At 36.1% G+C, this 69,811-nt stretch overlaps 11 protein-coding genes and 1 pseudogene across 12 annotated transcripts in view; 8 read left to right on the forward strand and 4 right to left on the reverse strand.

The window, feature by feature from the left end:
* The window catches only part of EPC1 (Nucleotide-diphospho-sugar transferases superfamily protein), a 3,429-nt gene extending 245 nt beyond the window's left edge, over positions 1-3,184 (reverse strand). The window contains exons 1-5 of the mRNA XM_086238624.1: positions 2,541-3,184; positions 1,672-2,068; positions 1,252-1,415; positions 1,068-1,138; positions 1-178 (exon numbers count right to left, since the gene is read on the reverse strand). The exon at positions 1-178 is cut by the window's left edge and continues 245 nt beyond it. Coding sequence (XP_086094750.1) covers positions 18-178; positions 1,068-1,138; positions 1,252-1,415; positions 1,672-2,068; positions 2,541-2,743 — 996 coding nt within the window. The 5' untranslated portion in view covers positions 2,744-3,184 and the 3' untranslated portion in view covers positions 1-17. The remainder of the gene's footprint in view (positions 179-1,067; positions 1,139-1,251; positions 1,416-1,671; positions 2,069-2,540) is intronic.
* Positions 3,185-7,849: 4,665 nt separating this feature from the next.
* On the forward strand, positions 7,850-9,459 carry LOC147289880 (putative aquaporin PIP1-4). Its single transcript, XM_086234840.1, has 4 exons — positions 7,850-8,264; positions 8,370-8,668; positions 8,771-8,911; positions 9,018-9,459. The coding sequence occupies exons 1-4, from the start codon at positions 7,928-7,930 to the stop codon at positions 9,108-9,110; spliced, it is 870 nt and encodes a 289-aa protein (XP_086090966.1). The 5' UTR covers positions 7,850-7,927; the 3' UTR covers positions 9,111-9,459.
* Positions 9,460-11,528: 2,069 nt separating this feature from the next.
* Positions 11,529-14,449, forward strand: EIF2 (eukaryotic translation initiation factor 2). The gene is made up of 6 exons (XM_086236874.1): positions 11,529-11,830; positions 11,999-12,078; positions 12,384-12,613; positions 13,528-13,649; positions 13,728-13,841; positions 14,113-14,449. The coding sequence occupies exons 1-6, from the start codon at positions 11,615-11,617 to the stop codon at positions 14,200-14,202; spliced, it is 852 nt and encodes a 283-aa protein (XP_086093000.1). The 5' UTR covers positions 11,529-11,614; the 3' UTR covers positions 14,203-14,449.
* Positions 14,450-18,539: 4,090 nt separating this feature from the next.
* Positions 18,540-19,195, forward strand: LOC147289882 (WUSCHEL-related homeobox 7-like). Of its 2 annotated transcripts, none has more exons than XM_086238279.1 (2): positions 18,540-18,882; positions 18,996-19,195. In XM_086238279.1, the coding sequence occupies exons 1-2, from the start codon at positions 18,540-18,542 to the stop codon at positions 19,193-19,195; spliced, it is 543 nt and encodes a 180-aa protein (XP_086094405.1). The 2 variants fall into 2 exon arrangements, with proteins under 2 accessions (XP_086094405.1, XP_086094406.1); XM_086238280.1 differs by having other exon boundaries at positions 18,540-18,876; positions 18,993-19,195.
* Positions 19,196-20,844: 1,649 nt separating this feature from the next.
* Positions 20,845-24,138, forward strand: RPN8A (RP non-ATPase subunit 8A). The gene is made up of 10 exons (XM_086235516.1): positions 20,845-21,169; positions 21,818-21,910; positions 21,993-22,074; positions 22,483-22,579; positions 22,739-22,814; positions 22,915-22,973; positions 23,160-23,282; positions 23,428-23,485; positions 23,612-23,697; positions 23,789-24,138. The coding sequence occupies exons 1-10, from the start codon at positions 20,983-20,985 to the stop codon at positions 23,858-23,860; spliced, it is 933 nt and encodes a 310-aa protein (XP_086091642.1). The 5' UTR covers positions 20,845-20,982; the 3' UTR covers positions 23,861-24,138.
* Positions 24,139-24,373: 235 nt separating this feature from the next.
* On the reverse strand, positions 24,374-25,276 carry LOC147289884 (Fasciclin-like arabinogalactan family protein). Its single transcript, XM_086238481.1, has one exon. It carries the CDS (start codon positions 25,086-25,088, stop codon positions 24,501-24,503), a length of 588 nt encoding a protein of 195 aa, XP_086094607.1. The 5' UTR covers positions 25,089-25,276; the 3' UTR covers positions 24,374-24,500.
* A 1,503-nt stretch (positions 25,277-26,779) lies between these two features.
* On the reverse strand, positions 26,780-28,507 carry LOC147289885 (HXXXD-type acyl-transferase family protein). The gene has a single exon (XM_086237728.1). The coding sequence runs from the start codon at positions 28,424-28,426 to the stop codon at positions 26,927-26,929; it is 1,500 nt and encodes a 499-aa protein (XP_086093854.1). The 5' UTR covers positions 28,427-28,507; the 3' UTR covers positions 26,780-26,926.
* Positions 28,508-44,463: 15,956 nt separating this feature from the next.
* LOC147289886 (Calcium-dependent lipid-binding (CaLB domain) family protein) lies at positions 44,464-45,682 on the reverse strand. The gene has a single exon (XM_086237729.1). It carries the CDS (start codon positions 45,587-45,589, stop codon positions 44,654-44,656), a length of 936 nt encoding a protein of 311 aa, XP_086093855.1. The 5' UTR covers positions 45,590-45,682; the 3' UTR covers positions 44,464-44,653.
* Positions 45,683-50,097: 4,415 nt separating this feature from the next.
* On the forward strand, positions 50,098-54,796 carry PXN (Mitochondrial substrate carrier family protein). The gene is made up of 11 exons (XM_086236323.1): positions 50,098-50,336; positions 50,439-50,516; positions 50,667-50,741; positions 52,375-52,505; positions 52,741-52,795; positions 53,160-53,261; positions 53,369-53,437; positions 53,505-53,612; positions 53,767-53,835; positions 54,094-54,148; positions 54,460-54,796. Exons 1-11 carry the CDS (start codon positions 50,256-50,258, stop codon positions 54,639-54,641), a joined length of 1,005 nt encoding a protein of 334 aa, XP_086092449.1. The 5' UTR covers positions 50,098-50,255; the 3' UTR covers positions 54,642-54,796.
* Positions 54,797-55,566: 770 nt separating this feature from the next.
* Positions 55,567-57,948, forward strand: LOC147289888 (Microsomal signal peptidase 25 kDa subunit (SPC25)). Its single transcript, XM_086236798.1, has 5 exons — positions 55,567-55,773; positions 55,855-56,006; positions 56,145-56,226; positions 57,200-57,342; positions 57,499-57,948. Exons 1-5 carry the CDS (start codon positions 55,672-55,674, stop codon positions 57,593-57,595), a joined length of 576 nt encoding a protein of 191 aa, XP_086092924.1. The 5' UTR covers positions 55,567-55,671; the 3' UTR covers positions 57,596-57,948.
* Positions 57,949-61,331: 3,383 nt separating this feature from the next.
* On the forward strand, positions 61,332-62,617 carry LOC147289889 (F-box/kelch-repeat protein At3g06240-like; annotated as a pseudogene).
* A 3,634-nt stretch (positions 62,618-66,251) lies between these two features.
* Positions 66,252-67,484, forward strand: LOC147289890 (F-box/kelch-repeat protein At3g06240-like). Its single transcript, XM_086234922.1, has one exon. It carries the CDS (start codon positions 66,252-66,254, stop codon positions 67,482-67,484), a length of 1,233 nt encoding a protein of 410 aa, XP_086091048.1.
* The last annotated feature ends 2,327 nt before the right edge of the window (positions 67,485-69,811 follow it).

A 69,811-nucleotide genomic window follows, 5' to 3' on the forward strand; every position in this document is an offset into this window, starting at 1 on the left:
AAATGTAAGCTCTGGAATCACCAAAACCAGATGTTGCGACTGTCAACAGCCTTCACAGACGTAGGTACCAATGGCATTCGTCCAAACTCGGCAACAAATCTATCAACGCAGTGGGTTCTTCTTTCACTGTGACCTCCCATGCTACTGATTCCAGTTGAACCAATCTCGAATATTTTACCTGAATGAAAGTACCAGTAGCATATAGTGAGTTATTATTAATTAAACAAAGAAATAATGAGTGCTAATGTAAGAGTGTATTGTCAAAGCAAAGTGACGATTAGAATAACAGAAACATGCAGTCTTAAGTTTTCAAAATCTAATAACACACATTTTCCTTGGTTTCCCACTTCCACTTCAGACTAACGAACACAATTTCATTGCTGGTGCCTGTCAGACACAATTTCTTGGTTTACAATATCTATAAAAGCAATAGTCCTTTTTTTCTCCCTTTCCCTCCTTTTAAACACTGGTAATGTGGTGGGAACAAGTGGGGTAGACCTCTCCCCAAAATCACAAAACAAATTAATATTCCTCCAAAATGTTATTTAACCAGCTATACCATCACAAGCAGAGGACAAGTCCCCCTCAACTGCCAAAATTCTAGCCTCAACCTAAATATATAATTTTGAAAAGAATATAAAAGTATTAGACAATGATTATTTCATCATATGAAATGAAGGTACATGGTTGCACCAAGTTGGAGGACAGTTGGTTCAAGTAAAACAAGCTATGGATAAAGAGTGTGAAAACTGTGGATCAAGCTGATGAGTAAAGACACACAAACAAATGAGGGAACTATCAACATGAACCCTCATAGAGCTAGATACAAGTATTATATGTGGTTTTTGACTTCTACTGCCTGTCCTTTATTCAACAAAGTTTATGACATTCACCAAAAGAAAATAAATAATATTATCTCATTTCAATTGTATTCAGATTATAATAACCAGTAAATAACCAAAATAATCATTCATTGGATGGCATTAGAAAACTACTCTATGTCGAACAAGGAGATGCAAGGAAGAAAACTTAAAAACAATTATAATTTGCATAGAATATATGATTACCTTTCACCCATATAGGGGGAGCACCAGTCACATTTGCTACGAGAAAAGACATGGCAATGTCTTCACAGTTCCTGGTGAAATCCAGTCCAACATTCAGTGGAAATTGCACACACAGCTCAAAAGCCTCAAATGATGTATGTTTAGAAAAAGATAAGCAACAAATGCTCAAAGCAAAATTGAAAACCTGTTCTTGGTTATATATTCTTTGATCGATACTGGCATTTCATTTGTGAACAGACTTAGGTACTTTTTGTGGAAGAAGGCAGCCTTAGACAGCACCATACTGTATGTACCCGTCCACCAAACCGACCACCATCCACCATATACATAGTGATTCTTATCACCTTTCTGCACACAGAGCATATGGTGGTTAGATAGTTGTTCGAGTGTTCCATAAAGAGTTTTCAACATTATGAATAAGAATTGCGATTCTTCAGTAAATGCTAATGGTCTTGATGTAAAGGTTGTCTAGCCTAAAAAGTAGAAAACAATATATAGTTCAAGTTTAAATGGATCTATAACAAGTTGATACTCACAAAATTAAAAAGAATATTCAGACCAAGAATTGCAGCAAGAGGAGACACTATATCAGATTGAGACATACCATTTGATCAAGCCAGTGCATACGGGGCACAAATCCAACCATTGTATCCGACGCACTTTGCCAAACATCAAAAGCAAATTCCACTGAAGAGCAGGGAAATATGACATCATCATCGATTGAAAAAATGGCGTCTGTTTTCAAATCCTTAATTTCTTTGAACCGGTTGTTCAAACTGTCTTCCTTATTGATGTCAAATTTCAATTCAACTTGTCGCCCATCTCTAGTGTTCAATTGTACAATGTGGTATAGAAATTTTCTCAGGGAATCAGATGGAGGACTTGGCTCACTCCACACAATATGTATCGAATCAAGCCGAGCACATCTAGAATAGTGTGAAATAGACTGCTTCAAAAGATCATATCTCTTCCATGTGTTCATTACAATAGAATACCCTTTCCTGCGTACAAATTACAAAAAAGAAAAATAGAAAGAGCCAAGTAAGCGTCAATTCCATTGAAATATGTGTAATAAAATAGCACGATTATTTTCTAAATATATTCATCCCAACTTTTCCCAATCAATTATCTAATATGGAAATTATTGTCAACACTCCAAAATAAGATTCCCCAATTTATTTACCTCAATTTGACCATACAACGACTCATTTTCAATTCTTTTGGGATTTTGAAAATATCTGATTCAAAGCAACAAAATAGAAACTTTCTTTAAAATGGCTTTTCCAGAAAGCAAAAGTCGCAAAGAGGGAGTTTTGCTCACTAAACATCAGATATAAACGCCGAATTTACTTGCCAAAAATAGAATGATTCACAGTGATTTGCAAGTTTGAATGGTTGGCTTAAGTCTGATAATTAATTTCTAATTAGCTACTAATGCGGGGGGCTATCAAAAGTTAAACAACTGTAACGAACCGTGAATCAGAGAACCGTTCCAGAGAAGCAGTGTGACTGGTCCATCCCATGAAGTCCGAAGCTCGACTAGCGAGCGCGAAGAGGGTGAGGCCGATGCAGCAGCAAAGCAGAAGCTTGATCTTCACCGATCCAACGGTCGAGATCATCGCCTGCCGGAACCTCTGAACCGGTCGACGGTTAAACACGCTCCCTCTCGTCACCATCACCGCGTGGCGGCTTGCCGGGGAACTCGCTCGTTCGCGCGCCAAGCCGAGCTAGTAGCTAAGCCGATTTGGCCGAGTTGGAAGAATCGCTTCGAGGACGAGTTCGGAACTCAGTCGTCGCAGTTCCAGAACTTTGCCACTAGCTAATATCTTTGTCTCCGGTCCTGTCGTCGCCAGTAGAGTAATAAGAGAGTATAACGGTGTGACGCGACCATACGACGATGAGTGATGGACGGCTGCGATGAGATTAGAGATGGTGATGGGGAGCTGATGTCGTCGATCACACCGTCCACGCTCGAAGGGACGTCCGCACTGACGTTTTGGTCTATCAGATCGGGATGGGACTGAGGCCTGAAGGGGATAAGGCTACTCCAGCGTGTAGGGATGGGGATTGTTTAGAGTGCAGGTAGGGGACGCAAAGATTGGTGCTAATTAAGGCGTACGACAACTAAGAGCTTTGCGTTTTGATTACAAATGATATTTGTTGTCGACGAAGTTATTGATATGTGTCCTTACTCCTTATCCATAAGAAGGAATTTACAGGGAAATACAAATATACAATTTACAAGAGTAGTAAATAAAAAGGAAAAAAAATAGAGCCCACCATGTTTGAATGGCTTGTGGTCGACAAAGCTGTCTGTCAGTCATTTTCCAATGCTCTGACGACGTCTTTTGTCCTCCGTCTAGGAGTACAACTCTATTGGGTTTGTTGGATAATGGATATGGTTAACCAAATACCTATTTGGTCCTGAATTTTAGAACAACTTATAATTAATAGTAATTTTGGTAAAAGTGTTTCTGTTTATAAGTATATATAAATTTTTATAAAAATTTTAAATATTTTATGCAAAAATATTTGAAAGTACTTTTTAAGAAAATATATGTTAGATATTTCTCAAAAAATTACTTACAAGCATTTTTATAACTTAAAAATATTTTTATTTATTTATATCAAATGCAACAAAAAATAATTTTACTAATCTAAAAGTACTCTTGTAAATTTTAAAAACACCCCAAACGAGCCCTAATTACTGCATGATATTTTTTGCTTTGGCTTGAAAAGTCAATATCTCTACATTCGTCTAATGTTGAAATAATCAAATACACTTGAAACTAGAACAAAATCCGAAATCCAGGTGCTAAATTTTTAGTGATTGAGCACCGCGAATGTCAGAGAATGATGATGTATGTCGTGGATTCCAATATCACAACAAATGTCATTTATACACTGTTTTCTGATTGTGATGGAATGAATTCCTTATGTTTGATGTGAATTGTGAGGTCCGTCTTCAAGTAATAAAGAAAGAAATGAACTCGGCGTGACTAGACTAGTTGTTGAGCGAATGCTAGAACATGCATGAACAGTTGATGAAATTAACTATAAAGAGAGTAGCTTATAGCTTTACATTAACTCTCTCTGGTTTTTGTGTATTTTTGCTTGCTTATCAATTTATCATTCATCATTCTTAAATTCATAATGAAACTTGATTACGTGGACCCAACAACAATCCGTGACTGGATGGATATTAATAATTAGGCCAATGAAAAACTAAAATTATGGTCGAGAGTCCAATAGAGATTAATTGGGTCTGTCAGAAGTTGGTCCAAACATTTAGTTGGGCCTCCCTAGGGTCAGAGCATCAGAATTCAGAAGTCCACAACAAATAAGTCATGAGATAATTCACAAAGCAACAAAATAAAGTGATTAATTAAGTAAGTAGCTAATAAATATGGTCAAACATTCCGTCCCTTTGTCAGGCAGGCTTGAGGGAGTCACATCATAATAGATAGCTAAGGCCAGTGGCCACAGTAGTAGCACTACTCAATTCATATAATTCATTTTAAAACATGAACCATGCGCATCAAAACAAGAATGATGAGCTTGGGCGGTGAAAGTCGGTTCTACTTTATTTGCAATTTGCATTATTGCTTCTGGATATCCTTTTTTTACTTTTATGAATTGGTGAAGAATTCATTATAACCTTTTTTGTTTCTTTTCTTCGGAGACAAAAATAACCCAAGTGCATGCACATCAAATACAAGTCCAATACAGAGTTACATACATCGCCAAGTACAAAGTAACAAGTGAACAAAACACAAAATGATACAAAGAAAAACTGCGCGCACATACTGTTAATTTATCATCCTACCACTTATAAGTTCTAAAAGCCAATTAACATGTTCAGTTGGTTTGCTCATCTATGCTTATTTAATATGTGTCTCTAGAGTTCTATATGTGGTTATTTGTAGGGGGAGGGAGACTTGAAGTGAAATATAGGGAAAAAGAATTATGTACGAGTATTATTGCTTCAATTTTGCATTTTATTTGGTCATGTAAAGTGGTTTACGACCGGTAATATTAAATGATTTTGTTGTCTTTGGTTAAATGATCTACGATGAAGTTTGATTTAAAAGTTAAATTAGGGATATGGTGAGTGAAAATATAAAAGATTGTCATTTGAAATAGAAAGCAGAGAATTAAGTGATATTAGAATTTTGGGAAGATAAGTATTTAAAGAAATAAAGAGGAGATTGAAATGCGAAAGAAAAATAGGACGAACTAGAATCATAAAGGGAATAGAGATTAAAGAGAAGAACCGAAAGAGAAGACAATCAACTTAGAGAGTGAGGCAAAACTCCATCGAAAGAGGGCATATTTCAAGAAACCTATCACTCTCTTATGCGAGATGAATCTTTAAAATTTGAGGTTTAATTTATCTTAGTTATATTACTTGGGTTTAAATTTAAGAGCATGCTTTGATCATAATGTCTGCCACAAAGGGATTCACTAATCTGTTGCTTGCAACCCGAGTTTTCATAATTCGATAATAATTGTTCATGAGTTATCATAAAGCTCCTTGTTATTCTTTTCCTTCTTGGGTCACATAGTAAAAGTGATGATTTTTTTTACTTTTTTCATTGGATTGGTTGATTGATAAGTCCAACAATGGTACATAGTTCTTAAGTAAATGGTCCTGGGAAGAAATTATTATTATTATTAGTTTGCTTAAGTCAATGGCTGTGGTGAACATTTAAAAAATTATCCTTGCTCGTTTTTATTGGTTTTTTTATAGACTGATAGGAGCAAACTACCTAATCATCTATATCTTCTTTCTTATATATATCTTTCATGTTAATATGACACAGCATCTCACTTTTTGTTGCTGTTTTAGAATTATTTCCTTGTCTCCAGTGCTTAATCCATCTGGTTTAGTATTTATTTTTTTAATTAATGCAGCAAATGTAAAAATTAAAAAATAAAATAAAAAAGCTCTGGTCAAGCCAACTCCAACCTCTGGTAGGAGCACGTGCTGCCAAATCAGCAACAAGCAAAGCAATGGCCTTAATTCAACGGGCGGCTGCTCCTACCAAACCAAATTATTGGAAATTTGTAGAATCAAATATGTCTAAGCGATTTTTGTCACCATTATATTTTTTTTTGGTCACCATTATATTAAAGATTGAGCACCATATATTATTTATGGCTTTGATTGGGAATAATTGTATCTTATGCGAGTGTTTATCCACATGCTCTATTCATTTAAACATTAATTATACCAATTTCATGCAACTAAGTAGTCAGATTAATCCCAAAACCAAAGAGGCGTAATTAGCCTAATAAATAACAATATTATGAGCGAACACTTCACTATTCTATCATCAACAATAATTTGTATTATTATAACTTTCCAAGGCTGGAATGTATATACAGCTAGTTTAGTAAGCTATATCAATTTTTTTGAAGTATTTTATTAAACACTCTGCAATTTTAAGATCGAAAAATATGAGTGAATAAACTGACTCCGTGCAACAACTATGTAAACGATAAACTCTATTCGCTTTTACGTAAATCTCTGGGTCATAACTTTAATCATTCTAATACTGAGCCAAAACTTTGAAATTAAAACTTAAATATTTGGTGATACTCATTCTATTTTGTTAGTCCCCTGTGAAGCTGACTAGTGACTACCATATATGGTGCACCTGTGGTCCAGATGGTACCATGAGCCCCTTGTAATCTCCAGATCTGGCTCACTCCAAGTCTCCAATTCCATCTGTATTTGAGTTTGAAACGTAATAATGGCGGGCCAGGCCAGGACATACAAATTCCCACCCCATGTGGTGCCTCCAATATATTCTATACATATGATTCTCTCTGCGCCATAGGCCCATAGCAAAATGGTGAACATAAAGAATCGGAGATGATTGCAATTAACAGCGACGTGAACCTTTTTTTTTGTTATCCACAAATGTCACTATTTGCAATTACACAATTAAACTATCTAAACTCTCTCTAACAAACACGTTGACAAGTTTAATTAATACGCACATTACATAATTGTTAAAACTCCATGATCTAATTCTCATACTTGTTAATTGTTATCTATGCAAAGCAGGAGCTGTCAGCACAGCAATTAAATCCTCTCGAGTACGTCTTTGCACATATAACATATTGATGAAGAGATAATTAATCATGGGGTGTGCTCGTCCTCTCATATATATAAAAATAACATCAACAACAACAAGGGAATCAAACTTAGGACTCAGAAAATAATTTAATTGATTGAAGCTTCTTTGCCAGTAATTGCCACCTGTGAATTAGCAAAAACATTTTTGTTCATTAAAAGCACGAGCTAAACAAAATTAGCTGCACCACAGCAATTAAACAACAATCATTAATCACCCGTTAACACTTATAATACGTAGTCCATGGATAATCTAAGCACGTGCTAGAGATTTTTTCCAGAATGTTCAGAGTTTGCTGGAACCAAAATCATCATCAAATAGAGTGCTCTCAAGTTTCAGCAACATTTTTGAAGATGGACTACTGGACTGGACGGTGCAGTATTATCTCCCGCACTCATGGACACCATTGTGCCACGTGGAATTACCAATTTTTATTCTCACTTAAAGCCATTTACGTCTAATTACGTCCTTTTCTATGAACACTTAAGAAATGCCCAGAAAATGATTGGTCGGCCACATGATAAGAAAAATAAATCAACTTAATACAACCGTTGGGTCCCGCCACCTCTCTTCCTCACTTGATCAACTCCAAACCAAAACTCACTCCCATGCTATATATATAACCACTCTCCACTCAAACACACTCACCACTCTCATCAAATCGATCAAACGGTCAGCGAGAGCTGTTCGATCTTTCTGAGATTAATTAATTAGAAAATGGAGGCCAAGGAGGAGGATGTGAAGTTGGGAGCCAACAAGTTCCCGGAGAGGCAGCCGATCGGGACGGCGGCGCAGAGCCAAGACGAGGGAAAGGACTACAAGGAGCCGCCACCGGCGCCGCTCTTCGAGCCGGGCGAGCTGTCCTCCTGGTCGTTCTACCGGGCTGGGATCGCTGAGTTCGTCGCCACGTTCCTGTTCCTCTACATCACCGTTTTGACGGTGATGGGCGTCTCGAAAGCTGACAGCATGTGTTCGACGGTCGGGATTCAAGGGATCGCTTGGGCTTTCGGAGGCATGATCTTCGCCCTCGTCTACTGCACGGCCGGCATCTCAGGTTCCACACCAAAACGCACCGTTTCAGTCTCCTTTCATATATTACGTATTAGTATCAATTAAATTATTAGAAACACCGACACATGTAGTTGTATGATTCTTGTAGGGGGTCACATAAACCCGGCGGTGACTTTCGGGCTATTTCTGGCGCGGAAGCTGTCGCTGACGCGGGCGGTGTTCTACATAGTGATGCAGTCGCTTGGGGCCATAGCCGGTGCTGCGGTGGTGAAGGGTCTGCAAGGCAGTAAAGAGTTCGAGAGGCTCGGCGGTGGAGCCAACGCTGTGAACCATGGCTACACAAAAGGCGATGGGCTCGGTGCTGAGATTATGGGCACCTTCGTCCTCGTCTACACTGTTTTCTCTGCCACTGATGCCAAGCGTAGCGCCAGAGACTCCCATGTTCCTGTATGTTTGATCGATCTCTGCCTCTTATTAATTTCATCATTTGTTTTAAGATTTGATTGGGTTAATTGTGATCATGATCAAATGTTTGAATTGGGGTTTCAGATTTTGGCGCCTCTGCCTATTGGGTTCGCGGTGTTCTTGGTGCACTTGGCCACCATCCCCATAACTGGAACTGGTATCAACCCAGCTAGGAGTCTTGGGGCAGCCATCATTTTCAACAAGGACCACGCTTGGGATGACCATGTAAGCTAGCTTTCTCTTTTTAGAAGGACCCTTGTTTGGGTTTTAGTCAATTGGATCTTGAATCTTGATGCTAATTTTTTTTTTTTTTTTTTTTTGGATGATGCAGTGGATTTTCTGGGTTGGACCATTCATTGGAGCCGCACTTGCAGCTTTGTACCACCAGGTTGTGATCAGAGCCATTCCCTTCAAGTCTAAGTGAGTGTTAGTGATGGGTCGACATCCATGATGCATACTTGTATTTTGTGGCCTTTGATAAATATCAAGCTCATCAATCAAGCCAAATGCGAGTTTGTTTTGTTTTCTGTGTATGGTTTTTAAGTGTTTTGGGTATTTTGTACGTAATTAAGATGCAAATGTAATATTCCTGGCCAAAAAAAAAATGAGAGATGCAAATGTAATATGAGCAGCATGTAATTCTGCTTCAAATCAAGGGCCCTTCTTCCTTTCTTTTTTTGGTAAATTGGGTCCATCTTATGTGAGCGCTCATTGTATGTGTTGGCTGTGAATATGTGTATTGTCAATTCAGAAATAACACCGACCTTTCCAAATCTCATCACTATCACAAAAAACAAAATAACCCGATTTTTTTTTATTCTTAAATTTATATATATGTTTAAAAAAAATAGGGAGAGAGAGAGAGAGAGAGTTGTTGAAGTTAGGTGGCCACCTAGCCAATGATGTGGCTGTGGTTTGCTCTCTACTGCTTTGACTTTTCAGAAACTCTACATTCTAGTTCTTGAGTCATCCTGTGCAAGTTTACATTGTATACATTCTAGCAAATAGGGTGGGTTTTTATTTTTTGTACATGTCGGTTCGATTGACAGAACCGATAAGTTCAAAATGGATTGATTTCGGTTTCTAATCCCATTCCAATCATTATAAACGAATCAAACCGAAAGTTATTTATTATTTTCAACATTTACTAACATTTATTAACACTTGTATATATATTTATGTTAAATTGTGCTATATTTGTGTTAAATGAAGCTCATAAACTTTGGGCTTTTTAATCATGCTCTATTTTTTTCTCTTTTTTTCCGGTGCTCATGCTCTATTTTTTTCAAAAAACTAAGGAAATATCAAAATTTAGGCCTCAAATTCGTTTGCAATTTGGCCATTGATTGAATGTTATTTCATAAAATATTTGGCCCACTCAAAACTAAATAATCTACCGAACCAGACTAATTAATAACATTGGTTAATCGAACCAGTTACTTGGAGTGCTATGTTGTTTGATTTCGGTTATATGAATTTCAATACTGATCATGTAAGTTTGAATATAAATTTATGGCTCACGGTTCGATTAATCAAACTATATCCACTTCTCTGGACCACCTACTCATTCCATTCGTTAAGAATTGAATGCAAGATATATACATCCACTTAAAAGAAGAGGCATCATAGCGTTATAAACATTAGTGACCAATATCCTTTGAAGAGATATTAGAAGACAAATAAAACTTATTTTTTTAACTAATCTGATTATGAAGCCAAAAAGTAAACAAAAAAGAAGACATGACACCAATATGTTAGATAACTCAGTCGCCTGGTATATTATTAGGTTTTTTTTTTGGTCAAAGAATATTTCATTTCACAAAAAAACTAACTACAAGAGAAGACAAACTGATAATAGAAAAATAAACCAACTATAATTAACTATAGCTATACAAAAAAATATCTTACTCAGTATATTATTAGGTTTAAGTTAGAAAACTTGGTACAATTTAAGAAGATATCTTACTTGATATTTCTAATATTGCATGATACATAACCTAATATGAGGCTAATTTCTTGATTCATAGTTCTTAATAGTCACTTTATGCCTTGAGTTACTTTATAAATAAGGGCCAAACAATCCGAATCCAGCTCCACCTTGTACCACACTTTGTGCCTACTCTATGTGCTACCGAATTTGAATGTCTTCAGATTTTCAAATTCATAATTGCTAATTCTCAATTTTTAAATCAAATCACACAAAATTATAAGATAGAAAATAAATGAAAATAGTAATTAGGGGATTGATTCATTCTTATATGGTTAACCTTAAAGGCTTAAATTAAGTGGCATCCTTGATCCGAATACGCAAAACAAAGAAGAAGAAGAATACAGTGAATAACGAATAGGTTCACATATATACGAATTAAAACTCACTCCTTTTGTTTCAATTCCCAAACAATCAAAACTCACTTTTTTTTACTGATTCATTTTTTTGACACTTTTATGCAAGTATAAAAAGGAGATTCGAACTTTAACTTTTAGTGCATGAATAAATACTTTTAACTTAACCGTGGATGACTATGAATTTTCGTTTTTTTAAACAATGGCCCAATTTCAACGTTGATCAAGTGATCAACACCCAATTTCAATGTTATGCATAATCATGCTTATTGTAACGGTCTAATTCTGGCAGTTGTGGCAGTTAAATAAAGATGTTTCGTCCTACTCGAAATTGGAAAAAAATATTTATTTATTAGATGGGCTTAAATTATGTTTATATCTAAAAGTCTGTAGTGGGCAAGGTTCTAACTGTTGGGCTAAGATCGGCCCATTAATATTGACAGTAAAAGGCCCAAGCACAGTTAAAACAAGCCATCCAATATCTCCTCCATCCCCCAAAACCCTAACGCTCGCGCCATCCTTGTGCTCTTTCATCTCGCACACTCTCTCAGCCCTAGCTCTCCAGATCCATCAATCTCAGAGAGAATGGCGGTGAGCGAGCACACGGTGTTGCAGTTCTCTCCGTCGAGCTTGTCGGCGAAGGTTCATCCTCTGGTCATATACAACATCTGCGATTGCTATGTGAGACGTCCTGACCAAGCCGAGCGCGTCATCGGCACGCTCCTCGGATCGGTTCTTCCCGATGGCACAGTCGATATCAGAAACTCTTACGCTGTTCCTCATAGCGAGACCTCCGACCAGGTCCTCTTCTCTCCCTTGCGTATTTGTTTAAGTTTTTTTTAGTATTGTTACGCCTTTTTTTTTTTTTTTTTTTTTCTTTCTTCTCTTGTTTTGTGTTTGGTTTCTGAGAAAATTGCTGTTACTTCTCCTAAACATCAGCATAGTGAGATCCTCTGAACTACCTTGCAGGTTGCATTAGATATTGATTACCATCACAATATGTTGATATCCCAGCAAAAGGTGAATCCGAAGGAAGTCATTGTTGGATGGTAAATTTCTCTTCTTGTAGATACCTTATTGTCCTGCAACTTTTCAGGCATTTTATATTGGGAATTATGGGGAATTCTGATTTCACATACTTTTCTCAAATTGTGCAATTTGTGTTGTAAAATTGTATTTGGTGCATTGTGGTGAGAGTATAAAATCAATGCCCCCATGGTAGTTTCATGAATTTTAAACTTCATTTTTGTATATTTTAGGCTTAATTATGTTAATAGAAACATATGTGGCAGGGGTTTGTAATATTCACCAGTTGATTAAATGTTTATTGTTGTGCCTTCGTGAATGCTTGTAGGTATTCAACTGGTCTTGGAGTTACCGGCGGTAGTGCTTTGATCCATGAGTTCTATTCTAGAGAAGCTTCCAACCCAGTTCATTTGACTGTTGATACGGGATTCAGAAATGGAGAGGGTACCATAAAAGCTTATGTTTCGGTGAATTTGTCTCTTGGAGATCGACAACTGGCAGCGCAGTTTCAAGAAATTCCTCTTGATCTTCGTATGGTTGAAGCTGAGCGAGTTGGATGTATGTGTTCACACTAACCTACTCATCTTACGTTATTTTTAGTATCATTGTTAATCCATGTTGTCTCTTCACACATACAGAAGTCAGAACACATTCCCTTCAGCATCCTTATATAATTTTTCTGACTGATGGAAGAAAAAGTAACTTATCAACAAAATTTTGGGGAAACTCATACGAACTAGTTACTTTGGGCATTAGTACAAATAAGTGATTCCAGATTTTATCATTAGCTTTCTATTTTACACTTGTGGGTTCTACTTGGCAAAAGTAACAGTTGATTTCTGGTTATCTAACTTGTCCAAAGGTCTGTACGCGAAGCAAATTCGATTTATGTTGAAGTTATTATTTCAATACATATGATATGTGCATTCTGTCAGTCTAGTATTTCCTTTTGTTGATGATAGCCACCAGCCTTCAAACCCCTAACCATGTATACATCTGTCTATTATTGCATTTTGAACAATTATTATACATAAACGCACATATGTATATGCATTTATACTCACACACATATCTCTTATGGTCCATAGATGAGGTCATATTTCTCATTCGTTAGGTCATATATGGATAGCTGAGATGTATTGAGATATGAGATGCATATGACCCACTGTGCATCTAAGCTATTCATATTTGATCTAACAGGTTATATACAGTACCTTATTTAAGGATCATGATGAAAGAGAAGTTTTGGTTAAAGGTGGGTGCTACTGCTTTCATTTAGGTTTGTTATATTCCCATGTTGCTGTATATGTGCCTTTCTCATCAATCAGTAACAGGTTTTAGTGTGCCATGTGTCTATGCTTCTATTCAGTATATTGGTTGAACTCAGCTTTCTTGTAATTCCTGCATTTGATTGTTTGGACTTTTAAGCTTGATGCTGATCTGATTTGAATTGTATGTTTTGCATATGACAGTTGATATTCTAAAAACAACAATGGTTGAAAAACTACCAACTGATTTGGAAGGAATGGAAGCCTCAATGGAGCGACTACTGGCTTTAATCGACGATGTTTACAAATATGTTGACAATGTTGTGGTCAGTAAGGAGGCTTAACCTTCTTCAATCAGTCTTGCTTGATTTTTTCATGAATTTAATAATGCATCTTGTTTGCAGGAGGGACATGTTGTACCAGATAACAGCATAGGGAGATTTATATCAGATACTATAGCATCTCTTCCCAAATTGTCTCCGACAGCTTTTGATAAGATTGTGAATGACAGCCTGCAGGTATTATATATGGTCTGGTTTATTTTGTTGTGTCAAGAAAGACACACTTTTAGTATATTTATTTACTCTCGTTGTCCATTATCAGCGTGGTTTGTAACCACATATTCCTCTAGTTATTGATAGGATAATTGTGCAAATAGTTCTTCAATATGTTTTCAATGGATGTTCTGATAGTTGAGCCTTTTATAACCAGGAGTTAGTCCGGTTGCTAATTTTGCCATCTGGGTGGTTATCAGTCATTAAACTTGTCCTTTTCTTTTGTTCCTTGCAGGACAATTTGCTCTTGCTATATTTGTCAAGCATCACCAGGACGCAGCTCACCCTAGCCGAAAAGTTGAACACAGCTGCTCAAGTTCTGTAATTCCTATTCGCTCATGGAATCTAGGTGCCAAGACAATTCTACTTTACAAAAGCCATTTATCTAGTGATATATGGCCAACTGTGAGAAATGTGGCCTTTGTTTCCAGAGAAGATTGTAATATTTTTGTTTCATTTTAAATATAGGTAGGATTTCAATCTTATCAAGATTGCATTGTCTGGTTTTATCTGTTGGCTAGAAACATGATCATTTTTGGAGCTAATTTTATGGTTCATATCTTGTTTCTGTATTGGCGTGAGAATTGTGGTTTTTACTACATCCAAAATAGGAAGTAGCGCCTACTGCTGCGAAACGTTTCTGAATCTGTCATCCAAATTTTGGTTAACAGTGGTTATAAGTTACAACATATCGCTGATTTAGCAATTCCTTTTGGGTTGGTTTTGTGTACGATAGAATCAAGTTCTGCTTTCTCTATGTATGTTTAATTTATTATGCATTCCAAAGTGATCATGGAAGCTGCAAGCTTTCAAGCCCAACTTTTCTGAATTTTGAACTTTCTAATGACGATAAAATCGAAAAGCTTGGGATAAAGTATATGTAATTGAAAACTAAAAACCAAAATCTAAATACAATTTTAATTAGTTTTTCAATTTTTTGTTTTACGTATCCTCTCTGATTTCTTCATCGCTTCTCTTGAGCCTCGTCTACCTCCCTCTCATCATTTCTCATATACAGAACTTTTTTCTCTCTCTCTTTTTTTTTTTTTCTCCATCTTTCCTTTCTATATTTGTAATTAAAATGCTGAAAATGAAAGACAACAATGATAAACAGGCTGTTTTTAAACTGTGTATTATATAACATATTAACAGTACTTTGTCCTAGATATATGATAATCTTTATATTTGTGAGAAGCGGCTGATGTTGAAAGTTAAAAAAAGTGAAGAAAATCTGAGAATGCATATTCCAATCATACTACCTACACAGGCTACACTCGATATTAGTTGGCATTCTCGGATAAGGGTTACATTTCCTTACTAGAATAAGGGTAATGTTCTCTTACTAAAATGTCTAAAGTGTTACACTACCAATATCTATGAATATTAGTTCACATGCTTTCATATATTTAGATGGATGGTCTAACAAAATAACATCCCGACACTATATATATTTACCGTTGAATTCAACGTTCAAAAATTGTGGGCTGCATTATAACATAGTGCAGCAGAACAGGAGACTATCCCAGTAGGCAGCAGCCAGTATGATTGGACATCCAGAAGTGAATGTCTTTCCCGAAAATCATACGCTCTTAATTATAAAAATATAAAATGTGAATGAATTGAATATTGGTTGATTGGTGAGTTTTTGGCCTTTTTGTGTGGATGATGGCAGTGAAGGTTCCACTGAGTCCCACTCTGGTTGAGTGACTGCTAGTGCTTCCTTAATTATAAGCAGCAATGCAGACAAGAAAGTAGAAAAGAAGGGAGATTATTAGGGGGTGGCCTGGATTTCACGCGTGCCCTAATTCAATTCTACCCTCCTACTCTTCTCGAATCTCTCCACAAAGTCCATAACATCTCTAACATCTTTCTCCTTTTTCGATCTCTGTCGGTACCCAACTCCATCTCTCTCAAACTCTTCTTAATTTGCATATATATATATATATATGTATTATTTATATTCACACTACTCTCACTCACTCACTCTCTTTCTAGAGATGATCAAGATCGATCAAAAAGTTTGTGTAGGGGTGGTGTAGGCTTGTAGATAAATAGATGGACAACAACAAAAGACACGCAAGCACAACACCAACTTCTTCAACTTATTCTCTTTATTACTATTAATACTAGTGTATGTTTCATTTCATGTTTCGTTTTCGTTTGACTACTTTGATGGCTTACTGGCTTCAGTCAAATGTACCTTCTTAGTATAATGCGTTCATCGAGAAGCATGCGTACGCTTCATTTTAATTAGATTAATTATACGAGTTAATCTTAAACATTACATGAAATCCCTTGTTATGTCATATTAATCTTAAGTAGCTTGCGGAGCCGGATGTTGCACTATGAGATCTATGGCCATGGTCGAATTCTGTGCATTTCTCTGTTGGGTACATCTCTTTAAGATGTATACTTGTTTAGAATTTCAAGGATTTTAACTTTCGGATTTTGAACGTATTTTTTAACATTTTTTAAAATTTTGTTCAAATTTATACATGCAATATACAATTAAGTTATAAAGTTTGAAATATATACGATAGAAGCTTAATTGTGTTTTGAATGAATATGCTAAATCATATGTAACTCATCAAAATGGTTTTGTGTTTCATTTTGTTCATAGGATAGTGATCCATATTTTCATCTTTCTTGTCGCTCCAAGTTGCTTCCCAATAGAGACATGCCCAAGATGATGGTGATGATAGATGGGTTGGCAGGCACTACTTACACGGCCAGCAAATCCTAGTGGGCTATATAGCTAGTTCCGTAAATAATTCCTCCACAAACAGATGTCCTTCTCTCCAAATTTAGTATCCTGAATCCTGATGATCATGATATCATAGTCACCTGCATAATATATATGTTCACTCAGCTAATTATAATTAATTAATTAGTTTAGTACAAATGTACAATATACAAAACTCCTAAGAGTTAGACCACATTCACAGACAGCAGTCAGCAAACCATTGTGCCAATTGCAAACAGACAAATATTTTATTATCGTGAACACAACATTCTCGGGAATTGTAGAAAGTGCCCAACACAACTTGCCACTGCTCTTCGATCTAGTCTTCTTGACTAGCAATTATATATCAAATCAATATATTATTCTAAATCTTGAGAGCAAACCATGCATGCTCCTAGAGTACTTTTCTTGGGATTTCATTTCTCACTTTTTTTTAGAAAACCATTGAAATGTCATTTCTCACATTAAATGTATGAAAACCATTGTCTTCTTCTGAAGGTATGCCTAGATTTAAAAAATCATTTCCTTCTTCTTGTAGAAAATTAATTTGGCTTCCAAATTATACATTAATTTAGAAAAAAAAATTACAAATCTTAAAAAGTCGTAACATTTAAATTCATAGTACTTTTTAAATGTACGAGCATAAATATAAATTTATAGAACCAAATTCTAATAATAATACCAACCCATTATTGTAGAATAACTGAATGTCATATATATATATATATATATTATAATTATGCACGAAACCATTGTCCAAAACTTCTCATGATCAACAAATTCCTTGTGTAAGGACAAGCCCCAAAGTACAAAATTTTCATCCAAAATTTTGATCACTCCCAGAATTTGTCACCTACAATCAAATGATAAGTGTGCTTCCAAATTTTCTACATAATTTGAACCCAAAAATGAAGCAAAACCAAGTGACTAGAAAAAGGGGCATGTAGTGGCTTAGGACAAGAGGCACATGACATAAGAAAATCCAATCTGTCTCCCCTTTTTGGCTGGTCATGAGTTGTCCCTCCCAACTCTCAACTTGGTGGCTTTATTGTCGCTTTCTTTATGTTCCCACACACCCTTAAAAGGAGGTTTAACCCCACACTATTTGACTGGGCTTTGTACTTAGGGTCAACCTAACTCAGTATCTTTGTCAGTCTGCTGCGATCACAACCATCCAATCTGGATCAGACAATGTGTAATTTTGACTTTCACTTGCATCGATCTTTTTTTTTTTTTTTTTTTCCAATTACCCAATTAAGATTATAATCTAAGAAATTGCACTCTCCTATATGAATCTTTAGCAGACACCCACCAAATTAAAAATGATAATGCTTGGATTACTCACATGTCCTGGTGGTGTTGGACTTATTACTAGATTAGTCTACCAATTAAAGCATAAGAATTATAAACTAACCATATAAAGAACCATGTTTAATAGCAGCATATGCTTATTTTACTCAAAAGCACACAAAACATAAACAATCTAATCTAATCGATATATATATATATATATATGCATATAAATGAACTCAAGGACCTAAAATATGTTCTTGGAGAGTTTGAAATATGATTTTTATTTCATTTTTAGTGAAACTTACATCTTGTCTGCTCGCCGACCAATGTTGAACATTGGCAGCTTTCGCGCATGGACCTCTATTTCTATCTCAAATTCCCTAAAAACAACGCACCCTAATATAAAAAACAAAGGGGCTGATTAATAAAACCAAAACCTAGCCACTCCATAAATAACCCCAAAAAAAAAAAATTTGAATAAATATAATTGAAGTACTCACTTTATGGTATTATATATGCACACGGGTTCACACTGTTTTTGAGTTCAGAAGCTCAGAAAAAGAAAGTTCAGAAGCTGCAGGGAGAGTTGTTTCTAGGTTTTTTAATTTCATATTTGAAGGTGAAATATGGACGAGGGTATGTCAGGGTTTTGCATTAAATCTGGAAATTTTCGTGGTAATGGTGGTGGTAATGGCAATACAGGAACCAAGTGCGGGCGTTGGAATCCAACTGCTGAACAGGTCAAAGTTCTGACTGACCTGTTCAGGTCGGGACTCCGAACGCCCAGCACTGATCAGATTCAGAAAATCTCTACTCAACTGAGCTTTTACGGGAAGATCGAGAGCAAGAACGTCTTTTACTGGTTTCAAAATCACAAAGCCAGGGAAAGACAGAAGCGCCGCAAAGTCTCCATTGATGACACAGATTTCATTCGTAAAGAGGACAAGTTTTCCTCTCCAAAACGTAAGTGTTGATTGTTTTGTTTTGCTTATTTGTCTCTCTAGCTCCCTTTGTTATGTATTTTAGGGTTCCTCTGGTAAAGTTTATGTTTGGTTTTGCGTTGTTTGCAGAACTGGAAGTAGTAAATCAAGTTTCGGAGCCTGCAAGAGTGATCGAGACTCTTCAGCTTTTCCCATTAAACTCGCTAAACGAATATTCAGAGACAGAGAAGCTGAGATTTCATGCAAATGAATATTTCAAAGAGTCAGCAGCTTTTGCTACTTACACAGTTGGGACAGAAATGGATCATCCACCTTTGGATCTGCGCTTAAGCTTCCTTTAAACATGCTTACTTTAGTAGCCATATATGGTTGTCATTCGTAGAATTTAGGTTTAGATTAATTAGTTGGCGTGAATGGTGAACAGAAAAGGAGGGGAGGGGGTGAGATAAGAGTTGAAAGTTAAGTACGTTGTAGCTGAAAATTAAATCTACGTAGTGAAGTTAATTAAGTTTGTTTAAATTAATTAAAATATTGGAAATATTAACTTGTTGGACATTCTTCTCTGCATGCTCAGAAAACTTTGTTGTTATTAATTTCTCTGTGATTTATACTCTGTTGGGTTCTTGGTTTCTATGAGTGCTTGGAAATTGGAATTCGCTTCCTCACATGAGAAATGTCTCCTTGGGGTGCATATAATTAAAGTTTAGTGTAGAAATCTACTTACAATTGGGCTGGTCATGCAGTCATACCAATACCTTGGGTCTGCTTCCAGCTTTGAATTTCATGTGCAGTGCTAATCTACTTCCCACTTCCCCACTGCCTTCATTCATCTTCCCTAAACAAAACATTTCGGATTTCATTCACAAAATATTTTTTCTCCATCGTTTAAGTAAATTTAAAAATTCTAAGGTGGAACTCTTGTTCTCAAATTTACAATCACGTGCCACTCACATCAAGAATTTTTACATGCATATCAGAGAGAAAGTAGTGTAATGAAATGAGTTATCTCATATCTGAAATTTAAAGTCTTAAGGTTTTGGGCATTTTCACTTATTGCCAACTGATTTTAAGTGTGATATGTTCAATTTCTTTATGATAGTATCAAAGCAAGCCACCTCACCCTAATTATGAGTTATCCACGTGTTTAGTTGAATGTGTTGAGAGTAAGGGTGGAAATGGGTTGGGTCGATATATTGCATGTCAGCCAAACAACCGACCCAACCCAACAAGGCTGATAAGGCAATTTTGACAACCAACAACTGACCCACCAATTGTGGGTCGGTTGCGAATCGATTGTCGATAAAACAGATATAGGTGGGTCATTTGAAATTATTAGACTAACATTTGATCAATTTCAAAATCAATATATATATTAACCAACTTTGATGGGTTGGTTGGTATTATCGGCCCAATTTAATAGATCGGTTATTGATACAATTATCGACTAGCCGATAATGAGTTGGTTCGCCGGTAATGGCTGATAAAACCACTCATTCCCACCCATAGTTGAGAGTATCCCTCAGACCAAAAAATACAAAAAAAGAGTATCTCATATTAGTTAACTGGCTGCCTCTGCACTTCTACCTCCTTCATCATTGAGTGGTCATTAATTTAGGGGCCCCCATTGTCTCACTGGCCGACATTGACCCTTCTTATTTTGAGGTTACATCCAGTATTCAAAGTTGGCTCTATGTCAGAAAGTTCTAAAAGAACCCCTCTTTTCGCTTTCCAAACCCACGCTTGTATTTAGTGTAGTCAGCATGTTGGGTCTGGAAAGCAAAAGAGGGTCTTTTAGAATTACCCTTCTATGTCGACCCAAGGGGACAAGCTCACCTCATGTTAGTTAGGCCCAAGCTCTAGTTGCACATGTATTGACTTATAAAGCCCATTACAATTGAGGCCCAATGTTCATAACTTGGGCTTTGATGCCTAACTCACTCTCCAAATCATAAACAAACTTCCTATATAAAAATGTCAGGCTCGGTGAGAGCTGTGGAAGAGCAGCTGAGCAAGCAAAGAGCTTTATAACACCGCAAGAGGGGTTTCCTGGAGAAGAAGCAAGTCAAGCAACTGCAAATTAAACGCAAAAAAAATCAAAAATTAAGGAAGAAAAAGAATTGAATTAGGAATGGATGTGATAAAAACGCAGCAAATCTCAGCGAGACCGATCGAGAAGGTGATAGTTCACCCTCTGGTTTTGCTCAGCATCGTCGACAACTACAACAGGGTTGCCAAGGACACTCGCAAGCGCGTCGTTGGGGTTCTTCTCGGTTCTTCTTACAAGGGCACCGTCGACGTCAGCAACAGCTATGCCGGTTCGTAATTTCTCGCTCTTGGCCTATCTGATTCTCTTTTCGGTTCCTCGGCTCTGTTTGGATCTCATTCCTCTTTTTTTTTTTTTTTTTAAATAAATTTTTGGTTCTCAGATTAATTTTCCTAATTTTGACCTAACTAGGGCTGTGTTGATTTTGAATTTTGTTCCAACTGTGGTGCTGCTATGAGCTTGAACTTGGAAAGCTGTTTTTTTTTTATCTCTTTATTAATTTGAGCTATAGAATTTGTACGCATGTAATTTAGGTTAAATTTCCAAATTGAGTTTCTAGACATGCAATTTGTTGAGGCATTTCTAGTTTTAAAGGTTGTTGTAGTGTAAACATGCAAATTTTGGGATTTTATTGCTTTCCAAATCCATAGACATGTGTAGTTTGAAAATGTATTAGCGTATGTAGAACATGCTGCACTTTCTATGTTAATGGCCTGTTGCATTGTAGTTCCTTAGTTGTTAGTGTTTCTACCACTTGCATTGCTGTACTATTATAAGTTTATCAGTTTTCCAAAAGAATGTTATCAAAGCATTTTACTTTTGCTTTGGCGTGTTCATCTTCTTGATTTTAAAACCTTTTATGTTTCCGGATCAAATGCGTTACTTTTTACTCATGTAATATTTGAATCTCTATTCACAGTTCCCTTTGAAGAAGATGACAAGGACCCAAGTATCTGGTTTCTTGATCACAACTACCATGAATCCATGTATTCCATGTCGAAGAGAATAAATGGTATTGTTTGAGATATTTGTCTCTATTTCCAGATATGTGCATTCTTTGCTATGATGAGAAATTGACATATAACTTTTTTCAGCAAAGGAGCATGTTGTGGGATGGTACAGCACTGGTCCAAAATTGCGAGAAAATGACTTAGACATTCACGGTTTGTTTAATGAGTAAGATCACCAACCTTATGCTAAGCACTGCTACTTGGACTTGAGGTTCCACTAGAATATAGTGAATGTTTCTAACACCCAAATTAGGTCGAGGGACAACATTGAAATAAATTGAGAAGTATAAGGTTGACATTGTTCAAATTGAAATTAGAGAAACCAAATTTAATTTTCAACAACTAGAAAGAGCAAAAGTGTACTTCTCTCATTTGGGAAGCACCATTGTGCATCAATTTTTTTACAAAATATTGATGGTTGGTTATAAGGAAGCACTATAGCTTTAAGTGATTCTTGTGAAATGGTGGAAATAGACTTGTTGTTTTTTTTGTCTCCTTTCTCTGTGCTTTAACTTCTCGTTCATATTTTTCTTCCTTTCCCCATTATGATCATGTCTTCCTTTTGATTTTGCAGCTATGTTCCAAATCCTGTCTTGGTCATTATTGATGTCCAACCTAAGGAGCTGGGAATACCCACAAAAGCTTACTGTGCTGTTGAAGAGGTTAAAGAGGTAGTAGAATCACAATTGTTTTTTATATAGCTGCCTTTTTTATTGGTCTTGTATAATACTAAGCTATTAGAAATGGAAGCTTTATGGTTAGAGCTACTTTTGACTTAAAATTTGGTTTCAATGCTACAACTTTCATCTAACATTTTGGTATGACTACAGAATGCAACCCAGAAAAGCCAGAAGGTGTTCGTTCATGTGCCTTCTGAAATTGCTGCCCATGAAGTTGAGGAAATTGGTATGCCCATGGGATGCAAGACCTGTGCTCCCCCTTTCTTTTAACATTGAATCTTCTACTTTTAGTTCTGGTTTTGATTTAACATATTACCCTTTAACAGGAGTGGAACACTTGCTTAGAGACGTAAAGGATACAACCATCAGCACTCTTGCTACAGAGGTTTGGTTTGCTTAGAGTTTCATTTAGCTTTTCAGTTTTTTATTCACACATGGACACTTGCATATGTGTCTGTGTCTGTGGTTGTGCTCTCGTGTGTGTTTGTACTGGAGTATGGAGTCTAAATTATTAGATTTTCTTGTACTCATAGGGGCAATACAAGAAACTTAGTTTTCATGTCTTGTACAGGTTACTGGGAAGCTCACAGCCTTGAAGGGATTGGATGCAAGACTCCGCGAGATTCGGAGTTATCTTGACCTTGTTATTGATGGCAAGCTCCCATTGAACCACGAGATATTGTACCACCTACAGGTTCAGTTTTCACTACCCATGTGCAGCATAAGCTAGAATCTTAATATCTCTCCATCATAATTTATTTATTTCTGTTTGCTTACTGGTGATATTTTCGCCATCATGCTTGTATATTTTCTTATCTTGCTATTCAAAATCCTTGTAGGATGTGTTTAATCTACTTCCAAATCTTAATGTTTCTGAGTTGATCAAGGCTTTTTCAGGTAAAACCTACCGTGTTTATTGTGCACGTGTAGATACTTTATCGTTTGAACTGCTTTGCAGTTAGATTTTCGGTTTCTGCCAAAGTGCCTACTATATTGTATTCATGTCCTTTTTGTCAACTGCAGTGAAAACAAATGATATGATGTTGGTTATCTATCTCTCTTCCCTCATCCGAAGTGTTATTGCTCTTCACAACTTGATCAACAACAAGGTAAGATGCATTTCCATGAATGTGTAATTATAATATTGTCATTCCTCTGTAACATCATGTATTCTGATGGAAAAATTTTGGAACATTTCAGATGCACAATAAGGAGCATGAAAAGGCCGAAGACTCGAAAGCAGTTGCTGTACCAGCAGCAGCCGGAAGCTAGAAGTATTTAAGTACCGCTTGGACTTTTGAGGGGTGTCACGGCTAAGAGAACTAATGCCTACTTTCAGTTAATTCCATCTTCAATGAATTTCAAGTCCTAATTTGGGGGATGCATAGAACATGCCTGATTTAGTAATTACCCCTAATGATTGCCATGTCCCGGATAGTGTGCTCAGTTTCTTTGGAATATTTGATGCCCGGGTTGTCAATTGATAATGGAAATACTCGTTTTGTATTTGAATACCCATGCTTTATCTATTTTATTAACCTTATGAGACATTTTCTTTACTTCATCGCAACTCATTTTTTATAAAAATGCCTCCGGAATTTATGCATTGTTTTAATTCTACCATTCTTGGTTGTGTGTTGCACAAAATGTCAAACTGATGATAGCACAAATTTATAAATGATTTGGGAGAACATTATGTATACCAAAATTCCCTTTATTAAATTAGGTAAATTTATTACGTAATACGCATATCCTAAAATAAATGGTTGTTTCTTAAATTGAATAAACACTTTGTATCATAAATTGTATCATCAATGGAGGTACACTACCTCAAAAATTGAAGAGGGACCCTCCTACATAAATTACAAGTTAAAACATGATACAAGTAGAAGGTTGGAGATGTAAGTATGACTCAATCTTGTTCATCATAATCAGGCTGAACTGATTGCTGGAACTCAGCATCCATCACAACCCCATCCATAACATGTACAACAATTCCTTTCCTCCTCAGATCCACCCTTTCCGATCGAACGCTGTTCACCTCCAGCATTCCATCTTCATCTCTCGAGATATACAACACAAACCCAGATATCGAATCGTACGATATCTCCTTATCAACCGGCACACTGCCTGAACTAAGACTCCGAGGAACCGCCGAGAACCCCAATACTCGAGAAACCACTGCATACGTATCGTTCAATTTCTCGCCCACCAAACTATCATTTGAGCGTAGTCTCAAATCGCGCTCAAAAGCTTTCTCTGAAGGAACGAACACGGTGAAGGCGAGATCTTCAGGCAACATTTCAATCATCATCTCCCCAAATTTTCCGATCAACTTGTTATCCTTCTCGGGAGCTTTACTGGTTTTTGCAGTGGGATACAATCCAAGCGACACCTCCGGAAGACGAAGCACTGACATTGTGAATATGAGAAGGCAGCAAACCAACACAACCCACCACACGAAAGCGATTGGATTCCTCAAAATCCAGGTTCTGCTCATCGTCTTGGGCAGTCTCCAAGCCGACGGCGTAGACGGTTCGACGGAGGAGCCTCTCGATGGTTGGGATCGTGCCACGTGGCTCTCGAGGAGGGGTTTGATCTAGGCTGAGATGGAGTTGTGGAGGTCCTACTCCAACAGCTTCACACCGTCGGTACGGTGAGTTGAGACTCGAGAGCTGGTGAGCTTGAGAGTTGAGTCCCGAGATTGGCAATGCAGGAGTTTATTGCTTCAACGTTGAAACGACGTCGCAGGCGTTCTGGATAACGTGGAAATACTAAAATGTGTGCGGCCCAGTAAAAAGGGATTAAAGACCATATTAAGCCCGCTTGCTTTTGTAGGCTATGAATAGGGCTTTAATCTAACTCACTGAATGTTTGTAAGGCGTAAAAGATGATTTCTTCTTTTGTTTTATTGGTACATATCCTTCCTTCTGCTGAGGTATACTTTAACTTATTTATGTTAAGGTATGACCTTGTTGGAACCCACACAAGTCATTTTGTGTCGATCCGAACCATTCGTAAGGATCATCTTCATTGATAGATCATCCTTGCAAAAAAATTAGCCAAATCAGAAATCATTTGCCTATCTAACTTTGATAAAATAAATGGACGGTTTCATTGAAAATATTTGGTTCGTCCATTTATTTGATCAAAGTTAGATAGGCAAATGATTTCCGATTTGGCTAATTTTTTGCAAGGATGATCTATCTACGGAGATGTAAAAATTGAACGGTTCGGATCGACACAAAACGACTCGTGTGGGCCCCAACAAGATATACCTCAACATAAATAAGTTGAGGTATACCTCAACAGAAGGAGCCTGCATATCCTAATATTAAAGATTGACGTTTTTTCAATGCTAAATATAGAAAGTTTGTTTAACAAATGATGTCACGACTAAATAAAACAAACAAAAATTATGTGGCAAAGTCTTTTTTTTTTGTTTAAATTTAAACACACTTTCAATCTAATTCAGTTACTGAAGGAGGTTATATCATTGTTGATTTTAGTCAATCTTTTAAATTTTTATTATTAATCGATTGAGCGCAATAGGATTACTCTCTTGTTGAAGAAGGTACGCTCTTTTGGCTATAAAATAATCTTACATGGTTTATGAATAGTATTCAATTTATATATTTTGTAATTGATCCTAACTCTTAATAAAATTCAATTTATTCTCTTAAAAAAAATAATTGATCACTAACACATTATTTGTTAAAACTTAAAACCATTGAAAGTTGTTATAAATGCTTTTCTGGCTAGTGATCAACTAAGCGTTTGTTCATAGTCTTGAATGACTAAAAGATTTCTGAATTATATGTAACAACTTTACTCTTAAAGAATAGCAATTTAGATTTCGGAACACAAAAGCAGCTAAGTTTATTTATTTATTAATTTCCTTCCATGAATTCCCCTTTTAATATTGTTGTGCAGTGAGCGTGTTCACTTTTTAACTATGCATGTTTTTTTGAATTAATAAAAAATGTATATACCTAGTCTTTGCCTACATTTTTTTTTCCTGAATTGGCCTATATGAAAATTGAAGCATTAACTTTAAATTTTCTTAATCTTTATATTTTAGTTCTGAAATTTAGAGAGATTAGGTTGACACGTAATTTTTTTAGAACAAAGCTAATATATTATAGACCCGAGAAATGATACAAATTTAATTAGAAAAGAAAATGTCACAAATACACAAAGCATCTTCCTCCATTGTCCTCCCAATTCGAGACCAAATCGACACCGTCAACCCACGGTCAACAGAAGACTGCACATCAAAATTGGGTGGGTTGTACCACACCCAATCATTTCCCCATGACGACTTCGTTCCCAGCCTTATTAACTCGACACGTATTGCATGAACTCCAAATCGGATTCAAGCCCCGCCATCGTCTCTGGCGCCAAAACCACCTCGAGATCAACGGTCCCGGCACCCTCCCTCCCCGGAAACGCCGATATCTTGCCGTCGAATTTATTCGCCCTCCCACTCCGAACCGCCAACGGCCTACCCCACCCGAAATCGTTGTCGTACATCGGGAATCTCGGCGAGCTCCCCATCGTGATTGATGCACCGTCGAAGTTCCCCAGCGGAAACACCCTTGGGTTGCTCTCCCAATCCTCTACGAACTTCCTCACCTTTCCGTTATCGTGCGCCATCACGTTTTTATTCAGCTGCTCCGCGCACCACCGCAGATCCTGCGACAGCACGTCGTCTGACGTGGCGTAAGTTGGGATGCTTTGGATTGCGTTCCCGAAGTAGTAAGGATCGAGCTTGGGCTCCAGCCTGTGACGGCAGTTCACTGCCATCCGAAACGTTGTCGTTTTAGAGGAAGGTAGTTTCCTGGCGCGTGTAACCGACCGCCAGAGGAGAGCGCAGAGTGACTGGAATGACGAAATCTCCGCTGTCGTTTTGTTGACGACGTCATCCGTTTCGGATGTGATTTGCGGGGGTTTTGAAACGGCACTCTTCAACCAGTTCTCAATGATTGCGGTGACTCTGCCGTTGTTTTGGTATGGATCGTTGCTCTGCTTCCCGAGAATCTCAACGGCGTTCGCAACGGCATCGTTTTCGGATTCGATCCATTTCTTCATGTTGTTCGAATTCGTTCGCGCTTTCAGCTTCTGAATCGCTTCTCTGCTGAAGCTGAAGATTCGCTCGCGCAACGGCTCGTTGACGTTGAAGGTGACCTTAGGGCCACCCTCCGGCACCTGGAGCACCGCCGGCGATATCAGAACCGAGCTCCGGGAAAAGTCCGGCAGCCTGGATAAGTTCCTCTTCGCACCTCTGCAGACCTCGGCGAAGGTGTTGAAGAAGTTCCAGAAGGAGGTTCCGTCCGTGACGGCGTGGTTGACGGCGCAACCGATGAAGACGCCGTCGTTTAGCTCCGTGACCTGGACGGCCAAAATCGGCTTGTAATGCCCGGTGTAGCTCACCGTCCGGTCGAAGGCGAACAAGTCCTTGACGCATTCCGGCACATACGACGGCGTCAGAACGTTACGCACGGTCAAATTGGCGGCGGTGGCGTGGACGAACTCGACGCCGGCGTCGTTGCAGGTGATGTAGACGTAACCGTCGGAGTCGGTGGTTAAGCGTCCGGCTAAGGGAGGGAAGCGAGAGAGGGTTTGGGAGAGACTGGTTTTGAGGAGGGAGATGAGAGAGTCGGTAGGGAGTGGTGGGAGAGTGAAGAGACCGCCCTTCTGGATGTAGTGGCAGGAGAGCATGGGGAGGTCGGAGACGGAGAGCTTGAGGTCTCCGAGACTGGACTTGTGGTCCGGGAACACAGTGCACTTGGAGACCACGTGAGTTAGAGACGACGATGGCGAATTAGAAAAAGGCATTTTGAAATTTGATCAAAATTAATTTCTTCTTCTTCTTCTTCGATTATCGCCAAGTCTCTAATGGTGTGTGACTGGACTCTGAATGTGAGATTGGGAGCGAGGAAAGTGTGAGAGTTGGAGTGGTATTTATAGGGTCGTTGGGGGGTTGGGTTCATGAACTTAATTGCTGACGTACGTCAGCTGTGATTACTGGGTGGTGGTGTTGGCTAATTAATTTTAATTTAGTGATTTGGTTGTCATGGAGTTTTTTTTTATTGTTTTTCTCTGTTTCCTGAGGATGCATGGTCATGCACTCATGCCATCTCTGTGTATCTGCAGATGATACATTGACTCTCCATATATTCTATAAATTAATTCATTTTATTAATACTCACTAGCCATGGTTCCTCATGGGAAACCCCGTGTTGCAATTCCCAGCTTAATTTCTGACTTGCAAATTAAAACCCTTGCAATATGTTATACAAATTTTTATTTTCATCAAAATTCACTTTGTCACTATATATATGTACCTATATACATGTGTACATTATTGTGCCATTTTTACTGACTTGAATTCTATGTGTTGACTGTTGACGAGCTAGCTGCCTAGCTAGAGCTAGTAATATAATCTCGATCAGTACTAGATATTTAATTAGAAAGGTGTTCAATAATTAATTTCTGGGGAATCGGCTAGCTAAATATTTCTGGAATTGCAGTGAAGTTTTTATGATCCGAAATAGATTTGGAGATTTATTAGTAAGAAATCTGTGAGATTTTCTACTTCAAATCTCATATATAGGAGATACTCCAGCAATATCCACTGGAGTCCGCCTTGAATTACACAATTCCCATACATAGGAGATACTCATGCCTCCCACATATCCAAATATATATACTATAACACCCCTTCCCATCCATATATACTGCAGATTTTGCAGTCTGATCATATATATCACCTTGCTCATGGCTTATGTCAAACATCCTGGCCCAAGAAAAAAAAAAACATATGTATGTACTCTTTTTTTTTTTTCATATAACCTTTAAACTTAATCTCATTGCATTCTCTCGAGCATTGGCCGGTATGAGTTTCGTTATTGTTGTCAATTAGTTTTGGTTGAATATATGTTCTAACTTCAATATATATCAAAACAAAACAATTTACGTATTAGACCTTATTATTTAAATCACATATAATTCATGTCACTTAATATGAAAAATGACCAAAACAATCTTAATTTTAACAAAAATTTAGACAAAATGAGTCAGAAATGGTACATTGTAACAAATTTTTGATTCATGTGACAAATTGACAAAATTTTTTTTTAAGTGGTGAAGTGAGATTGAGCCTAAAATTCAGGTGGGTAAAATGTAAAAAAGTCTGGTAATAATATAGTATGAATATGAACCACAATTTTTTTTATTTGGTTCATGGCAAGTTGTCAATTAACTATATATAGTGTGATGAATGTTAATATAAATGTGAATCATTTGTTTATTGTTATTTTCTTCTTTAGTAGGAGCCTAAGGCAATATTAATATTGAATGTTGCTTCAACACTACTCACCTGCCAGTTAGTGTTGTACTGTGAGAGTTAAACCTTGTGAAGATTCCACGATAATCAGTTTTGCTTAATCCATGCAAAATATAATTATCCATATATATAGATTATAGAATAGCGCCGACTATTCACTTTCTGTATGCTGGCTGTCATTCTCCGAATCCCTAGAAAGGTCGGCCCCAAGAATCTCAACTGTATGTTTAGCTAACCTTGAACTGTCCTCTGCAAATTAATTAAACTAATTAGCCTTGCTAATACTTGCCATATTATAATTCCATAGGTTATATTATTTGTTGTTATTTATTTCGTATGTGGGTTTTTTTTATAAAGCTTATGTTTGAGATTACCTGATGGAAATGGTCGGTTAATTAAGAATCTCCCAACTAAAACCGCCATTTCTGATTTGTCAGCGTGTGGCAGAATTTTAATTGATAATTACTATTTAATTAAGTGGAGAAAATTGCCAATGGTCACACACAATTCAAATAACAAATACTTAGAACATAGAAATATTCAAATAACAAATACTTAGAACATAGAAATATGGCACATTTGGTAAGTAGCCAATTAATAATGTATGTAGCATTAATAAATTGTTTGACTTAGAAGTTCCATTGCTCCTTTATCTTGAAAATTATTAAATAGAGTGTATATGACAGCCGTGGTGTCTAAATACTTGGACCCTTTTTCTTTTTAATTAATTATTTGGTGTTTAGTTGCAAGAACCGAAGCACTGAACAAGTTTTTGCAGCAGCGTACCTGGAAATCTGCCACGTGTATGACAGTTCAAGACCAACTGCCAAGTAGTACTGTTGCAGTGAACCTTGACATCTGCCACGTGTATGACAGTTCAAAATGAACCAGCTACTCCGTCTTCAATGGCAAATTGGCGCCGATACCACAATTATCGGGTGTCACGGTCCTTTGAATTTGGAATAATGCTATTCTTACCACATTTCTTATACCACATTCTTATACCATCTCACATGTCATTACTTTATTGGACAAAGTTTTTCTTTTTCTTTTTGGGTTTTTATTTTTATTTTTTAGTATCCAATGTAGGAATGCCATGTAAGTTGCCACATAAGGTGGTATGAAATTATGGTATAAAAATGTGGTATATCTAGCACTGCTGTTGAATTTGGGTGTTCTCCGTATATAGGGTAAAAAATATCCATTTCATTTTCTTTTTGGATATGAAAATATCCGTTCTTGAATAAAAATGTTATCAGTCAGATAGACTAATGATTGAATTTATAATCAGTTGACATGCTATACTATTTGTCAAGAAATTTTTTTTTACTTATTATATTTGTATTTTGTATTAAATTATTAATTAATATTATTTAATAAAGTCGTTAATTAATAGGATCCTTTAAATAAAATTTTTAGTGGTGAGTGAAGTGACAAAATTGTCAGAATTAGATTAGTTATGGATTGGATATCTCATCACCCCAGTATGCTCTAAAAAGTAAATATTGAATTTTAATGTTTGATCAAATATATATGAATGTTTGAGATGCATCTTATTCGATCACAATGCATTTCCAGCCACCTTCATTTTTTTTTTTTTGGACTTATAGTCTTATATAGTGCATTTCTAACATTTCCATCGAATTCTCACTTTTCGGGACTTATATTTTAAGTCTAATATATGCTGATTTAAATGATATTGTAATGTCATTAAAGTTATTGATCTAGTGAGTAAACTGATAGTCTAATTAATAGCATCTTAAACTATCTAATACAGTAAATATGAGGGACAATACTTATAAGAGTTGGATTTACTTTAATTATGTATTAGTTATACAATCATATTAAATCTAACATTATTTCTTACTTATTTTTAATAAGTTATCTTTTATATTAGCCAGATTCTAAAGCTAACATTACTTTTGTAGTGAGTTTTATTTTCTTGATCTGTCCACTACTACAAAATAGCAATCAGACAACGGATTTTCACCGTTGTCTGAGTTTATAATTTACCGTCGTCTAATCGAGTGTTGTCTATTCATACCCCCAATAGACAACGGATAAAATCCGTTGTCCTGGTGCACCTACACAACGGTTATAGATGTACCACCGTTGTATATACAACCTTTAAAATCAATGATTTGGAAGATACCGTTGTTGAGTGCCAATTTAAACATCGGTTTATATTTAAAAACCGATGCGTATATATATGTTAAACAACAGTTATGTTAAGTAAAGAATTGGTTTTACAACTATTTTAGGTAGAAACACGAGGTGAAATAGCCATTAAAACAACGGTTTATTGTTAAAAACCGTTGTCTAATCTATTGAATAATATGTGCATTGCCATGTCTATAGGTTTTTCAAACTACGGTGTTTTATATGAAACCGTTGTATTCATGCATTAAGAAAATTAAATATTAACCATATAACCGTTGTATATACTTATTTGGTACATCGATTTTTGGATTAGAAACTATTGTATGAAGGTACTTAGCACAATGGCTTCTTAAGATTTGTGTGGTATGCTTAAGAATTAGACAATGGTTTATTATATTGAACCATTGTAAGTCAAGGGCACAGACCACTCTTTTGATCGAAAAACTGTTGTATAATGTGCCTGTTTACATCTGTTTTTAGAAACTCCCAATTGTCTTTGACCACAATGCAATTATGAACAAACAATGCAGAATCTGATTGATGAGATAGGTTGTTTTGGTACAACCATTAATTGATTCCCTTCATAATTAACATTTCTAATAAATTATACATTTACAAAATACCAATTCACAATAATAAATGATTGGAATTTCTAAAGTACCAAATAATATAAGATATTTGAAGGTAGTAATTAATTGTATATATGTACCTTGCTCTCTTAACCCAATTTCATTCACAAAAACAGCCATATATGCCATAAACAAAAACCCTCCATATATACCTTTCCAAAAAACTAGGCATCAATCTAATTAATCAACCTAATTGCTGCCATATATATATATATCAAAATATTATCCAACAGCTAGCCTATCAATCATCCCAAGATAATCTAGCAAAGTAATCAATATATCATATATACCCCAAGCTAGTCTAGCTAAACATATGGCCTACGTAAAAAAGGTGTCATGCAAAAATCCAACCAGAAATGTCTACATAAACTGGCCCACGAAGTTTGCCCATTCAGCCCGGACTTCATCGATATCTTCTTGGGTATAAGTGTTGTCCTGCCTTCGTTCCCACTAAAACAAGGCAAAGATGGAGTACTAATTAAAAATAAAATTCAACCAAAAGTGCAAACAGTCCAGCAGAAAGAAAATAAAGATAACTGTCAACATCCAATGATTTCTACGCATTTAAAATTCTCTTTAAATACATTATATGGTTGGAAATGTGTATTTACATTGACAATCAAAGATATTTTAACATTGAATAACTTACCCGGAATTGTAAGGGACTAAAAAAGTCTTATCGTTTGAAGATAAATAGAGTACTAATTTAAAATAAAATCCAACCCAAAATGCAAACAGTCCATCAGAAAGAAAAAAATAAAGAATATGCCCCTAATTAGGTGTATTGTGATTTCAAGCTAGCATATATAAAAAATTAAGTGCACAACTACATTAATTAAGAATCAAGCTCACAAATACCTTAATTTTATCACAACAATTTTCAGTTAGAGCAAAGTCACAAGGAATATAAGGGCAAGTGAAAAACATAGGCATGCATGAGGAATATTGCTGTCAGGTTTCAGACTTTCAGGGCAAACTTAGAAATTACACCAAAAATGCATTCAATGTCGGATTAAGGTGATTTTGATCTTGAAATAACCATTAGGGTGTCTAGTTTCTGCTCACCAAAAATTAGATCAAAATACATCACCAAACAGTACAGTTTTTAAAAATAGTGCAACGGAGTCAGAGAACTGCTAGTTAGAAACTTGAAATGCTTTAAACAATATATTGGAAATCATCAATGTATGCATACTCATAAACAATATTTGGATTTAAGAAAAAGCATGACCATCGTAATGAAAAAGCATCACGATGAAATCACTTAATAGAAACTGTAAAATTGAAGTAAAAGAATAAATTGAATCCCATGAATTAAAAAAAAAAAATAAAAACAATATATGAAGCAATATGGTTCCTTTACCTTCTTTACAATCTTGTTCACACTTTCTTTTTGCTTGATTCCCACTACAATGGCCAATAACTTTGTTGATGACTTTGAGTTCTAAACAAAAGGAGTGCAGACTGCAGAGCATACATCAACATTCAAATAAAATAGCCAGTGAGCAGTAAAAAATTGCATTACTTACAACCCTATTCAGTGCATATCCACTGTAAATGCAGCTAAATGAGATTAAATTAAACCCAAGTATCAAATTCTCAGGCACCCTGAAAAGTATATTATCACTACAATCAACATATAAATATTGGCTCACCTTTTTATGGGCCCCATAATTGTTGCATTACCAAGTCAGAGGTCTTGGAAACAATACCTTTAGGCAGACCCTTAATTCCATCAGGCCTGCATTGATTCTGAACGTGCATGTATGACATCATTAATCACAAATTCACAAGTACAAATATCAGCCATTATATGCAATGAAATCATAGGAAGCCTACTGCCTACCTCTTTATAATTTATGACAACAAATTGGCTGCCAATGAAGAAATTAAGATACAGAAAGCAAAGCCATAGAAGCAAGCAAACTACAACGAATGAACCTCCTTCTTTTAGGGTACTTATGAGAAATCCAAGAGCAAAGAAGAAAACATATATATGAACCAAAAAAAATTAAAGGGTATGTATGTATATATCATTCTATCTCTGTTATGAAATTGGAGGTAGAAAGCCACAGAAACCCAAATGCAAAACCAAATTGTGGTAGATGATGAATTCAAAGAACATATAAATATCTCATAAAAGCAAGAGGGGACTTACAGAAGTGGAGGCCTTCATCATCGACAATAAAACTAGCTAGCTCCTTGGTATCAACAAATTGAGAACAATCCTCAAGATATCATAAAATGCAATAAAATTTCTGCATGCAAATTTGTCAATGATCTTACAAATAATAGGTAGTGAGGATGGATACTTGAGTATAAGAGGAAGTGAGGCAAACGCGAACATTGGGATGGTAACTAGGGGCACACCCTCCATTGCTCTACTCAAAGTTTAAGAAAACCTTTCTCCTTCAAGAGTAAATGTGATTCTATTAGAAAATCAAAACCCAAAGAGCAACAACAGTAGCTAACCCCAGCCAGTTAAGCAAAGAAAACTCCATTAACAGCCAAATAGAAAGAAGCACTTGTAGTGCTTGACTTATGCACAACTTTACTTGTAATTGGTACAAAGAAAGGAGATTGGTTTAGTACGTTACCCAAAAAGATGAGGAGGCTTGCTTAATCTACCTGAAACAGGACAAAATGGATCAAATAAAGAACTAACTGGGGCCAGCTAAACCAAAAATTCTTGTTTGTGAATTGCACCAGAGCTATCCCTTGGACTACAACATGTCTTTCTTGAATTTCAATTGCCATTTGAGCTATAATTGTTTGCAGCTTTGTTCCAACTGCTAAAATTATCTTCAACCAATACAATTGTTAGTCCTCGATCATTAATTATACATACAATATTATTATTAGATTTATTTTAAGATGCAACTTAATTAGGCATTTCATTTTAAAACTTCTTACAACTAGAGGAAGTATAGACAGCACAAACATAGCCTCCCATCCTGAAACAAAGGAAACCAATAACTAAATACTACAGTAAATATTTTTGTTATTTAGTTTTGAGAGATTAACATCAAATAGATTAATACAGAAAATCCTTCCAATGCTGCTTCTTTATATTTTCTTCTTTTACGTTTTTCACTTTGACAAAGTGGAACTTTAGACATAATATATGAAACTGAATGAATTAATGAATGAATAGACAAAGTTCAATTTTCTTCTTAATTTTACTTCATGATTACCCAAGTTGTTATGCTAGTCTTTACAATACAACAAGCCAGATTATATCCAAGTGTTTGCATTAAATGTATATGAAACGATAGGTATAGCTTAAAGCCCTCAATTTGATTAACTGATTTTTTTTTCATAAAACTATGAAAGAAATTGGAAGAGGAGGAGGAGTTAGTGACATCAGTCTTACAAAATAGAAGGTGACTGGTGTTTTAGTCCAGAATCTTGTGTGGTCTCTTACAAACGAAGTCTCGTGAGTAAGCCTGAACTTTGTAGGATCTGTTTAAAATAGAAAGAAAACTCCACTTTAGCACTCAATGCATTGTAGACAAGTATAAGTACAAGCGACAAATTAACAATATTACTACCAAAGTCTAGCTAGCTTCACTAGAAATTACATTACATGACTAATAATTGATTAATTAATTACAAAATTAAATTGAGTAGCTGTTTGTTGTGTTGTCCAATGATTTACCATTGAATTCACTATCATGTTTAGCCGATTGTTCCCACTCCTTCCACCCACGAATCTGCAAAAACAATTATATATAATATATATATTAAGGGTAGAAAATGAATATTAAGTCATATATATTATATAACATATATGCATCACCTCCATATCTGGAATCAATTTCAAAGACATATTTGAGAAGGTACTTAGAAGAAAATATAGATAGATAGATAGATAAAATTACCCAAATATATACTACAAACTGATGTAAGGTGAGGAGTGACCCACCTTCAATCTTCCAAGTGTCATGGTTATGGCGTGAAATACTGCAAAGAAGAATATGAAGATGTGCAGTTGATGTAATGCATTTGTAGATATAAGCGGCACTTGTCCCTGTATGTATCAAAATACATCCATCCATCATATTTCGATTAGACAATAAAGCAAATGGCAATCTACCTTATAAGTAATAAGTAACACAAGTTGAATTCAGATTGTAAAGTAAGCAATCGTACTAGCTCAGAATTCAGAATGTGGGTCAAGGAAAATTGAACTGCCAACTGACCCAAATAAGCCGAGATAAAAATTGGGTTTGTATAGTGAAGGAGAGTGTATGGGTTCATGGGTAATGGGTGTCACTAGATCGAAATCATCCAATGTGGTTTGTGAGCCAACTGGATGACAAGCACACATAGATGGTTGGTTCATAGACCTATTCATAAATCAACCATAAACAACCAAAGAAATGCCGAAATATCAGCAAGATCCAAGACTAAATTAGCTAAAACAAGAAAATCAAAGAACCCACAGAACTTACCCAGAATGATGTGCTACAGGATCGATCTTACGTGATGAGTGAGTGGAGTACGCAGCTGAGGAAGATGGCAAGAGAGAAGCTCATGGGACTGTGAAATCACAGCTAGGGCTTTGAGAAGGGGAGGAGATACACCTCAGAGGAAAGAAATGGAGAGACTGAGAACGAGAGACAAACCCATATAGAGGGCTAAGATCGAGAGATGGTGATGTCGTTGATGCGCGATGAAGATAGTGACGATCGAGGGACTGTGCACTATGAGGATGGTGAAGATGGAGAAGTCAAGACGGATGAATGTCTGAAGGGGTGAAGTCAGTGTGTCTGAAAGGGGTGTAGGGATGAGTGTGTCTGAAGGGCTTTGACCGTGTCTTTGATTAATGTTTCATTAATTAATTAGCGCGCCTCCGCTTTTTGCCAAATACAAAGACCCGCAAATTCTTTATTTTTGTATAATTTTTTCAACACAACGGTTTTATCTAAAACTATTGTATTTAACAATTTAGGAAAGATTCCAGGACCAAATAGTATTGGATATGATACATTTATATCACGGTTTCTTATAAACCATTGTGTTATAAATTAAGATAACGGGTAAAATAAAAACCGTTGTCTATTGACTGTTGTCTATTTATATAATTGTAGTAGTGGTCCTTGACAATAAAATTTCATGTTCACCAATCATTGAATCAAATTCCAATTGGTTTTGTATTCAAATAACTCTAATGAAATTTTGATCCAACGATTGATGACTCTATATATATATATATATATTTTTATGACCAATGACGATCAAGAGACAAAACTCCTGGTATAATATTGTGCCAACTTAATTAACTTTTTCTACAGTTGAGAAAAAAGGTCCACTCCAAATAAAAAACGCGCGTCTTGTGCATTGGGTACATGTGTCCATTTAAAGACATTTGTAGTTCCATTGTACTTGATGAATGAGACAAATGTCAAATGTGCGTATCCATCATATCTAAATTTTTTTGGCGTTTCCACTCGGTACATTCAGATTATGTTTATCAATTTTTGGTTCAGATCACAATTCAACAGAGCCATTACAGTCAGCAAAAGTCCAAAATAAATATGGTATAGTAGTACGTGGAGAAGTGGAAAACACAAATTTGCCCTGTCAGAATCATCAACTATATGAAATCCTTGATGGAAGTGATTAAAACGTTTTTGTGTACTTTTCCAGACCTCCCACCTTTTTATGTGTTTGGTTTTACAATGAGCTTCTACTACTTTATGATCTTGTAACACGCTAGATGATCAGTATCAAGTTTCACATTTTGTTTTTTCTTTAGCAAGTGTGTTTGATTTGACTTTGACCATTAATGTAAACTGAAAGAGCAAATAGTTGCTAGCTAGCTGGTCATGCCACCGAAAATGTACCCAGTAATAGTATTAATTATAATTCCATGAACCAATGGGCATTTTGTGAAAGAATATATATTCATGCATGGCACCTATATATGCTCCATCTCATACAGACGTGCCGTACTTTTTTGGGTTTACTTTATGTTTTTTAGATTGATGATCAGTTGTGAGCATATATGACAGAGGTCAAAATGAATGTTGACATTAATTATACAAAGTATACGTATAATGTATGTGTTATTTAATGATAATATAATAATATATAGGACTTTTATCATGTAGTGAGTAGTGAGAGCAGCGTTCATGTACCTGCTGGGTTTGAGACTTGGACAAGTGGATCGGAGTCTGCATGCATGGAATGGTTATTCATATTTACATCATACTCTCCCGTTGACGTTCTTTGAATTAAGGCATTAGGGCTTCGAGGCCGGCCAAGAAGCCTCATTCTGAAAGCTTCACCCCACCAAACTCATCATCATCCCTGCAAAATATATACTTTCTTAATTCCATTATTAGTATTTATTAAGTATTACTACTAGTACTATTATTGTTATTGTTTAGTAATTAATATTTCTAATTAATTAACGTCATTCTGTTCCCTGTAAATTTTTGAATAGATAAAACCATCTAGTTGGTCTTCTCTAGATCCATCAAGAGATAAGTCTACTCGTGATGCATGTAGCATATATACAAAATGTATACAAAGGTCGTTTTCTTTTTTAATTAACTTTTTTTGATAATATATAAAAAGATCGAGCAGTACGTGCATAAATTATTACAAGGAAGAGACCAGGAAAAGAAAAAAGGAAAAAAAAAAAAACTAATTTATAGCAAGTTAATTTGCATAACTTACATTGATGGTTAAGGAGATAAGACAAGCAGTAAGAAAAGTATAGAGCAGCACACCCATTATGACCTAAATTAAGGTACCTTTGCGAGAATTAAGACTTGAGAATAAGCTAGCTTTTACATAAGAATGAGATACACATCAAATGAGTGAGAAATCCAGCCATAAGCTCTCTTGGATCTGTAATTCTCATTCCACGAGCTTATAATAATACAACTATACAAGATTACCCTTCATCTCATGTGCTATATAAATTGAAAGTATTGGTTATATTCTGTAATTTGAAAATCTTGATTACCGTTCCTAACATCTTCAAATACTGTAATGAGAATCATTGGTTCTCATTCTCTTGAAATTGAAATAGGAATGGCATGCCCAAAACCCATACCACGAAACAACATAGACAAAAAAGTAAATTAGATTGATCGATCGAAGTCTTTAAGGGCAATTTTGATGCTTTCAACAAAGACATTAGAGAAAGATGGTAGTTTGATTAGGTAGTTTGGATGCTTAATGAAGATGGTGACCGAGGTTTGTAGGACAGCTCACTTATCCAACGTACTCCAATTAACACTTTACAGACAATAATATTTTTAATTAATTATTTGCATTTGGGATTCCAAGCATGAATTAATACGTACCCATGCTGATGAATCGAATGGTGCTCTGGACGTGGTCGTTTTGTGTCGCATTGTCATCCCCGCCGGCCATCAACTACCACAACTGCATCCCGACAATCAAACCTACCGCGCGTCAACTAGACTTTCACATATATATTTTCTTATTCTCCTTCCCTCAATATTCCTTAAATTATTCTCACCAACAAAAATATACCTTAAATTATGATTAAGAAAATTATTGAAACTTTGTCGGAAATTAAATACATTTCCATTGAGATTTGTTCTGCCTTCTACTAACTACAAAAAATAGAAAAAAATAATGAAACAATTTTGTTTTGAAACTGAGAGATGTTAAAAAATTCGGGAAAAGTTTTTTATGTCAATCCAAATTAAAAGATGTATCCGGCCTTGCTGCGTCATAGAAAAACTTTTGATCACTCGACAAGAACTCATAATCTTAATTAAGAAATTGAATTCAACCGGGTGGGACGCCATCTGTTTAGTAAAAGACAGCATAGTACCTAATAGTCGTACCATGTATACACTTAGTAAAACTCCACCAATAAAGACTTTTTATTCGGAGAGAAGATATAGGTTCTTTAAAGAATCTTAGAAAAGTTGGGTGATATATAATTGCAGTAAAAAACTTACCTATCACAGTTGTATACATTTTCTGTATCTATCTCTCTCATCATGTGATTTAGCACGTAATGAAAAAAATAGACACAATATTGTATATACCTGTTACACAAAAGTTTTTTTCATAATTGCAAACTAGCTTGAATATTGGGAATGACTGTAGCGAGGTTATGATTATATGCATGCATATATGCAGTAGTTGATCGATCATTTAACTTGTTGTTTTGACGAGGAAGGAATTGAAGAAGAGTGGGGCATTTTGACGGTAGCTAGGTCGATTGATGATGGCCTCATGGAAAGGCAAGTAGCCAAGTAGGGCAGCTGGGGGTACCACAACTAGATAGCTAAGCGATAAGGGACCACCAAGAATGTCGATCGATGATCATCACCAGCTACGTAAGTACCTCTCCAACTTGTACAAAATTTATACTTGATGATAATATGCATGATTATATATGGACCCATAAATCGCCCAAATGCATGCATCAATGCATGTTATATCATTATCATCAAACAACTGGTACCTGTGTCGTGGTCCTATATTAATTATTTTTTTTGGTAATCGAGGGTGTTTTGAGCCAACTTTCGCACATCAGACTAATTCCTTGTGTTGGTGGATCGGTCAAAGACAGACAATCTACACCGAACCTATGAGATTCACAAGGAATTTTACCTTCCTTACTACCTGGCTCCAAGAGTCGAACTGGAGAATTGAACTCGGGTGAGATACTATTAATTTGATACATAGAATAATATAGTAAGTTTTGCATTACAATTTGCTCCTTGTGGGGATACAGACACTCTTATATCCAATATGATTAATAATACATTGGCTCCTAATAATTGACTCAATTGTTTTGATCCTCAGAGGAATCAATTGCAGGAAAGAATGTAATGAGAGCCTTTTTCTTAAATTAATTGTTGTTAAAATGAGTACTATGCATTAATTAATTAATTTGTCTCTTCTAGCTAGCTAGCTTGTATTATAACTATAACCTGTTTGATTAATTTGTCCCTTTGGTCTCGAAGACTACTGTCTTTAATCTGGCTTTGTTGCACAATCAATCTAAGTCAAACAAAAACAAAAACCCCGGCCAACAATTGATAATGAATCTTACATATGCTTTGAAAGAGGACTAGAAGAAGTGGTGATCCCCTCCACTGGATAAGCCTACTTTAGTTAATTATTTGCAATAATGCCTCTAATCTATTGGGGTTTTTTTCCAACCCTAATGATGCTAACATCATTCATCCAATAATTTATAGCAAAACATTAAGATAAGTCCTTGACATTAAAGTTGATCGAAATCTAATTCCAATTGATCAGCTTTCTTTGTGAAATAAAATCTGTCTTTTGGGAGAAGTACATTGGACACCATAAGTCCTTGACATTAAAGTTGATCGAAATCTAATTCCAATTGATCAGCTTTCTTTGTGAAATAAAATCTGTCTTTTGGGAGAAGTACATTGGACACCATGATTGTGCTTCCACTTCCACATGTCAACAAAAAATTGGAAATGTATCTGTCGATTGTGGAGCACAAACACAAGGGCAGAGTTCAGATATTTGCAAATGGGTCCCAAATTATGTCGCATTAGTCAAAATAACTTCATCATAAGCACACCCATGTTTCATTTTGTAATTTTGTTTTCTCCAAAATGATAAACATGTGGAGGTTTGGGGATTTGGCTCTGATTTGGGTTTGTTACTTTGTTTGATTAAGTGCTTTCCTGTTTTGTCGTTTTCTGTGTAGTTGTGCCTTTTGAGAATTCTAAACAGGCAAAAGAAAAGAAAGTAGCGGCAAAGCCATGTAGATAATCAAAATTTTATGTTCGTAATGATGAATTTCTAATGCTTAATGTTAATTAGTTTTGTAATGTGCCAAGGAAATAATTGAGTATTTGATTGCTAATTTGCTATCATTACCATGACAACCGGCCACACACACCACACCATCCCTATTCCCTACAACAAATTTGAAGAAGATCATTGATAAATTCTTAGTTCTGCTATTGCATACACCACTAAGCTTATTGGGCCTTTCTATTTACTTTTTCTTCTTTAATCTTCTTCCTTGGCCTTTGGGCCTTAGAAGGTTGGGCTTCAGCCTGTTTTTTTCATTTCAATCTGGCAGCCCGTTTTATTAAGTGCATTTCTTAACAAAAAACAGTCAGTATCAGACCCATCTAGTACCATAACAACACTTTGAAAAAAGGGAACGGGGGAAACTCAATAGCAACCCAACTGGGTCCGAAACCAAACTGATTGAACTTGTTCACTAGGTAGCCCAAACTCAATTACAACCCAATTGTTAGGCCCAAAACTAAACCATATTCGTTTTTCCTCTGGGTAAAAAATTCAAGCTTAGATTTTCTATAGGGAATTCTCTTTTTTTTTTTGTTGAGTTCTATAGGGATTTCTACATGCACTCGACAATTTGATCAGCATACCCAGCATCTAAGAAATTTCTAGTTTTACCCCGAAATGTACAAACCAAAAACTTTAGAATTAAAGTGGCAGATTCTCTTGCTAGCCTTAGCTTTAGCATTAGCAATAAACTTTGTACGAGTATCTTTTCATGAAGCTACTCAAGGAATTTCTCATATGGCCCTTAGGCTTGTTCATCCTCCTCTATCTATAAGTCACACAGAGGCCACTTTAAACAGTGATAAAGGCCAGGCGGCTGGGATTCATTCTAGGTCCAGAGTCCAGAGTACATTCATATCCTAGTGCTAATATCCAAAAACTCAATCAAGTCCACAACAAACCATACCATTCTTTGTTTCTGAAGTCCGCATAAATGGGAACTTGGTGTGAATCTCATTCCTAAGCACTAACACACAAAATTGCAAATTCATGTGCCAACTTTACTCTTAAATGAAAGAACATGCATTTCATTTGTAACCGGAAATACGAGTCCAGGAGGATTTGGAATTTAATCCACAAAACCAGCCCTCTCATACACTTAACAACAATGAAGATAAAAACAGAAGCATAGGAAACCTTTGTTGCACTTGCACCACATAAATGTCAAATTCTGGGGTTAGAGAAGCAGAAAACTTCTATAAACTCAATATTCGGCTTGTGACCCAAATTCTAGTGATTCAATCCCCTTGAATCATCCACAAGTCCCAATAGCAAAGATTGCTTAGAGGTATTTAGCAGTGGTTCAAGTATTATTGGAATACAAATACCCAACCTTTCCCATTTGTGATGAGAGAAAAGATTCAAAAGCTATTTCCAGTCACCATGAATCCCTCACCCCACCTTCCCTATGTATGGATTCAAACACAAAACCAGTCTGCCATTACAAATTTCCTTTGCTCTCAATCATCTACTAAAAAGGAAATCTAAAACTAAGATGACAAGTTCCCATTCCAAGAGGGCAACTCACCAAGTTATACAAGCCTGTTCTGAAGGTTGTACCAGACCCTATATCCCAAAAAGGAGACATCAACCACTGCATGCATTCTAAGTGCTTTTCTAAATCAAAACTATGCTTCCTTCTACCAAGTTACCAACTACATCTCTCTTTAACAATCCAGCTAGCCATCTCTTCCTTCTACAGTGCAAAAGAATTGAACTGACTCTTAAAATCCTCCTAGGACAAAAAGCACCATCCCCCTTCTTAATCTACCAGTAAACCAACCAACCAACGAAACCCTGTGCCAACTATTTGGGATCAATCACAAAATGCATTCTTAATTTCCTAGATACATAAATATGCATTCATTCTATTAACAAAAAAGAAGAATAAACACATTACAAGCTTCACATAAATTTCAATACAAAACAAGTAATAACAAACTAGCATTTATTCTTTTAAAAAAACCCTTGTCTTTTCATTCAGCAACATAGTGATTAGTGACCAAACCATCCAAAAGCACCAAACTATATCAAATTCCACAAATAGATATATACATAAACACTGCGAAACTGCAAATTAACACTGCGCTTTGGTTAAACGCTTACCTAAACCCGATTCAATCAATAATCCGCACGATAATTGCTGTAATCGTCACGCTCAGCCAAGTCCTTCTCAACCCTCTCGGCCATCTTATCTTCTTCGTACCTCAATCCCTCGTCCAATGCAAGTCCACCTAAACCTCCGGCCACTGCGCCCACAGCCAATCCCGTGCCCAACCCCATTTTCCCACTCTTGGGCTTCTGATCATAGTGCGAGTAGTCCAGAGGCGCCGAAGGCCCACCGGGCCCGCCGTAACTTACTGGCCGATCGAAGAAAGGCCTCGGAGGCAGCGGAGGCGGCGCGCTGGAGTAGTAACCCGGATAGTAACTCGAATACGGATCCGAATACGAGCTGTAATGGTACGGCGGTGGTGGCGGTGGCGAAGCTGATGGACTCGGAGCCGAAGCTGGTAGAGAAGAGTTGTACGGCGACGGCGAGTACGCCCTGTAGTCGCGAGCGGGCGGTGGAGGCATAGGGGCACCAGAGTAAAAATAGCTCGTGGGCTGAGGGGCAATATGGTAATCTGGCGGCATAGGTCGTTCTCGGACTGCGAGCTTTATGCGGATCTTACCCTGGGGACGACCCGAGGGGCGGGTGAGCTCGAAAGCGCGGATTCGGGTGGAGTCGTTCGGGTCGGGCAGGTCCTTGAGTGGGACCCGGAGGGTACCGACCAAGGGTTTGGGAGTGTCGGAGGGTTTGGAGTGGAAGATTTCGAGGGTGAGGAAGGAGTCGTGGAGGGAGAGGGTGAGCGGGAGGTAGAACCGCTCGTTCCAGACCGGGCGGGTGGAGCCGGAGTCATCGGATTTGGTGGCGAGCCGGCGGTCCGGGTCGACCCAGAAGACCGCATAGGGCTTGAGGTCGCCGTTCTTCCAGTTGACGTTCTTAAGCTGCTTGGCGGAGACGATCGTCAGTTCGAGATCGAGGGGTTTTGGGGGTGGAAGGCGAGAGGAGGCCATTGGGGTTCTAACGTGCGCGGGTACGAGTGTGAAGGTGCGCAGGATAAGGAAAATGATGGAGCTGATTGTTGTTTTGGGAGAGAAGAAGGGAATGCGGTGCCAAGTACAAAGAGGAAAGCGTGGTGTAGTTGTTGGAAGTCAATGACGATATTGCCCTCACATGGCCATAAACGGGCTGCAATTGGGTTAGCTGGACCTGCTTAAATTACTTGTAAAGCCCATTCTCAAGTTTACGGGCCTCTTGATAATTATCCACAGCCCAATCTCATGTTGTTGTCTGACTATGTAAATGATTTTTATTATGCTTTCAAATCTTTAGTCCATCCAATGAGGAGATTCTTTGCCTGTTGAAAATTAAGCACACTTCATCAGCAAATAGCTTATGCAGTAAATGAGAGTTAACTTATTTAGTGATTTGTCTGTATACATATACACATTTGTATCTTATTGCCTCAAATCTAGCAGGTAGAGAAAGTCTTCAAACTTCAATACCAATGTTAATTGTTTATGCCAGGTTGCCTTACTAGCTAACTGACATTCTTAGATTGTTGCATGGAACAGATTAAGAGAAGTTTGTTTGCAAGCAACAGAAAAAACACAGTCTACAGAACTCTACTTGTGACAATAAGGACTCTAAAAGACTCTTTAAAAGAATCTAAAAGACTAAATCAGCAAAATCTACACAGATCCTAATTATAACCTCTGAACATAGAAAGAGGGATATTGGACTAGTTCATACACATCTAGCAAGTAATGGGACCATCTTTAATTTATTGAAGTTTCTTTTTTTTGGTTACAAGGGAAGGCCAAATGGAGAGGGGGGATTCGAACTCTGGCCTTGGCCGGGTGTAGAGGTAAATTAATGCTCTCAACCACTAGAGCTACAAGCCCCCACACAACTTATTGAAGTTTCTCTCTAACATAAGCTTTAAATATTGCAGCAACAATCTGTTCCTCAGTCTTGAAGTTAAGAAGTATACCTCAATTAACATCAAGCTTGCTTTAACTAATTGATGTTTGAACCATAATTATATATCATATCAGCTACATTATGCAGGAAATTGACTTTCAAGTAAGCAAGGTAAGGAAACATAACCTAGCTATGTTCGTATATTGTAAATTGTTATGAATACAATCAGCAGAGACTTAATTGTATACAGTCACACACACACACACACACATCATGTGCACTCTATTCTTTCTACTTTGCATTAGTGAATGTACAGTACTTGACATGTATGCCTGCACTGAATACAAGAAGAGAAACAGAAATTAAATTAAAATGTATCTCATCATCAAGAAGTCCAAAATGGCATTAGAAATAAGCAGTATCATGATCATCAAAAATCCTTGTCAGAAGTCAGAGCAATCCAAATGTACCAAAAACTAGTGCTGAGTGGAGAAAAAAGAAAAAGAAAAAGAAAAACAAACACAGGTGATGATCAATCAAACAAACTAGCAAGAAACTAATTCCTATATCTTAAACAGGTGCATAGACATAATGATCTGCCCTTCAGGCTTGACCTCTCCAGGCCCTTGAATCCTCACAAGTCCAAACTTTCCTTCTTTTTTCGTATTCGTCTTTTTTGGCAACGGGACCCGAGCCCGGCTCACAGCGGCGTAGCCAGTGGAGGTTCCGGGCTCGGAGTTGGTGCAGACGTACCTGATGAGCTCCAGGTTCACAAACTTGGGCTCCGCAAGGTTGCGCAGTTGAATGGTCCACTTTAAGTTCCATATGGGGTTTGGCTTACCAGAGACTACTTGCGAGCGGTGCTCTTCTCCAGGCTCAACCCACCATATAACTCCATAGAAACCGCAAATTGGGTTCTCAATGTCTTCAACACGAAAGATTGAGAGCGTCAAGGCAACATCAAACTCTTCTTCTTCTTCTTCTTCTTCTTCTGCTAGAGACATTTTGATCCTCTTCATGTTAGTTTGTATGAGTCCAGAGAGAGTTGAAAAAATGAAGAATTGCAATTTGGGAGAGATGGGGTTCCGATAAAATCTGTGTAGAGAGGAATTAAGAAGAGGGTGTGAGGAACCTTAATGGTGATCGAAGAGTGTTTCTTTATTTAATGCATGCTTAGAAGTTGGCTACAACTCTACAAGGGAAAGTTTACTGAGGAAGGAATTTCTAAGGTGAAGGAACACTCATAATAATAATGGTCACGGTCACATCAAAAGATTTATATTATCGATCTGTTCTACTTGTTTTAATTTTTGTAATTTGTAATTAAATTTAAGAATTAAAAATACATTGATATAATGATATGTAATTTTGCACATAAAAAGTGTTATGACCAATTTCATCTTTTTCGCGCTAACCCAATCTTAGATTTATAATATGCAATTACAATTAAACATCAAACAAAAACACGTAGAAAAACAAAACACAATAGAAAAAGAAAAACGAAGCAAAACAGTCCCTACATAAGTACTTCTCTTCTCGTCCAGGATGATATATTGAAGGAGGAAAATCAATGTCATATATAAAACTTATTCGATAAATCTGTACAAACTAAGACAATAATACTCTTTATCAATCATGAAAACATTTATTAAGATATACTTTAAACAATCCTAATAGTTATCACAGAGAAAAACCACACAATCTTAATAGTAATTAATTAATATATATGAAAATTAAGATAGTACGGTAACCATGCATATTTACTTCTCTTTCAATGAATTCACCTTTTTTATTCTCCTACTATAATCTCTACCACACGCGGTATCGTATCTGATGGTGAGAAATTAATAAAAGGAGAGGCAATAGAAAATAAATTGTGTGTGTGGCGCGCGTATATATGTTTCTTTTTTTCAAATAAATAAAAAGATATAGGTATTCAAATAAAAAAAAACAAACAAAAAATATATATAGGGAAGGGTGCTAGTGTGCTACAAAATCCATAACTTGATCCTTTTTTATGGAAAGTACCTATCAAGCTGGTTTGATGAGAATTAGCCCCTTGTTTGCAGAAACAAAATAAAAAATTTGTTATGTCGATGTCATATTTTAAGACAACAAGTTTTATAGTTCAAGACTATTAGTACTGAATTACAGATGAACAAAGATTATAGCATTCCAACCCTATATTCACCACAAGGTCCACAACCCTCAAACCCCCAAATAAGTCAACATTTTAATAGTTTCAATTCAATATCTAACAAAATATGATAAACAATATAAAATGTTAAATTTCAAACCAAATTAGAAAAAAAAAAAATTCTATTATTATGTGACCAGAGTCACCAGAGCCCTCCCGTATAGATACAAAATTTACAAATAAAATAAAATAGACAATGATTATAAAGATAAAATAATGTCATAAATATAACCTATATTTAAAATGTAAAAAAATTGGAGGCCCTTTCTACAATGTCAACACAGAGACTTAGGGCCGGTTGGTCTTGATACCTATACGACGTACTTGTTCAAAAATGCAATATTAATAAGTAAATGGACTTACCCGAGGAAATCAACAAGTAGATTGTGAATTGTGACGTATTTATGTTTCTCCAAACAAAATCTAAGGAACTCCATGACTGTACTTCACTAAGAGAATAAAGGGTGCTCACAATGAAATTGGAGTATGTTATTAAATTATGACATCCTTATAAAATTGGAGTATGTTTATCAACGGTTAGATCATATATGAACAGTTAAAATAGATACAAGTACATCTCAATACATAACCTATTATAGAAGAATCCGAAAAGATAATATGACATGTATAGCATGGTATTTAATGTTAGTTTATAATTTGCTTAAAAATTATTTCTACAAAAAGCATTTTTCAAAAGGAAAGGTTATGGCTTATTTAGAGGTGTCAAACAGATTGTGTTGATACAAATACGATATGATTAAAAATTGATATGTTAAGGACACGAGCACAAGCACGACAAAGAAAACGAGTTCAATTGGGCTGAAATTTTAAGTCCATTAAACATGGCACAACAAGATACAAATATGAATTTGACCAAATACGATACGAGTACGAATTAGGCTTCAACTAGACACTACTAGCCTAACAATCCTCACGCAAAATCTTAGGACACCACGACTGTGCTTCTCCAAGAAAATGTGTTTACCAAGAGCATGTGTTCAAAATGGTAGAGTTGAAATTGGACAGAATATTACTCTTTGAATGAATAATTCTCAAAGGGACAAATACAACTTTCCAAACATTGTAATTTAAATTAGGACATGCTTATGAAATTGGAGTATGTTTTTCAACGGTTAGACATAGTGAAGGTTAAGATATATGAGTACATCTAAATACATAATCTATTAATGGTTTTTTATTTGATCATATTGTCCATTTTGTCTTTTTTTTTTTGGGTCAAAATATTGTCATTTTGTTATGTTTTGGTAGGGGTTATATTGTAATTTTTTGGAAGGGTAAAAATGGCACAAAGCAAAAGCACCCACCAACCCGCTTCATATGCTTTCTTGAACGGAACAACAAAGCAAGGCAGGGATAATATGGGGACTCTCTGAAAGCGAGTGCCATCAGCATCGAGTTAATGACTTTCGATAAGGCCAAATTCAGAGATAGTCTTCTCTCTCTCTCTCTAAAGAAAAATTAGATCTCTGATCCCTCAATGGCTACTTAACACTTTGCGGAGAAAATAAGAACCTTCCTGCACATTTTCTCGAGAAAATATGTCCGACGCATTGATCAATGGACTGGCCGGAGCTGGTGGAGGGATCATCGCCCAGCTCATCACATATCCTCTTCAGACTGTACAAATTTCTCCATCCTCATGCCTTTGTTTATAATTATTTTTCTTCAGCTTTCATTTTCTTTTAAAATTCTTTTAAATAATTTTTGGTCGTGATCCGTAGGTGAATACTCGTCAACAAACCGAACGTGATGTGAAGAAGGAAAAGAGGAAGCTTGGAACTATTGAACAAATGTGTCAGGTGAGAAAATGGACTTTTACCGCGTTTGGTTGCTGAGAAAATGGACGGGAAAAATGACAGTTTTTCTGTTTTATTCCATTCCGTCTTATTTTTAGGCGTGTCGTCTTATTTGCGGTTCTTTATGAGCTTTATCAAGCGGTTAACCTGCAGGTTATAAAACATGAAGGATGGGAACGGTTGTACGGAGGCTTGGCGCCGTCATTAGTGGGCACAGCTGCATCTCAGGTGAGCAAAGCTTAGCTCCTTGTTAGATTGTTTTACTTCTACCAATAGTAGTTTCAATGTTTTTGTTTACTAGGATTAAAAAACTAGGAGGGAAATTAAGGAAAATTTTATGTGCTTTAGTTGGCTAGCTGAGAAATTAACGGAAAGGAGTAAAAATTTTGGAATGCTACACTTTTTGACATAGTGGAAACAAATATCTTTTAAAGGAGTTTGGCTCTATTCAAAGATGTTTGTTATTGGCCCAGACAACAATGTGGCTTGTATGCTACATTGGCCATAGGGCAGAAGGGAAAAATGGCAGAGAGCATTCATTGCTGGATTTTTCAATAAAGTTATTCTCTTGATTAGTAAAGACGAGTGACTGTGATGGTTTAACCCAAAATTATATGGCCTCCATTATCATGTTGTCTGAATGAAGCTTACCAGACCTACTGAGTGCTGAGGCATGGCTAGGATTCTGGCTTGTGTATCACTCTGCCTAATCAAAACATGTTGTGTGTATTGGCCCAGTTATCCTTCCATTTTTTCAAATTTCACTCAATTGGATCCATGAGTCAAAGACTTAAACATGATGCGAAATGCCTATTAGGTTGGCTACGTTGAAATCGTGGGCTTAAAAAATGCTTGTTAATAGTTGAAACAACACTTTATTTATGCACCCCAAGGCAGTTTCTAATTTAAAAGAAAAAGAAAAGGCAGGTCCTGGTAAGCATGATCATGGCACATTTAACAATCACTTGAGAGACTATTTTACTGGTAAATATTATAAACCATAACAATTAGTTGCCTCCTTCAATATATATATCTAAGTCGGATTACCTCTGATGATTTTGTGTCCTTCACAGAAATATAGTGTTTACAGCATGATTTTTCTGTGTTAATGGCTCACGCTGTCAAAAAGGTCTCATGTACATTTGGCTTTATCGATTTTATGGAAAAATGAATTGTCTAAGTTAGTCATCTAGGAGGTTTCTCTTTTAAAAGAGGATCGACTGCAGCAGTTTGTCATATCATCCCCGGAATTCTTCCCTGATTTAGAAGTTTGGAACACTGCCTGCTTAGATGTTTACCTTGCCCATGCCTAGGAGTTCTCTTGTTGGCCCTATGCAAGAAAGTTTAGCTCCAAAAGAAGCATGGGGTTGATGCTGGTGTTCTATGAAGTTTAGTCTACTTCTATGGGTTCCCCCTTACTTTGAGATATCTGTTGGCTAAAGGCAGTGCCATCTGGACCCTAAAATTTAGAGTAGGCTTGCATTTATGCACATCTGGTAGAATTTTCTATAAATAATAAAGGGAGTGCTCATTAGTAGCTAGGCAAAAGAAATCCTCATCCTTGTAATGGTTTAATGTTTTATTAACAATGAAACCTTTACTTAAAAAGGGGTCATCCCAAGTCATTTCCTATGCTTATGCAGCTCTTTGAATAAAAAAGTGAAATAAGGCTGCCAGCTCTTTTCACAGTGTCTTCTGTCTCAGTCAGGACGTCCTTTGTACTACATGATTATATAGAGCACCTTAGATCCATTGAGCTCAGAAAGTAGGTTAACTGTAAAACTGTATTGCATAAATCTGCGTCATATATGATTTATTTGGTTATCTGGTTTCTTATATACTTGCAATTTTATTGGTACAGGGTGTTTACTATTATTTCTATCAAATATTCAGGAACAAGGCTGAAGCTGCTGCACTTGAACGTAGGAAGATAGGGATTGGTGATGGATCTGTTGGAATGTTCTCTTCACTAGTGGTGGCTGCTTTATCTGGGTATTTCTTTATTTTTAAGATTATGGCCTTGTGGCTTTCATTGTTTCTTAATACTCAAAGCTGTAAGGGCATCATTTCCTCAAATACTCGCATTGGTTTTTTCAGAAAACTCTTAGTAAAATGCAAATCAAGGGAACAGAAAAAAGTTTGGAAGTGATGGTCCCGTATCTGTTCAAGTTTTTCTTTATTCAAGTGATTTGCTGCTGAAATCTCATCACAATTTTATTTTTTGTAGGTGTGTGAATGTACTGTTCACAAATCCTATATGGTTAGTTGTTACAAGGATGCAGGTAAAGGTTAAAGAAAACTGCTGGTGTAGTTTGTTCAATTAAATTTCTTATCTGTTGTCATGACAGGAAATAGTAGTTAATGCCACTGCAAACAAAAAAAGGTTGATATCTTATCTGTTTGTCTGTTGGCCTTGGTTCTGTCATGATTTCAGATCCATAGGATAGCAGTACACTGCATTCTTCGTTCAAAACTTAGTTCAGAATTTCGAAATATCTATTATATTAGTTACCAATTTCACCAAATAATATCTTCTCCTTATGTATAACAGCTAGTTTTAATGAACTGAAGCTTAAGCATCTTTCTCACTTTAGTACACAAATTTGACGTTATTCTTTTATTTTTCACACTATTTTTGCACTACAGACTCATAAAAAAATCTCAAGGCCGGATCATACACAACCAACTGCTCCAGATGAAGCATTCCTTGCTGCAGCCGAGCCTCCTCCCTACGGGACTACTCATGCGGTTGGTACAAATATATGTTTATCTTGTGTTATTCTTTTGGGATTTGGGGTATTTTATTTACTGATGGCTAGTTTTCTAAATCGTAACTCTATATAAAAAATGTACAGATTCAGGAAGTTTATGATGAAGGTGGAGTTTTGGGTTTCTGGAGAGGTGTATTCCCGACATTGATCATGGTATGTGAGAAGTGACTGTTATACATGTTAAGGGAGTATGACTGATTCTTCCTGCTTTTGATCACAGGTGAGTAATCCTTCCATACAGTTTATGCTGTATGAAACCATGTTGAAGAAGCTGAAGCAAAGGCGCGTCTTGAGTAAGAAGGATAGCAATGGGGTTACTGCTTTAGAGGTTAGGTTTCATCTAGATCTTAAACTTTTCAGCTTCACTATCTTTAAAAAAATGGCAACTTTTTATTCAAGTACTTTCACTAAAAATATTATTGCTTCTCAGCCTTTTGATTTTTCCTTTTTAGCTAATAGATTGCCCAATTCTGTTTTGGTAGATATTTCTTCTTGGTGCTTTGGCGAAACTAGGAGCTACTGTTGTGACATATCCTCTTTTAGTTCTGAAGGTAAATGGCATGAGCTTGTAGGGATCTGTACTTGTGAAACAATGCTTACTTGAGTCACAATGTGAACAGATTCCTACTGAATCGCAAAATGCTTGATCTGGGTCAAGTCATTTCAATTGAAAAAGCATGGCTGTTTTAATTCATTTAAATTATCGTACGGAAAGATTTTCAAAAGAAAATTGTGATTTCTTTCATATATTGACTGGTCTCTTAGTGCAAAATTGTTTAAGTTTCTTACTGTGTCTCTTGCTGTTACAGGCGAGGCTTCAAGCGAAACAGGTCACAACTGGTGACAAAAGGCTTCATTATAAAGGTTTGAACTTTGACCATATAAGTATCAATTCCAAACATTTTGTGTCTTATTCTGGTGATAGCATGGCCTGTGTGAGAAACCTAAAAGGGTATAAAGCCCATTATTGCCTATTGGTCTGCTTTACAATATTTGCTAATCTTAACGATCAGTTCAGGGTGGTTGAGGAACACCTGACCAGACAAAAGGTCATTGTTGAAATATGGGAACATAATAAATACATTGGGAAACCAGAACCTCAAAACTTCAAGTATGTATATTTGCAGTTAAAATTTCATGTTTGTGAATGTTGCATAATTTCGTTTTACTTTCAGGCACGTCAGATGCTATTTTAAAGATGATTCAGTATGAAGGATTGCATGGGTTTTACAAAGGGATGAGCACAAAAATATTACAGAGTGTTCTTGCTGCTGCTGTTCTGTTCATGGTTAAGGAAGAACTTGTTAAGGGTGCTCGGTTCTTGCTGACTAACAAAGTGAAATCAAAGCGTCCATAATTGGAAACCTTCACCCCATCCATTCCCAATTGTTCTACTTCATAATCTTATCAAGTCATATTGCATGGCCAAATATATATTTGAAATGTATTGCCATTATTGGCAAACTGATGCCTTGAATACATGGGATTTAGGGGGATCAATTTGTGGTTATCTGATTAGTGTGTACCCTATTTTATTTTTGGATTCAATAGTGCTACATATACTACATTTTTATACCATAATTTCATACCATCTTATGTGGCAACTTACATGGCATTCATACATTGGATATTAAAAAATAAAAAGAAAAATCCAAAAAGGAAAAGAAAAATTTTGTCCAATAAAGTAATGACACGTCAGATGGTATAAAAATGTGGTATAAGAATGTGGTAAGTATAGCATTATTCTTTTGGATTTAGTGCACTGGCACCATGTGTATAATATTATAATGAAGGCCATATCATAAATAAAATCAACCAACACAAACAATCAACATGGTAAGTAAATTTTGGGGCTCTCTATTGGCACCCCAATTTGCTCAATATACCCTTTCATTCATCTATAGTGTAAAACCCAATTCTACCCTTTGAAGTTTGAACAACATAAAAGTAAAAAATCAAAAATCAAATATCAAAAACCAAACAACCACTCCTCTACCCCCCAACCGACCACCTTGCCTCACAGGCGGCTCCTCCCCTTTCTTTCGTTCTCTCTCCCCACCCCACCTCGACTCTCTCTCTATCACTTTCTCACCGGAGTTAAAGGAGGCCGGTGACCTTACCGGCATTTAAAGGCCAGCTACCACTTCATTAATTTATTTCATAGGACCATTATCCCTCAGTTTTACACTTTCACGGTTTTACCATTAAAAAAAAAAGAGTTAAAAAAGGCGAATCAGTGCTGTGAATAGTAAAGTGGGTGTATGTGCCCCATTGAAATTTACGCTCCTCTGGCGTTGGATAGGTGTATGGGATATTAAACCCTCTGTCTCTCTCTGAACCATTTTCAGACAAAATTTGTCAAACCCAGTCCTCCAAAGCCCCCAAAAATGGAAGAAAAGAAATCAGAGTCGGCCAAGCAAAACCCTAAGAAGGCCAATCTCTTAGACCACCACTCCATCAAACACATCCTCGACGAGTCTGTTTCTGAGGTCAGTAGTTAGTTCACTCGATCTGTTTGATTTCTAGGATTTTCATTTTCGTTATTCATTTATTTTTTGTATTTCGACTAGATCGTTACGAGCCGTGGATATGTGGAAGATGTGAGGATGAGCAATGTCAGATTGATTCTCGGAACCATTATCATTGTAATTGCCCTCTTCGCTCAATTTTACAAGAAGAAGTTCCCTGAGAACCGAGACTTTCTCATTATCTGCATCGTCTTATATCCTCTTCTATATGACACTATTTATTTGTGTTTGTTTTTTTTGGTATCTTCATCTGATTACTGTTAATTTCCGGTTAAACGATTAAATTGCTTTAAAATTTGATTTGATTTGAGTTTGATCCTTGACTCTGGCAAGTATGTAGTCTTCAATGTGCTATTGCAGCTTATCATCTTCACAAAGGAGAAGAATGCCATCCTCTTTACTTATCCTCCCGCGGTATGTTTCTCTTGTTCTATATGCTTATAATCTAATTGCGGATTGGGGTGTGATTTGTGTGTGTCTGTCCATTGTATTTGTCTATATTATGCATGCATTAAGCTACCAAATTGTAATCCATTAGTACTATAATATTCAGTCATTTTGCTCTAGTACTCAAATTTAAAAGACCCAAATATTTATTGATTAAAGTTTATTATATCTACTTGTTCTGTAATGAGGTGTATCCCACCTCTTGTTAAATGGCCAGGACTGAGATGCGGTCAGGTGATGTGTATATGCATTATGCATTTGGGAGATGTCTTGGATATTAAAGCTCAAATCTTGTATTCTCAGTAAAATATCTTGCAGAAGCTGGAGTCTTTTAGAGGGTTGGGGTGGAATAAGAAGAGTCTCTTGTCAAACCCTTAATAAGCTAAGGGTTTTTTTTTTTTTGCCAAGCTGGTAGTTGTTAGGTAACTTTACATATGTGTTACGTGTGCGAGATTGATGAGTGATGATTGCTTAATGATCAGGAGCTTTTGGCTTTTCTTTTCTCTGGTTGAGACAACATGTTTAAACTGTTGGGAGCAAGAATTTTTAAAAGACAGTATGGATTTTGGTATAAAATTACTCTTGCTTTTCTCACATATATAGGTTACCCCTCAGCCTCTGTTTTCTTTTTGTCTCAGTTGGTTTATATGATCATATAGATTCTTTGTCTTGTTAGTATTTACCATTTAGAATAAAACCCTAGACATCAGCCGATATGGTACTATTTGCCTTTCCTAGTACTCTTTCCTGATCTATTTTTCTGTTAAACCCTACAGGCTGCACTCAAATCTAGCATGGATATAAAAAATGACTGTTCCTGTATTTTATAAGTGAGAATAATGAATATGAGCAAAACCGTCTTTCTTATCACATAGTTCCCATAGTGAAATTTATACTTGGATGGTTGTTAACTTTATTCAGTTGCGAATTGTTCATCCAGGGGTCCTTCACAAGCACTGGGTTGATAGTCTCTTCCAAATTGCCAAGATTCTCCGACATGTACACACTTGTGATAGCAAGTGCAGACCCTAAATCTATTTCTGCAAATGAGCCAGTACAGTTTACCAAAAGTGTTACTCAGTGGTATACTCTCTCTCTCTCTCTCTCTCTCTCACAAACACACACACACACGGAGACTTGAACATGCACACATAGAGCATACTTACACACCTACTGACAAAAGTATGCACATGAATGCATGCATAAACATTTTTTTTTTTTTTTTTTGTAACATTTCAGGTTCACCAAGGATGGAATTTTGGTGGAGGGCCTCTTCTGGAAAGATGTTGAAGCACTAATTAATGATTACCAGAGAGAACCAAAGAAGAGCAAGTAACAGGAAACTACTTCATACCCCAATTAATGGGATGCCGGTTGGAACAGAAAGAGCTCTAATTATAGTATCCCGTAATCAGAGATGTCTATCATTGACAATGCAGCTTAGAACCATACTAGCGTAAAATTATATCCTTCTCGTCTAGAAGACAATCAACTGGATGAATTGATGAAATTTTGAACAGTTTGCTCCTTTTGTTACCCAGCTTATAAAGTCAGGTTTTAGGGGTGCCTGAAGCATTTAGAAAGCATGAAATGAGTGCACGTGTGTTTGCTTATATGTCAATCCCCTGAGTTGTCTTTTAGCACATCGTATTTGCTTACAAGAAAAAAGGATGCGATTAATTTGATTTACCTCTATTTTTGGTCAGTTAATGAATTTGACTTCTAAAAACAAAGTTTTTGGCTATCATCCATTTTTGTTAAATCTTACGAGCACATTTACACAAGGAAATGTTAAGTTTTGAAATTGAACTTAAGAAGATGTTTGATTTGATGGAATAGAAGGGAAATCTGTATTTGCACCACTTCAACTAACTAGATGTACTATATCTCTAATATAGGTGGGGTACAGTTATATGTGGATTCCACATATGTGGGGTCTCACTTCTTTTAGGAGATGTTACGCTAGATCGTTAGTTGAGATGTATTCATATATAATTTTTTATCGCCTTTATTCATAAATAGTTTGTCAGTTTCAAATTGGAGGTAAGAAATGTACATTATATATTTACATTCCTGCTCCAAATCGATTCCGGAAATTTGGACTTGCGACACAAATTGGTCTTAGCCTCCTAGGTCCCAACTCTGGACCCGAAGTCTCTGGTTTGGGCTTTCACCTTGAACCCGAGCCCCTAAAGCTTAACTGTGGTCCAAATTTGATTACAGAGTTGATATTAAGTTGGACCCAAACAACACAACCGATTTCATTCAGCACGAAAGTCAAATGTGTACAAATCAATTGTGAATTGTGTAAGATTAAGAACATCAAATTGCGTGAATAAGCGAATACTATATTTATAGTTTTACCCACTCTAGAAGAATCATGATCAGTTTAATTGTTTTGTATTACATTTTTGGTTAATTGATCATTTTAATAGTTTTACCTATCATTCCCAAAGATTCCATATTCTCAGCATCACTTAGATTGGTTTCATTGAACATGATTACGTCTTCTTATTTTGACTTATATTATATTTAATTCACAAAAGACAGCCCCAAGTTGCTAAAAAACACACCATGATGCCAAGCAAACCCACAAGAAAACAAGCAGCTAACCTAGTGTTTTTAATAAGATTACAGAAAACAATATCAATGTAAAAAAAGAAAAAAAAATATATATGTATCAAATGCTAACGGGATTTGCAAAAAATAAGAGATATAGCTCGAGACATTCATAAAAAAACTTAATAGAAATCTTAATTGTAATTGCGCTCAAATGCCCCAACCTAATTAAAGAAGTAAACTTAGGTCTAAGCTTGGACTTGATGATGATTAGAGATAGCTGCTGCAAAAGTTACTTTTTTAATTGAATGAAGGTAGGTACTACATGGCCAAAAAACAAAAAGGAGAATGGATTTTAATATCCAATAATATATATCGATCATGAGCTACAATATTGAGGCATATATATATAAACTAATTCATGCATTCTTTTTGGTTTTTCAGCGCGCATTGCTAAGAGAAAAATGTATCGGAGGCAGAGAAAAAGCTCTCTCAAATGCTTGAAATGGCTAAGAGTCCAGATGTCCTAGCTGAGAGCCAAAATGTCCTGGCTGTATCACCTTGAACTGAAAGTGAAGATGACATTACAATATCACTTAGCGAAGATGTCAAGGCAGTATAATGTTTTACTGGGAGCCGAGATTCCAAGATTATGCTTGGGGGGCTGAAATATAAATATTTAGTTCTCACCAATATCTCACCAAATAATTTTAATAGTATCTAAAAGTGTTTTTTTTTTTTTTTAACCATTTTCCATTATAGAAAAAAAAAAAAAAAGGTATGAAATTATCAAGTTGTGTACATATACATATGTTAAATCCTCATATAATTAGTATAAATGGACATATTCTTTAAATGACACTACACCCAAACTATATTCATAAGAATTTTGTCAATTCATATACATATTTACAATTACAGTTTATTTAATATGAGCATGTTAAAAAATTATTGTCGGAATACTATGGTTTACACATTTGTTGCACTAATCATCATCATCAATTGTCTTCAACTCTTTATGTAATACCTAGCTCTTAAATATTAAGTTTCTAGTTTGATTTAATACAGAAGTATTATTTAAAAAAATTGGCTCTTCGGTATGGTTCTTAAAAGTTAAAACAAAGAAAACTATGAGAATAAATTATCAATGGTTTTATTTTTTGCGTATATATATAATATGGGGGAAAGATTACATACAAAAAGTTGGGCTACAAAATGTTATCTAACAAAAAAACGGAAATCAAGCCAATATCATCGCCGGAAATGAAGCTGAGATGCCGAGATGCCCACAAGGCTCCACTAATTGGCCACAAGGATCAATCACCCCTTTTATTGTATACATGGCCGAGATGCCGAGATGCTCCACAAGGATCCACTACAGTTTTTTATTGGCCATGAAGCTGTGGACTATTGTTTCATGGCCACTGATCTCTCTTTCTAGCACCTAAGATATGAAATTTTGATATGGATTTGCTGTTTTAGATCTGAAATTTCGACTTGAGTTTGTTGTTTCAGATTTGAAATTTGAGTATCGACAAATAGTCAACACATGGTCAATACATGTTCAACAAATAGTGTTGCAACCACTTTAGATGATGCTATAGACAATTTATCATATTTATCATTTTTTTTTTTACATTTTTGCTAAAATCAATTTTTTAGTCGACAAAGTGGCTACCAAAAGAGAATTTTTGTCCAAGATAAAGTTGGGAGGAGAGGATTAAAAAAGTTAGAGTTGTATTAAAATGAGTTATTTAATGAAATTTTCCTAAATTAATCTCATGATCGAATAAAGTGTTTTTAATTTTGTATGATTATTGGGAGTATGTTATTTGAGTTGTTAAATATTATAATTTTGAATTGTTGTTATTGAATGGCAACATTTGATTAATTGTAAATTAGTGGAAAGGATGTTTGGTTAACTAAGATTATACCTCAAATCATTAAATTGTAATTTTTAAAATTTGTGAGACTAGAAGATTTAATTAAAAAATGCCCTAAATTTTAAGACATGTTTGTGTAATTTAATCCAAATATATTATCATCGGAACAAATAATGTGGTATAATCTTTGATGTATAGAAAAAATTACGAACTCAATTTTTTATGCTAGTATTCGTAGTACATTAATATTGATGCTTAATTAGAAGTTAAACAATAAAACTAGAGGCCCAAGAAATTAAGGATAAGCCTATTAAGCCTAGCTAAAATCTGAAAGCCCATGACAAAGAGTCCAAGACCGGTTGATCAATCGGTTGATGAGATGGAGGCTGAGTCATGTCTTCCCTCCTTTGAAACTGATAGCCTCTTCCTTTTCCTTACCTTTTGTAATTAGGAAACCTTGTGTAATTAATTAATATTCCGTATGCAAACAGGCCGGGGTTTGCACTCCTATAAATACTAAACTTATGTGTATACATATTACAACATTATACAACACTTTTATTGTACACGGTACAGAGAAAGCCTGGCTAAGATCCTAGGGAATTAGGTAATCGAGGTTGATAGCAGAGAATGACAATGTACTGCAAATTTGGAGAAGACATGTTGGTGCAAATCCTATCATGTCTGCCTCCCAAAGCTCTGATGCGATTCAAGTGTGTCTCTAAACGGTGGTGTGGTATGATCAGCAGTCCCAGGTTTGTAGCCAAGCACCTCTCCAATTCCATGTGCAATAATCTCTCAACTTATGTCTTGTTAAAAAAAGATTAAGGATACCAGCACTGATATTGTTTTCTCATTGCTTAAACTTTGCAATGATAATGAGGATGGTCATGAGCATAGCTTTCTTTCTGGTGCAGAGGACATCGAATTTCCTCTTGATATAAGTCCAGAGTGTAGGGGTACTATGATAGGCCATTGTAATGGGATCATTTGTCTAGTTCTACACGATTCTAAGAAGGTGGTTTTATGGAATCCAGCTATTCATGAATTCAAACTTCTTCCTCGCCCTCCTAGATGTCATGACTTCATAAAAGCTTTGGGATTTGGCTATGATCCTAAGTCTAAAGATTACAAAGTTATTAATATTGGATTTTCTGGTTGGTTAGACCCCTGTGGTGATGGGTATGAAATTTATGATACTCCCAAAGCAGCAATATACACCCTGGGCACTGATTCTTGGCGAGAGATCAAGAATGATTCTTTAGAAACCGAAACAACTATTTTTAGGCCTGACAAATTCCAGATGTACTTCAAGGGAATGTGCTATTGGTTGGGACGTGAGCAACATAAGGAAATGGATTGCTTTCGCGAATTGGAGGAGGAAATCATTAGGGACGTGATCATTTTGTTTGATACAGGTGAAGAGGAATTTCATGATATGTTGTTACCGGAAAGTTTAAATGATCCCGTAGTAGATTGTTATGACATGCGCCTTCTAGTGTGGAATGAATCTATTGCTCTTCTTGGAATGCATACTAGTCAACTACTTAATTATGGTCCACATAAGGCATCTTTTGGAATATGGGTAATGGATGAATTTGGTGATCATAAGAGTGCTTGGACAAAACACTTGACTTTTGAGCTCACTGAGAAGCCATTGGCATTTTGGAATAGTGATGAGATTCTTATGGCTGACAAATATGGACGTATATTCTCCTATAACCTCGATACCAAAAAGCGTAACTATCTTCCTATTCTAAGCGTGCCAAATGATAATTGTGCAGCTGTTGTTTATGTGAATACTATTGTTAATTTCAATCTTGGGTGGCAACAAAACAAGCTTAAGTGAGGAGATAGACAATTCTAGCAATATATATTATATAAGTGCTTATTGTGTTTTCTATCAAAAACCTTGATGAAATATGTATCATTAAGGATGTTGAAATTGTAGTTTTTGTTGTCTAGAAAAGTAGAATTGTACTTGCAAATTATAGATGTTTCATGGTATTTTACAAGCTGCGTTGTGCCTATGCAGGGATATGTCTCTTCTCCATTGTTGGACCTGAACTAAATTCTAGTCAATGGTGATTTCATTCTAAAGTAATTCCAATGCTGTTTTTTTTACTAGGTTATTTTGTATGATCTCTAATTTAGTAAGCATACGTTTTTTCTTGCGTTGAAATGATTATAAGTTTGACATATGCTTCAAGCATAGCTTAGTTTCTATACATACCATGATCATTATATGATCATATAGTTTCTTTGTCTTGTTAATATTTACTATTTAGAATCTAACCCTAGACATCAGCCGTCTATGGTACTCTCTGTCTTTCCTAGTACTCTTTCCTGAACTCCTTTTTGTTTAAACACCGCAGGCTACACTCAAATCTTACATGGGATATAAAACATGATTGTCCCAAAATTTTAGAAGTGAGAATAATGAATATGAGCAAAACTGTGTTACTTATCACATAGTTCCCATATTGAAATTTTGTACTTGGTAAATATATGTAAATTTTATTCAGTTGCCAATTGTTCATGCATGGGTCGTTCACAAGCACTGGATGAATCGATGAAATTTTGAACACTTAGCTTCTTTTGTTACCTAGCTCATAAAGTCAGGTTTTAGCACTTGATGGATTGCAAAACGGAGGCTACCAATGGACTCGGAAACGAAAATAGAGTGGGGAGGGACTTTCCCCGGCGACCGGAGCCGCCGTATGCCTCCGCCACGCACCGGTGGTGCGAGTGAGGGTGGCTGCAGCACTGTTCATCATCTTCAACCTTTTTCCCCTGTTTTTTCAAAAATTCCAGATTTGTTTCTCAACTTTGGCTCGACTGTTACCCTATCAAATCTCTATCAAAATCAACAATATTATACTTTTTTTAAAGCTCTGTATCTCCTCTTTATAACCATTTAAAGATACCTCAAATCGGACCTCCAAAACTCCAGATAATCGACCCCAAAGTAAGGTACCCGAAAACTATCAACTTCTCCAGAAAATTTTCAGATTTTTCAAACTTCCTTCAACTTTAATTTTCTTTGATTCTAACACTCCAAATCAGTTTCTATGACTAATAGATGATAAAATAAAACTTGTACTTCAATTAAAGTATGAAGAAAACACAACCAAATCAATTGAAATTCATAAACCCAAAGTCTGAAAATTACTCTCTACACCCCACGCGAAATCCTTTCTTTCTTTCCTTCAAGTTATAAGGTATTTGTGATCATAACAACCTCTCTAATCACCCCTTCAACCCTCACATAACCAGCATAGTAAACAGCTGTACATTAACTTCTATGAAATCTTGACATTTCTAATTAAAAACACTTAATTAATTAATTCAACCAGCAGATTGGTTGATTTAACAGCACTGTTTTAGTTAGCTCTGAATGCAATAGTTCAGGTTAGGGGTATCTCAACAACACAATAAAGTAGATCCAATAGAAAATAGTGAAAAATAGTGAAGGAAAAATGTATAATACTAGAATAGGGGCAAAAAAAAGCATCACAACCAAGTATCAAGGTTGATACTGACATTTATAAAAACTTTGACTTTCATGACAAAAACAACCACCCTCGATCAGTATATGTCACAAGAAGTTACATAGGCTCTATTGAAGATTTCTCACGAGATTCCAAAATAGAAAGTCTAGGATCACTCACCTGTTGCTGATGCAATTCCTGAAAGGCTACAAGCTAGATTAATTATGGTTGACTAGCCTGATTGTTCATATTTCTTGCATGCATGTACCAAAGGTTCAACCACAACAAAACCAACAATTAGTCAAGAAACTTGACAATGGCTGGCTTCCTAATTCTCACTTACTCCAAGCCTCCATGACAATGGCTGGCTATATATATATATGCATGCATTCTAGCTCATAAACCATCAGATAGATATACTAGTCCTAGCATATATGGCTTCCATTTTATTTTTGTGTGCATTCATGCAAATTATAATTGGGCTGACTATGGCTCATAAGCCCTACGAGTACCTGCAGTTCGTTATGCAGTTGCCGACTTCCTTCTGTGCACAGTCTGTACATTGCCCCGAAATTGTGCCGCTGTACTTTACCGTACATGGCATTTGGCCGAGAAACTATAGTCAAGCACCTATAGGATGCGATAATGGAGCATTTATTAGTAATCAGGTATTATCAATATATATATATATCTATGTATAATATATTTAATTTGTTTTATTAAAGAAGATTAAATTAATTTACCTTATTAAAATTTATTAGATGAATTATGCACCCGCTGGTCTGCGCAACGCAATGCCCAGCTTGGATTATAGGAAACGGGACATTGACTTTTGGAACCAAGAGTACGACAAGCATGGAAGTTGCACAGATAATTATATGACACAGGTAGAATATTTCACCAAAGCCTATGATCTGTGGAGCCGCTTTGAGGCAGGAAACCTTTTTTCAAATGCGATCAATGGGGCCATCCTTACAGGGTTTGATTATTCATATACCACACTTGCCAACGCCATTCAGCATCATGTTCAAGCAATTCCACTGATCAGATGCAAGGTGATAACATATAATTTTCAACCGTTATACCTATTATCTGAGGTCATCATTTGTTTGGATGCTACGGGAAACAGAGTAATCGATTGTGTATATAGACAATCAAATTGCTGGAATCAGCAAATACTATATGTATAGTTTTACCTACTATAAAAGAATCATCAGTTTAATTGTTTTGCATTAAATTTTTTGTTGTTTGATCATTTTAATTGTTTTACCTATCATTCCAAAAGATTTTATATTCTCAGCATCACTTGGAGTGGTTTCATTGAACATGATGATCGACTTACTCTTGTTTGAACTTATATTATATTTAATTCACAAAAAACAGCCCCAAGTTGGTAAAAAACACACACTGGTGCCAAGCAAACCCACAAGAAAACAAGCAGCTAATTAACCAGCCTAGTGTTTTTAAAAAGATTACAAAAAACAATATCAATGTTAAAAAAAAAAAAAAAATTATCAAATGCTTATGGGATTCGCACGCACCCGAAAAAAAGAAGAAGACGAGAATGAACTTTAATATCCGATGATATATGGATCATGAGCTAAATAATTGAGGCATATATAAACTAATTCATGCAAATTTGGAGTGAGTGAGAAGAGCAGAGGTCAATAACGACGAATTAGGTAGCTCATGCAAATTAATTTTGTCACTTCATATATATATATATATATATATATATATATTATTCTCAATGGAATAATTTGAGAATAAGCCCTGGGTGGGCAAAAATGACTTAGGGCTCAATTAATCGGTTGATGAGGTGGAGGCTGAGTCCTGTAATTCCCTCCTTGAAACTGATAGCGTCTTCTTTTTCTTTATCTTTTGTAATTAGGAAACGTTGTGTAATTAAAATTCCTCGTGTAAACAGGAGTTGCACTCCTATAAATACTAAAACTTATGTGGAACATTAATTATACAAACCTTTTTTTCTACACGGTAGAGAGCAAGCCTAAGATCCTAGGGTTTTGTGGGTAATAGATATATAGCAGAGAAACGACACATGTACTGCAAAATTGGAGAAGACATGTTGGTGCAAATCCTATCATGTCTGCCTCCCAAAGCTCTGATGCGATTCAAGTGTGTCTCGAAACGGTGGTGTGCTATGATCAGCAGTCCCAGGTTTGTAGCCAAGCACCTCTCCAATTCCATGCACAATAATCTCTCAACATATGTCTTGTTGAAGCGGTTGGTCTGTAAACATACCTTCTCAATGCTTAAACTTTGCAATAATAACGAGAATGGTCATGAGCATAGCTTTCTTTCTGGTGTAGAGGACATCGAATTTCCTCTTGATATAAGTCCAGCATGGGACTCCGTTATTATGATAGGCCATTGTGATGGGATCATTTGTCTAGTTCTAGACGATTCTAAGGTCGTGGTTTTATGGAATCCAGCTATTCAGGAATTCAAACTTCTTCCCTGCCCACCATACCCACCATTATTCTTCCCTAACGAAGAGTTCACAAATGCTCTGGGATTTGGCTATGATCCTAAGTCTAAAGATTACCAAGTTATTAATATTGGATTTTCTGGTTGGAAACGCATCTGTGGTCGTGACCCTAAAATTTGTGATACTCCCAAAGCAGCAATATACACCCTGGGCACGGATTCTTGGCGAGAGATCAACACTGATTCTTTAGGAACCGAAACTACTGTCCTTAGGCCTGAAAAATTCCAGATCTACTTCAAGGGAATGTGTTATTGGTTGGGACATGAGCAACATGAGACAATGGATGCCTTTTACAAAAGGGAGGAGGCAATCATTAGGGACGTGATCATTTTGTTTGATACAGGTAAAGAGGAATTTTATGATATGTTGTTACCAGAAAGTTTATATGATTCCTTAGAGGATGAGGATTGTTTTAGGCCTTTTGGCATGCGCCTTCTAGTGTGGAATGAATCTGTTGCTCTTTTTGTTCCAAATGATGCATCTTTTGAAATATGGGTGATGGATGAATTTGGCAGTCCTAAGGGTTCTTGGACAAAACACCTGACTTTTGAGCTCATCACTGAGCAGTCATTGACATTTTGGAAGACTGATGAGATTCTTATGGTTGACGAATATAGACGTATAGTCTCCTATAACCTCGATACCAAAAAGCTTAACTATCTTACTAATCAAACCGTGCCAAATGATGATTGTGCAGCTGTTGTTTATGTGAATAGTATTGTTTCAATCTCGGGTGGCAACAAGGCGACAAGCTTGAGAGAGGCGATAGACAATTCTAGCTAGCAATATATAGTTCTTATTGTGTTTCTATCAAAAAACTTGATGTAAGATGTACATTTTTTTTTATTGGCAATGATGTAATATGTACATTAAGGAGGTTGACATTGTAGTTTTTGTTATTCAGAAAAGTAGTATTGTACGTGCATATTATAGATGTTTCGTGGTATTTTTACATGCTTGGTTGTGCCTATGGGATATATATATTTTTTTTTTACTAGGTTATATACTAATTAGTTTGTATGATCTCTAATTTAATACATTAATTCTTTCTTGCATTGAAATGATTATAAGTTTGGCATATGCTTCAAGCATAGCTTAGTTTCTATACATAGCATGATCACTAGGATTGGTGTCTGAAGGTACGTAGTTATGAAATTGCAGGTTTAATGGCCAAAATCTCTTGATTTAGCTTAACTTTCTCATTCTCTGCATCGTCCTATATCCTCTTCTATATGACACTATTTCTTTGTTTTTGTGTTTGTGTTTTTATCTTCATCTGATTACTGTTAATTTCCGGTTGAATGATTAAATTGCTTTAAAATTTGATATGATTTGAGTTTTGAGTGAGTTTGATCCTTGACTCTGGCAAGTATATAGTCTTTAATGTGCTTTTGCAGCTTATCATCTTCACAAAGGAGAAGAATGCCATCCTCTTTACTTATCCTCCCGTAGTATGTTTCTCTTGTACTATATGCTGATAATCTAATTGTGGATTGGCCGGGGTGTGATTTGTGTGTGCCTGTCCATTTTATTTGTCTATATATGCATGCATTAAGCTACCAAATTGTGTAGTGGTACAATCTTCGGATATATCTTGCTCAAGTATTCAAATTTGAAAGACCCTAATATTTTTTTATGAAAGTTTATTATTTCTACTTGTTCTGTGATGAAATGTATCCCAACTCTTCTTAAATGACCAGAACTGAGATGTCGTCAGGTGAGGTATATATACATTTTGCATTTGGGAGATGTCTTCGATATTAAGCTCAAATCTTGTATTCTCAGTAAAATAATATCTTGCAGAAGCTGGAGTCTTTTAGTGGTTGGGGTGGAATAAGAAGAGTCTCTTGTCAAACCCTTATTAAGCTAAGGGTTTTTCTTTCTTTTTTTCTTTTTTTTGGGGGGTGGAGGGGGTTTGTTTTTGCCAATTAAGCTGGTAACTTTACATATGTGTTATGTGTGCGAGACTGATGAGTGATGATTGCTTTTGGCTTTTCTTTTCTCTGGTTGAGACAACATGTTTGACCTGTTGGCAGCAAGAATTAATTTTGATAAAGACCGTATAAAATTACTCTTGCCTTTCTCACATATATGGGTTACCCCTCAGTCTCTGTTTTCTTTTTGTCTCAGTTGGTTTATATGATCATATGGTTTCTTTGTCTTGTTAGTATTTACCATTTAGAATATAACCCTAGACATCAGCCGTCTATGGTACTCTTTGCCTTTCCTAGCACTCCTTCCTGAACTATTTTTCTGTTAAACCCCACAGGCTGCACTCAAATCTAGCATGGTTATAAAAAATGATTGTTCTTACATTTTATAAGTGAGATTAATCAATATGAGCAAAATCTCTTGATTAATGATGGAATTTTGGTAACATTTCAGGTTCACCAAGGATGGAAGCACTAATTAATGATTACCAGAGAGAACCAAAGAAGAGCAAGTAACAGGAAACCACTTCATACCCCAATTGATGGGATGCCGGTTGGAACAGAAAGAGCTCTAATTATAGTGTCCCCTGACAAGAGATGTCTCTCATTGACAATGCAGCTTTATGCACTTGTAATTTTAACCAAACTAGCTTAAATCATATATATCTTCATCGTTTAGAAGACAACCAACTGGATGAAATTTTGAACATTTTGCTTCTCTTGTTACCCAGCTTATATAGTCAATTTTTAGGTTTGCCTGAAGCATATATAAAGCACGAAATGAGTGCACATGGTATTTGCTAATCATGCTTTTGGACAACAATTGACAATCCCTTGAGTTGGCTTGGTTTACTCAAATTAAAAGAAAATGGATTCACATTAAACAGATTTGAATATTTTTGGCCAGTTAATGGATTTGACTTCTAAAAACAAAGTTTATGACTATCATCCATTTTTTGTTAAATCTTAGGACCACATTTATACCAGGAAATTTGATGTTTTGAAATTTTAAACTTAAAATGATGTTTGATTTGATGGAATGGAATCAACATTAGAATGGAATGGACAATCTCTATTTGTACCATCTCAATTGATTATTTAGTGTACAATATTTTTAATGTGGATTCCACTTCTTTTAGAGAAATAGTGCACTAGGTGGTCAATTGAAATGATACAAAT

The sequence above is a fragment of the Dryas octopetala genome, chromosome 3 (assembly GCF_963921425.1).
Source record: "Dryas octopetala chromosome 3, drDryOcto1.1, whole genome shotgun sequence".
In the NCBI taxonomy this organism is placed as follows: domain Eukaryota; kingdom Viridiplantae; phylum Streptophyta; class Magnoliopsida; order Rosales; family Rosaceae; genus Dryas; species Dryas octopetala.

Bases quoted from the DNA above. Each gene is read 5' to 3' on its own strand.
- LOC147289880 (XM_086234840.1), top strand. From the start codon at position 7,928: ATGGAGGCCAAGGAGGAGGATGTGAAGTTGGGAGCCAACAAGTTCCCG. The intron at 8,669-8,770 runs GTATGTTTGATC...TTGGGGTTTCAG, and splicing joins CCAGAGACTCCCATGTTCCT to ATTTTGGCGCCTCTGCCTAT. The intron at 8,912-9,017 runs GTAAGCTAGCTT...TGGATGATGCAG, and splicing joins ACCACGCTTGGGATGACCAT to TGGATTTTCTGGGTTGGACC.
- EIF2 (XM_086236874.1), top strand. From the start codon at position 11,615: ATGGCGGTGAGCGAGCACACGGTGTTGCAGTTCTCTCCGTCGAGCTTG. The intron at 12,614-13,527 runs GTATGTGTTCAC...TGCATATGACAG, and splicing joins TGAAGCTGAGCGAGTTGGAT to TTGATATTCTAAAAACAACA. The intron at 13,842-14,112 runs GTATTATATATG...TGTTCCTTGCAG, and splicing joins TTGTGAATGACAGCCTGCAG to GACAATTTGCTCTTGCTATA.
- LOC147289882 (XM_086238279.1), top strand. From the start codon at position 18,540: ATGGACGAGGGTATGTCAGGGTTTTGCATTAAATCTGGAAATTTTCGT. The intron at 18,883-18,995 runs GTTGATTGTTTT...AACTGGAAGTAG, and splicing joins TTCCTCTCCAAAACGTAAGT to TAAATCAAGTTTCGGAGCCT.
- RPN8A (XM_086235516.1), top strand. From the start codon at position 20,983: ATGGATGTGATAAAAACGCAGCAAATCTCAGCGAGACCGATCGAGAAG. The intron at 21,911-21,992 runs GTATTGTTTGAG...AACTTTTTTCAG, and splicing joins CATGTCGAAGAGAATAAATG to CAAAGGAGCATGTTGTGGGA. The intron at 23,698-23,788 runs GTAAGATGCATT...GGAACATTTCAG, and splicing joins ACAACTTGATCAACAACAAG to ATGCACAATAAGGAGCATGA.
- LOC147289884 (XM_086238481.1), bottom strand. From the start codon at position 25,088: ATGAGCAGAACCTGGATTTTGAGGAATCCAATCGCTTTCGTGTGGTGG.
- LOC147289885 (XM_086237728.1), bottom strand. From the start codon at position 28,426: ATGCCTTTTTCTAATTCGCCATCGTCGTCTCTAACTCACGTGGTCTCC.
- LOC147289886 (XM_086237729.1), bottom strand. From the start codon at position 45,589: ATGGCCTCCTCTCGCCTTCCACCCCCAAAACCCCTCGATCTCGAACTG.
- PXN (XM_086236323.1), top strand. From the start codon at position 50,256: ATGTCCGACGCATTGATCAATGGACTGGCCGGAGCTGGTGGAGGGATC. The intron at 50,742-52,374 runs GTGAGCAAAGCT...TTATTGGTACAG, and splicing joins TGGGCACAGCTGCATCTCAG to GGTGTTTACTATTATTTCTA. The intron at 53,836-54,093 runs GTAAATGGCATG...TTGCTGTTACAG, and splicing joins ATCCTCTTTTAGTTCTGAAG to GCGAGGCTTCAAGCGAAACA.
- LOC147289888 (XM_086236798.1), top strand. From the start codon at position 55,672: ATGGAAGAAAAGAAATCAGAGTCGGCCAAGCAAAACCCTAAGAAGGCC. The intron at 56,007-56,144 runs ATATCCTCTTCT...TGACTCTGGCAA, and splicing joins CTCATTATCTGCATCGTCTT to GTATGTAGTCTTCAATGTGC. The intron at 57,343-57,498 runs GTATACTCTCTC...GTAACATTTCAG, and splicing joins ACCAAAAGTGTTACTCAGTG to GTTCACCAAGGATGGAATTT.
- LOC147289890 (XM_086234922.1), top strand. From the start codon at position 66,252: ATGTACTGCAAAATTGGAGAAGACATGTTGGTGCAAATCCTATCATGT.